Source organism: Eleutherodactylus coqui, chromosome 5 (genome assembly GCF_035609145.1).
Source record: "Eleutherodactylus coqui strain aEleCoq1 chromosome 5, aEleCoq1.hap1, whole genome shotgun sequence".
In the NCBI taxonomy this organism is placed as follows: Eukaryota; Metazoa; Chordata; class Amphibia; order Anura; family Eleutherodactylidae; genus Eleutherodactylus; species Eleutherodactylus coqui.
The window spans coordinates 56,393,652-56,458,412 of NC_089841.1; the positions used below are offsets into that span (position 1 = coordinate 56,393,652).

The 64,761-nt window shown below is 45.1% G+C and overlaps 1 protein-coding gene across 1 annotated transcript; it reads right to left on the reverse strand.

The window, feature by feature from the left end:
• Positions 1 to 2,922: 2,922 nt before the first annotated feature.
• Positions 2,923 to 41,328, reverse strand: ME2 (malic enzyme 2). Its single transcript, XM_066602552.1, has 16 exons — positions 41,241 to 41,328; positions 29,064 to 29,183; positions 26,225 to 26,358; positions 23,996 to 24,145; positions 22,978 to 23,053; positions 19,850 to 20,011; positions 18,554 to 18,657; positions 17,469 to 17,578; positions 16,958 to 17,055; positions 16,225 to 16,338; positions 15,910 to 16,024; positions 15,323 to 15,465; positions 14,363 to 14,465; positions 12,693 to 12,763; positions 9,385 to 9,483; positions 2,923 to 7,171 (listed from the first exon to the last, which is right to left on the reverse strand). Exons 2-16 carry the CDS (start codon positions 29,169 to 29,171, stop codon positions 7,007 to 7,009), a joined length of 1,752 nt encoding a protein of 583 aa, XP_066458649.1. The 5' UTR covers positions 29,172 to 29,183; positions 41,241 to 41,328; the 3' UTR covers positions 2,923 to 7,006.
• Between the last annotated feature and the right edge of the window lie 23,433 nt (positions 41,329 to 64,761).

Below are 64,761 nucleotides of genomic sequence, written 5' to 3' on the forward strand. Positions count from 1 at the left end.
ATAGAAAAAAAAAATGACATTTACAAAAATATGAAAACCTTATTTTGTTCTCCTCTAAATTGTATTAATTCCTGGGGAAAAAAAGTGTGGGGTCAAAATTCTCCTGACCCCCTCAGTGAATACATTAAGGGGTGTAGTTTTAAAATGGTGTAATTTGTGGGGGTATCTATCTTTCTGACACCTGTGAGCCTTTGCAATCTTGGCTTGGTGCAGGAAAAGAAAGTGTTCCTCAAAATGTTGATAATTAATGTTAAATTTGTACGTCTCCTTAATGGTTAAAAAAAAGCGAAAGTTTTTCAAATGTGCGTCCAGAATAAAGTAAATAGATGGAACTATATAGTTTAACAAAAGTTTGTACGGTATGTTTGCACATATTTGAGAAATTACAGTTGAAAATTTCACATAGTTTTCCCAATTTTGGCACTTTTAATAAATATACACAAATTCTGACTATTTTTACCACCTAAATGAAGTACAATATGTGGCGAAAAAACAATGTCAGAATCACTTGGATATGTAAAGCCTTTACGGAGTTATTCTATGTCAAAGTGACACATGTCAGATTTCCAAAATTTGGCTTAGTCACTAAGGGGTTTAAGACATGACAATGATTTTTTGGGGGATTTTCATCTCCACTTTTCAAAAGCCATAACATTTTTATTTTTCCCTTGACGCGGCCATATAAGGGCTTGTTTTTTGCATGGCGAACTGTAGTTTTTATTGGTACCATTTTTAGGTGCACATAAATAAAAAAAATTGTACAATGCATTATTTTTTTTGAGAGCAGGGAGGGAAAACGCATCAATTCTGCCATTTTTTTGATCCATAGCAGCTATGATAAAGTACAGCAGGACTTATGTACTGCAATGCTTTATCGCTTGTAATAGCGATAATAGGCAGTGGCAGGTTAGGACACCAGTATCTGGCCCTCCACAATTATATTGCAGGGATCCGATAACGTCAGAGGGAGCACCCTCCCTCAGTGAACCCTTTACATGCCATGATATGCATAGATCATAGCATGTAGAGGGTTAATAGCAGGGGTCACGGTTCTTATGTAACCCTGCTGTTGCAGCCGGAAGCAGGCTATCAGTAACAGGGGGCTCCCACTACCATGGGCTCACTTCCTATCCCGCACCATCCACATGACGTAAGGTTACATCCGGTCACATTAAGTACCATGCTGCCATGACATAACCTTACGTTCTGTGGCGTTAAAGAGGTGCGTTTTTAAGGTGCGTCTGAAGTTGTGTGTTGGGGGTTGTTTGGATGTCTTGGAGTAGAGCGTGGACCCGTGCTGAGTTGGAGAGGTCCTGGAGGCAGCAATGAGAGGTTCATATTAGAGCGGCGTGAAGTCTGAATGCGTTAGCAGATTGGGGTGCGCGGGATGGGTGATTTATGGGCAGGAGGGAAGCAATGTACAGCTCGGTGCCATGGAGCGCCATGGAGCTAAAATTACTAGAAACCAAGAATCTGATGACTATGCTGAAGAAAGAAGGCATCAACAAGCTGAAAGACAAGCTGCTCTTAGAGTAGTTGGACTTTAGATTATGAGTGTCACACGTCAGAGCTACACAAACATTGGAGCAATCTCAGGTTCACCGTAACCCAGATGCTGACCGTCACGGGTCTCTCAGAACTATACCGCAAAACACAGATTAGATTTTAAAAAATTCCACACTGACGAAGTCGCGAACAAGCAGCTAGTTAGTCAATACATACGACAATGTAGGAAACTATCTCTGCTGCTTGGCTGATATCCAGGTGTCTTCAAAAAGGTCCTTGTAAAACTAGAGAGGAAAGAAAAATCAATGTACCCAAGTGCCTGTTGAGAGACTCCAAGTCCCGCATTCACCCAGTATTCCATTGTAGTACATAGATGTAGCAGAGCGGAATTTGCCTTTCAGCCATTTCTATTGTGCATGGTGAGGTTTCATTAAATTATACCCACATCTATGTTGGAGACCAAGTCCTGAGCTTCCGGTGTGGATGTGAGGCAAAATAGCGCAGCATGCTGCATTATTTTATCCAGGAAAATGCCATCGGGCAGATGGAAGTCGAACTGACCCCATGAGGTCCATCTGGTGCTGTTTGTTTCAGTATGTATAGTCATACACAGAGGGCTGTCAACCACTGCTAGGACTGCCCCTTGGACTGCTCAGCTTAGAATGTGCAGAGATATAAAATGAATAAACTGCAAGTTATACTAAATCTTTTCCCCTTTGTTGTAGTGATAATGAAATTATCCCTTTGCAGAAGATCCAATTGTCTACCTGCCCCCCACCCCCAATACGCATCCTCCAAACCTGCTGTCTGCGATTCCCCTCCACTGAGATGGGACAAATAAAAAAATAATGGTGATTATGGGTCTTTCGAAGGCCCCAGCTCAATAGCAATTATATTTTCAAGACCATGAGTGTACCCCGAACTCTGTGCATTCACTCCTGTCGTTGTGTGACCCCCAGAACCCACACCAGTGAAGTTAATCATCTGTTACATATCATATTTGGTATTCACTTGTAGGTAAATTCATGATATGCCTCCTAGGAAAACATGACTGAAATGTTAAAATTGAGGTTCCATCCAGTAGATCTGCACATCTCCTCAGCCAGTCTTCAGGAGATGTTATGAGGTTGACGGCGAAGGTGGGACTCAGAGGGACTTAAAAACTAAAGGGGGAATCTTTCCCCTCCATGGTCAGACCCAGCATTGCATCTAAATGCTGGACTGTCCCCCTTTCTGCATGCTCCTCACCCGAGGACTATTAAAAACAACTTCATAGACTCTTTTTCTATTATTTTATTCCTTTCCGTTTTCATACCGTTTTGCAGACTCAGACTTTCAGTACAAGACTGACATAAAAAACAGAAACAGAGAGTGGAAGAAACTAATTAGTTTTGTGTTTAGAGATTACACAGGTGAGGCAGTATATCATTTATTCATAATTACCAATACAAATAAAGGACGTAAAAAGCAAAGGTTAAGCACCGAACAGACATCAACGAGGTGCCGGAACCTTCAGCCATTTCTTCTTAGTTTCTAATCAGTATTTAAAAAACACAATAGAAGAATTACAGAAAGTTTTCCTCACAACTTATAGAAACGTCCCTGAGAACTAAATACCTCTATGATATAGTAACAGGCCTATTAGGCCATAGGCGACGAATACCAGGGGTCACAGTCCCCAATAATAATACTCTTAAAGAGATTCCAACCAAAGAAGCCATTTTCATTAACCCCTTAAGGACAAGACACTTTCGGAGATTTTACCCATGTGGCGATTTTACAGCTTTATTTTTTCCAGTTGCCAGAATTATTTTGGCAGCTTTTTTTTTTCTGTGGCATATAGGGCTTTTTTTTTTTCAATATCTTTTCTCACTAAAGTTTTTCTCCCCGTTTTTAGTTCTATTAGGGGTAAAAATCTGAAACGAGGAACCCATTCCCATACTTATTTTTAAAATTGGTATATTTACGCTAAAATAAACTTCAAGTTTTAATCCCACACACACGTTTTGATATATAAATTTGCATATGGCAACGATTTTGGTTGGCATTATATATATTTTGTTTCTAATTTCCCCATAATGTTATATATAAGATGTCTGGGACACTGGGACACTGGGACACACACACACACACACACACACACACACACTTTTCCACTGTAGCTTGGGTATCCATAGGAGCTCCAGTTACAGGGAAAAACATGTCCCAGTAGTGACAGTAGCCACTAACAGAGCTGCTCTGGGTCTGCTAAGACCCTGCAGCTCTGCTGTGGTAGGGCGCACCCAGCAGTGACATGATAGTTAGGGCAAATAGTAGAAGTGACACTTTCGCTCTTCATTACACAGCACTCATTAAGTGCTTTGTACCCAGCAAGAAAGAAGGCGGAAGAGGTTAAGAACCTTCTCCTCTGGGTCCTTGGCTATGACTAACATCCAAGGGCCCGACTTATTCCTGCTCCCTTGCATAAGCTTTACTCCTGAGTCGTATTTTTTACGATCTGCCAAGATTAAAGCCAAGGACTAAGCGGCATAAATTTACGGTGCTTGGTCCTTAATGAGTTGAAAGAATAAAAAATAAAAATACCCTCCAACAATTTACGTTAATTCCATACTAATCTCTAAATGTCAACAGTTCCATAAAATAAAAAGTACAATTTATATCCATGTACATTTCCATACATGGATCAGAAAGTTCTGACCAGTGCCCTTACATCAGGGTGCTTTCACACACACCGAAATATCCCGCAATACACTGAGAAAAATTCTGCTGTTGAAATCCACACCAAAATATGTAATTCTCCGATATACGGTCTGTAGCAATTGTTTACAGTTTTGAAGAACTCTGCTTGCTGTCGTTCAATAAGAACCTTCATTTGCCCCGGTCATGTGATGGAGACACGTGTGCGGCTAGTTACAAGACACAGGAGTGATAAATAACATGGCCTGGACAGAGTAAACAATGAGAGCGACCCTCCGATTAACCCTTTCCAATCCAATTTGTATGCTGGTTTTCCTAGGGGTCTTACTCTTTTTCTGCCGTTATACAATGGCGCTATATGCTGGCTAAAGCCAGTACTGCATGAATTGACACATTGGATAGGCTCTGACAGCAGAGAGACTAGCAATACACAGTAAGAAAACCCCGATGGATGTCTTCCAACATAGGAGCTGTACAGCCTTAAACCCTAATGTCTTCCCAGGTCAGACAGTGGACTGGAAAGGGTTAAAAGGACAAAATTCAGTATTGGGACCAGAGGGGTTGGGAGTAGATTACCTGGATTTACGCTTCTGTGTTGTCCATCCGATCCGCCAGTTCTGGTCCTTTAAGATGGACACTAGAATTTTCTATGTAGCTAATGCGCACTGCACTGCTCTGATTGGCCACTGCTGATCACATGAGCAGCTTGCGTCAGTCAGAAAGTAGACCTAGTGCAATGTAGTCTAACACTAACAATGAGCTATGGGGACTAGGTAATCAGAAGATCTCATCAGCCATCTTGGACAGACGAAAATGGGACCTGAAACTAGAGAATCGGATGGCAGACAAGAATACTTGCAAGTAAATGCAACTCGCCCTCTCCAGTCCTGGGACTGGTTTTGGGATAAAACCAGAGGGTTGCTTAAAAGGTTCCTATTGAACAGCAGCAAGCAGAGATCTTGAAAGCCACAAGGAATTGATGCAGAGAGTATATTGGAAAATTGTATAACTTTATCCTATAAAGAAATAACCATTATGCATTGAGACCAGAATATGCCTTTAAGTTGGTCCATATACATAACGAGTGGCGGATGTTAAATCTGTATGCTCACCACTAATTAAAAGAGAACCTTTCACCACATGTTATGCAACATTTTTATAAATAATCTGGATAAGGGAATTGAGGAAACACTGATCAAATTTGCAAACGATTCAAAGCTAGGAGGGATAGTTAATAGAGATGAGAGAGTATACTCGCTAAGGGCAATTGCTAGATTGAGCATTGCCCTTAGCGAGTACCTGCCCGCTCGGGAGCAAAGATTCGGCTGCCGGTGGGGAGCTGCGGGGAGGAACAGAGGGGAGATCTCTCTTCCTCCTGCTTGCCCCTGATGACTGCTGCAACTCACCTCTCACCCGCGCCAGGAGCCAAACCTTTTCTCCCGAGCGGGGAGATACTCGCTAAGGACAATGCTCGATCGAGCAATTGTCCTTAGCGAGTATGCTCGCTCATCTCTATTAGCTAACACTAGGGAAGAGAAGGAGAGTATTCAAAAAGATCTAGACAAGCTTGAACAGTGGGCAGTGACTAACAGAATGGTATTTAACAAGGAGAAATGCAAAGTCCTACATCTGGGCAAGAAAATGAAAAAAAAAAGCACATACAGAATGGGAGTAATTGGGCTAAGCAGCAGCACATGCAAAAAAAGACTTGGGTATACTAATAGATTATAGACTGAACATGAGTCAACAATGTGATGCAGCAGCCAAAAAGGCAAACACAATTTTGGGATGTATTAAGAGAAGCATAGAGTCTAGATCACGTCAGGTAATTATTCCCCTCTACTCTTCCCTAGTCAGACCTCATCTGGAATACTGTGTCCAGTTCTGGGCACCCCACTTTAAAAAAAAAAGACAGACAAACTGGAGCAAGTTCAGGGAAGAGTTACCAAGATGGTGAGCCGTCTGCAAATCATGTCCTATGAGGAACGGTTAAAGGATCTGGGAATGTTTAGCTTGCAATAAATTGTCCCTTTGCTAACCATAAATAGGTTCAGCAGATGCTTGTCATTTTCTGAGGAAGCAAGTCAAAAAATCACAAACAATATATCTGCAGTTCCCGTTATTCCTTCAAAAAGGGCTACCACAAGAAAAACAGAAAAATGCTGATATCTCTGCAATAACATATAAAATCACCAAGCTTTGGCTGCCACTTCATCTTCTGATTTACTAACAATTGGAGACTTTTAAATTGGAAGTCTCCCCCCAAGGTCAACATTGTCCGATACAAATGGTAACACACATTCGTAATAAGATCAATGCAAAGGGATGGATGTTAGATTCCAATACTGATACCCAAAACCAAATCATAAAGATAAGCCAGTGGGCCGTGTCTGGTGGGCACTTCAGCCCTATTTGCTTGAATAGGGCCAAGTTGCAGTAGCAGACACAGGCCATGGGCAAAGGTGGCGCTGCTTCTGGGAGATAAATAAAGCAGACAAGTGTGAGGTATAAAAGGTGCAGCTGACAACACTGGCCTACAATAAAACAAGGCATCACAAAGAATATGTAACTTTGAAAAAGTACGCAACATAGATTAAAAATGTGATCCTTCATACAGTTCTGTGTCCCTTTAGGGGCATGTAGGAGGTAAGGTGGGTGGCATGAAAGCAGGAATGTAGTACACGCTTCTTTGTCTGCTGCATAGGAGATTACTTCTGTTCAAGGCACAGGAAGACTGCCAACATCTTGAATGTGAAAAATGAAACTTGCATTATAAAAAGCTTGGGAAGGAGTGAGGGCGAAGTCAGAACATTTTAAGAGGCTTTGATGCGTGCTCAGGCCAGTCGTAGACGTCGGGTAGGAAAGAGTCATATTCCGTACTCCATACTTTAGAGCGAACGTAAGTGTTCTTATCCAGAGGTTCTGGGTACTGGAAGGCCATCCCATTTCTATATACAAATTCCATCACCTGGAAGAAAAGAGGTACAACGGTTGAAAATCTAAAGATATACATTATAAGGGGGGGGGAAGGGGGGTGTAGGTTTATTTGTATAACAAGTACATTGTAGATATATACTACACAATAAGTAGAGTCATTTTAAAAACCAATGACACTACCAGCGTTGACTCCACCAGCAGAATAGTGAGCGCAGCTCTGGAGTATAATACAGGATGTAACTCAGGATCAGTAATGTATGTACACAGTGACTCCACCAGCAGAATAGTGAGTGCAGCTCTGGTTTATAATACAGAATTAGTACTTACAGTGTGACTAATTTTATGACGTAGTTTGGAGCCTTAAAGGGGTTGTCTCGAGGAAGCAGTGAATTTTTTTTTTTGCCCAGTCCCCCTAATTAAGCATACATTACTAAGCCCCCCTGTAAATGACTTTTCTAGCTGGTTTGTACTTACAGTTCCAGCGTTTCAGCAACTTATAAAAATTTTCCCAAGATGGCCGCCAGCTCTTTTCCTATCGCTTGCTGTAGCCCGACGTGCGCGCTCCCGAGACGCTACCAGCTGTGTCTCCCTGACAACCAGACGCCCCGCAGCCGCCGACCGGACCCCTGGATTGAACGCGGCCGACCACGGCACACAGTCACCCACCGCCAGGCAGCAGGTAACCGGCGCAGCCCACCCACCGCCAGGCAGCAGGTAACCGGTGCAGCCCCCCCCCCCCCCCCGGCCCAGCGGCAGCCCCCTCCGGCCCAGCGGCAGCCCCCTCCGGCCCAGCGGCAGCCCCCTCCGGCCCATCACTTACCTGGGCGGCAGGACAGCTGGGCGGCTTCTCGGGACAGCTGGACGGCTCTGCACCTTCCTCTAACAGAGGATGGTACAGAATGGCCGCTCCAGCGCGCTCCCGAGCAGTGACAGCTCGTCTGCGCATGCGCAGAAGAGCTGTAGCGGCGAGCACACTGAAGCGGCTCGTGCTGAAAGGAGAAGACCGGACTGCGCAAGCGCGTCTAAAAAAGCAAGCTGCCAGCGAATTTAGACGGAACCATGGAGACGAGGACACTAGCAACAGAGCAGGTAAGTGAATAACTTCTGTTTGGCTCATATTTAATGCACGATGTATATTACAAAGTGCATTAATATGGCCATACAGAAGTGTATACCCCCACTTGATTTCGCGAGACAACCCCTTTAAAGCAAGGAAATCTAATTTGCCACTAGGGTTCTCACATCAAAATTAATTTACAAAATAAATATGGAGACATAAAAAAAAAAAAAAAAGAAAACTACCCCAAGATATAAAATACACTGAGCTTCTCCAACAAGAACATAACCTGTAATGGTGTAATAAAACGTAACTTATAGCTTTTATATACCGTATATATTTGAGTATTAGCCGACCCGAGTATAAGCAGAGTCAATAAGTTTCATCACAAAAAAAACTGGGAAAACTTATTGTCTCGAGTATAATCCGAGCTATACTGTAGTATATACTGGGTAAAAAAAAAACAAAAAAAAAACTCCATACTCACCTCCCAGCTGGCGTCTGTGGCAAGCTGCTTGAATTCTCACGGCTGTCATCGCTCGCCGTCCTCTCTGCTCGGCTCTCATCTGTTTGCGCTGTGTAAGTAAGCGCTGTGATTGGATCGAGCGCCAGCCAATCACAGCCGGCGCTCAATCCAATCACAGTGCTTACTTACACAGCGCTGATGGTGGGGGATTTAAAATGCCAAGCAGGGAGACAATAGCGGGCAGAATGCTAAAGCTGCGTGCGTGCGATTGGCCGGCGCTCGATCATTCACAGCCAGTCAGTGAATGTCAATCACCGATTGGCTTTGAATGATTGAGCGACGGGTGGAATAGGCTGGTGCACAATCCGATCACAGTGATTACTTACACAGCGCTGACGGCAGAGGATGACAGCGCCGAGCAGAGAGGAGAGCCGAGCAGAGAGGACAGCGGGTGATGACAGCGGGAAGAATTCAAGTAGCTCGCTGTACCGCCACTGCAAACACAGAAATTCAAGCAGCTCGCCACACAGACGCCGGCTGGGAGGAGAGTATGGAGGGGTTTGTTTTTTTTTAACCCTTCCCTGGTTCGACTAAGCCGAGGGGGGGCTTTTTCAGCACAAAAAAACGTGCTGAAAAACTCAGCTTACAGTCGAGTATATACAGTAATTAGATCATTGAGCATTGCTACTCAGTGAAGCACAGAGAATTAGATTGCACCTACTTTGACAGCAATACATATGGAGACCTCTCTGATGTTGGACAGCGGCGGGTACAGACGTCCCTGATCCAGCTCTTCAGCAGTTAACTGTTCTGCGAGAGCCTGGAGAGAACAATGAGCAAGAAGGAAAAACTGAATTGTGATTACTACAATTAATTACAGCATTTCTACACCAAACTCTATCCTCTCTATATTAGCTGTGCAGGTGATAAAAATCTATTGCTCCCTTTTATCAACCATTTCAGGTTAGGAAGAGGCTGACCATAGTTTTCTTTACAGGGATTATGTCCATAGAAAGTCCCAATGATCCCCATTTATGACACGTATGTCCAATGTTAAAGGGGTTGTCCCGCGCCGAAACAGGGTTTGTTTTTTTTTTAACCCCCCCCCCCGTTCGGCGCGAGACAACCCCGATGCAGGGGTTAAAAAAACAACCCGCACAGCGCTTACCTGAATCCCGGCGGTCCGGCGTCTTCATACTCACCTGCTGAAGATGGCCGCCGGGATCCTCTGTCTCCGTGGACCGCAGGGCTTCTGTGCGGTCCATTGCCGATTCCAGCCTCCTGATTGGCTGGAATCGGCACGTGATGGGGCGGAGCTACACAGAGCCGGCATTCTGCACGAGCGGCCCCATAGAAGACTGCAGAAGACCCGGACTGCGCAAGCGCGGCTAATTTGGCCATCGGAGGCCGAAAATTAGTCGGCTCCATGGGAACGAGGACGCTAGCAACGGAGCAGGTAAGTATAAAACTTTTTATAACTTCTGTATGGCTCATAATTAATGCACAATGTACATTACAAAGTGCATTAATATGGCCATACAGAAGTGTATAGACCCACTTGCTGCCGCGGGACAACCCCTTTAAGTTCAAAATGTGTTTTTATTAGAGACTTTGCAATACACACAATAAACCAGCATCAACTCCAAGGCATACAAAGATACATTGTCAACAATGCTTAAGGGCCTATGGAAAGAAAAATCTAATACGTTTCTCGCCAAATCTTAGCTATTCAGTATAAATCTCTTTGTTTTAATGACATTACCCTATAATAGGATTACTCTAGAAGTTTAAGATTCCTTTCTCAATTTTCTCTTATGTTCCACAGTAATAAAAAGAGTTGTGAAACTATTTTGTAACCCGTAATCATTATTTCGTCGTAAGACATATTGCTTAAAACCGTTGATAATATGCTATAATAAAATCCTAAGAAACCTGTTAAACAGAGGGGAGAGAAAACGGGAAGATGAGCAAGAAAGAGCGGGAGAAGAATGAGAGACAGAGAGGAAAGAAAGAGAAAAAAAAACAAAACACAGAGTGAAAGACATAGGCGCCTCATGCCTCTAACCGCCTAGAACCCCCTGGACCTCTCAGCGACTAGCTAGGTCCCCGCCAGTCAGCCAGCCAACCATCAAATTCTGCCGTCTTGTGAAAGGGTAGCCATGGTTCCCATGTGGCATGGAAAACAGGGAATTTAGTGTCGTCCCCAGCTCTAAGCTCCTCCATATGTCTTATCTCGTCTAGAGCTATTACCCAGTTCAGTCTTGTCGGGGGCGTCTGATCTCCAGAATCAAGGGATTACCACCCTCATTGCTAGCAAGAAAAAAATAAATAAATTAAAAAAAAATCGGAGGATACTTTTCTTATCGTATGTCCAATATTGAGGACCCCCAGGCAGTGTTACATCCATAGTGGGACCTTGCACAATCCATTTAGCAGCAAAGACTCCCCCATGTATGCACAATGGCACAGCAAATTTCAGGGCCCTCGGAACAGACCGTACATAAAGGGAATAAAAGATTTACACCATTTAATAAAAACTTTTCCTGGAAAACACTCTGGAACAAATCACAGAAAAAAAACAGGAGATCAAAGTTCCTTACTCTTCGGGGGAAAATATGTAGTTACCCTGATTGTACTGTGCCAGGAGAACCTGACTCATGAGTCAACAGAACGCAAATAAGAAGTGCTGCCAAGAGGAGCTTTCCCCTTAGACAGTGATAACATAATGCTAGGAAACCCTATCACTTTATGAGCTGGGAAACCCTTCAGCCCTTTCGAGGCCAAAGAGTTTTTGGGGTGTTAATTATCAGATTTTTCATCGTCATACGTTTTTTTTTCCCCTGTAGTATGAGTTGGTTTTTTTTTTTGATAGTGCCATATAAATGTATTGGAAAAAACGGTTAAAAAAATTTAAGAGTGATTAAATGAAAAAAATAAAAATAAAAATTGTGCTTCTTTTAGAGGTTTTTGTTTTTACATTGCTTGCAGAGTGGTAGACATGTTAGCTTTATTCTGTGGTTCAGTACGATTATGCAAATACCAAATTTAGGTTTTTTTGGGTTTACTACTTCTAAAAAAATATTTTTTTTTCCTAAATGCTTTTGCTGCTTTATTTTCCTGACACTGGTGCTTGTTTTTTTCAGGGGTGACCTGTAGTTTTTATTGGTACCACTTTGGGTATGTGCGACTTTTATAAGACTCTTCATTCACTTTTTTGGGAAGACAAAATGACAAAAAAAAAAAAAAGAAGCAAAAAAAGGGCAATGCTAGTATTGTGTTATTTATTTTTTTAAAACACAGAATTTACTGTGTTTTATATTTTAATGGCAGTTTTGCAAACATATTATAGCAGAGATGGGTTTAGATTTTGACTGTTTAGCTTCATGAGAAAGTTTCCTTTGGATATATATTACACACACACACACACACACACACACACAAATTTATAAAATATATATATTTTTTAAACACTTGTTCGCTTCCACCGTGTACTGCAATACTTCATCATTGTGGTATATTCTGCTTTTATCTGTTGTCTATCCAGCCCTGCCACAGGGAGGTCCTGGAGGCCTTCATTAGGCCCATGGCAAATCACTGGTAATGTGTGAGTGAGTTATGAGCGGCCCCTCCGCTAACAGTTTAGGTACTGTGGTCAGCAATAACAGCAGCATCTACTTAAACAGCTAGCTCCAATCTTGGACGTTGCCAGCAGTTATCAGCCATTGAAAACAGCTGCCACCCACCAAATATGGAGCGGACTTGGCCTGCAACAGCATGACTCAGTTACTTTATGTGGCCGTGAAGGTGTTAGAAAAGCTATATCTAGATTTCAGGATTCTGGGAAAACTGGGCGACAACCCTTGTAAGAGTCATGATGGTGGCCATACTGGTTTTCATTCAGCGTTCCTAGACACCAACAAAGCTTATGTTTTTGGACAATTTCACAGAAGGCGACTCAACAGCAGCTATAAAAATGGTGATATTTTTTGAGGTCTTCCTGCTCGATTATTACACCACACACGCACTTACCTTTGCAGCTTCCAGAAATACGCGATCGCTTATGTGACGCACTCCGCTCAGGATAACGGCAAGAGCGATACCTGGTGACAACATAAGGGTATAACATCATTACATTTACCTAGTGTCATCAGCAAGGGGAAGAACCAGCCAAGATTTGTACCCTTCATTATAAGAGGGGCAGCAGAGGCATCTGCTCTATGAGCCAACGAGAAACTAGATTGAGAGCAAACACTCCATACGCAGAGCGTGTCAGCCTTCTTTGATAACTGATACCTGTCGGCGACAGCCACAATCAGTGGGAACCGCCAATGAGCAGTACGATCAGGGGTTGCCATTTGGTTGTCATGGCAGCCTGAGACCCTCTGAAAGCCCCATGATAGATTGCCTAGGAAGAGTGACAGTCAGAATGCAGAATACTACAATACTACTATAATAATTTGTATAGCATTATTAATATTATAGTATTATTATAGTATAGCATGATACTGTATGAGCGAGTATTCCCTATGTGGACTAGGAAAAAAAAAAAAAAGTAAAAATAAAGAGTTTTATTAAATACCAGAAAAAGATAAAAAGTTAATAAAAGTTCACACACTTCCCAGTTGTTTCATCAAAAAATAAACTAAAAAAAATAAAATTTGGAATCACTACACTAAAATATCATACTATAAATTCCGCAGTGAATGCAAAAAAAAAAAAAAAAAGGCAGCATTGCACTTTTTAAAAAATATCACAGTGTCCAAAAAAAATAAATATAAAAGCACTACAAGAGTATGTACCCTAAAATGGTATTATTAAAAACTACAGTACTCCACGCAAAAAACAAGCCCTCCAATACTTATTTTTTTCAAGTCATACGAATTATACTTGGTATCGCCGTGATCGTACTGACCCCCAGAATAAAGAGAAAACATTTTTCCTGCATAATGAACGTCATAAAAGCAAACAGTTGCCAAAAATTTAAAAGTTGCATTTTTTTCTCCATTTCTCCCGACTTAGAAGTTGTTAAGTTTTCTAGTACTTTACATGGTAGGTTTATTCGCACCATTAAACAAATGAAACTCATCCCGCAAAAGACGCTCGTGTAGCCATGTAACCGGAAAAATAAAAGTGTGATTTTTTTTTTTTTTTTTTTTTTTGACAGTGAGGAGGAAAAAAGGGAAGCGAAAAAACTAAAATGGGCTGCAGCAGCAAGGGGTTAATTCTTGATGGATGTTTTATACACATTGTGAATGTTCTCCTGCAATTTAAAATGTTCCCTTGTGACGGAAAAGATTTCAATCCCACTGAAGTCACAAATAGAGATGAGCGAGTATACTCGCTAAGGCACATTACTGGAGCGAGTAGTGCCTTAGCCGAGTATCTCCCCGCTCGTCTCTAAAGATTCGGGGAGCGGCGTGGGAGAGCGGGGAGGAACGGAGGGGAGATCTCTCTCTCCACCCCCCCCCCCCCCCCCCCGCAACTCACCTGTCATCCGCGCCGGCCCCCGAATCTTTAGAGATGAGCGGGGAGATACTCGGCTAAGGCACTACTCGCTCGAGTAATGTGCCTTAGCGAGTATGCTCGCTCATCTCTAGTCACAAAGCAAACCTTGGGAATATGAGAATTCTACCATGGCTAATGGACAACATTAACACATGAGATACCATTAAACCCAACACTACTTTCTCCTGCCTCACCTGGGAAGATGTAGGCATTGTTTCCCTGTCCCGGCTTAAAGGTACGGCCATCATTTAAAGTCACCATATCAAATGGGCTCCCACTGGCAAAGAGGCAACGTCCCTGAAAAATGCAAAAATAAGTACCTGAAGAAAATTCTCAATACGGACATTAATAATAATTTTTGCGCTTTAAGGCATTTTCTCAGGACTTAAAACTGCTCCACAGCCACTCTGTCCTTCCTGGCTGCTGCTGTCCAGGACATGTGACTGCTGCAGCCAATAGCTGGCTATAGAAGGTCACTGCTGTGGCCAATGATTGGCTGCAGCAGTCACATGTCCAGATCAGCAGCAGCCAGGAAGGACAGAGTGGCTGTGAGGCAATTGTAAGTAATGGGGAAACTCCTTTAATAGCATGGCCGACTAAATAATTTTGCACAGATTGAATTGCAGGAATGCTGCAGACTTCATCTCTGCATTGCAGGGATTGCATTTCATCTGCAGTGAAAGTCAGCAGCATAAAATGACACTGTGGATTTAAAGTCTGCACCGCAGGTCAATTTTCGCTTTGTGCAGATTTTTTTCCCGCAGCAAATGGATTTCCTGAAGGCTGCCTGTCCATGGGAGATGATCCGCTTGCAATAAATCGCCGGTGGATCAGGCTCTGTAAAGCTTTTCATAGGATTACTATGGAAAGCGCAGCGCCGGTGTCTACAAGCAGAGAATCATGGCGATTCTCCACTTGAGGGATTTAAATCGGAGCATGCTGCAATTGCCGCGATTCTCTGCAGTGAGCCTATTAGATAGGCTCATCTCGGAGACCTGTCAGTGCTCCCCCCTCCTCCCCCGCGGAGGAATATCGCTAGCGATATTCCGCGTCGGCCGTGGACAGGGGGCCTAAATCTCATCTACTTTGTTACTACTGCCAAGGCTGCGGACCAGCAATGTGCAACAGTATCCCAAGACACCATAAACACAAACCTCCGTCAAGGTATAGGCTTCCTCTGCTGTACACTCGGCCTTTGCGGTTGGATTACTAAGAGCGAAGATGATTGGCCTGTCATTAACCGCACTCATAGCTCTGATAACATCTTCTGTAAAGAGTCGGCCGGCTCCAGCAACACCTACATATATAAAAAAACAATAGAATATATTAATATAGTTATGGTCCAACTTCACTAGATGGGTGGACAAGTCATCATATCCAACGGCACACCTTTCCTGAAATACTCTGTGCTACTACCGACCCTGCTCCTTTTATAATGCAACTACCGGCCTGTCATCTCACACGTCTCCATTCAACTCTTCATACCATAACACTGTCATGAGTGGACCGGTCACAGACTTCCAATAACATCAGCACATTCATCTCCTGAAATACTCTGTGCAACTTCTCCAGTCTCCTCTTCACACTACTAATCACCATCAGTACTAGCCTCATTGACATCACCAGAGAAGACCCATTCCCCATCTCATATCAACACCCTTCCCCATCACTTGCACGCATGTCCCCAATGATGTGACCGCACAAGTAGACAGGCCACTATCTCGTAAAATTGACCACACACCGATGATGGCGGTTGGCTTCAGAATATTGACTGCATCCAGAAAGCTCTTCACCGACTGATCCGGAGGGAGATGTGCGAAAGACTCCTGGTTTCCATCCACTCCTTCATCACGGCCCTAAGATGCAAAGACAATTGGATAGAACCATCTTAAGTGACATATTAAGTCTGCTTGGCCTTACTGAGGCATAGAAGAATAACCTTCTAGAGGTTACTGAGTGAAGTTCACTGTAAAAGACCAAGTGAGAAGTTAGGGAAGTCTGGGCCGGTTCCATCTTGGAAATTCGGGAATCAAGCCACCAATAGACTGTGTCTCACCTGCACTAATAGTCCAAACTTGTCAAACATCCAGATCTTCTCTCGTGCAGCCTCTGCTGAAATACCGGTCTCCATCATTGCCATAACAATAAGATTGGCAATGCCAAGTGCAGCCTGTGAAGAGCAAAATTGGACAATTAATATATTATCCATAAAACCAAGCAATGCACTGCAGAATTTTCCAGTTATTAATTTTCATGACATCATAACATCATGGGTCACATCTGTGTGAACGGTCAGGTCTCCCTTACCCCTTATACACAGTAATGCAAAACGATTACTTGGTTCATACTAAATGAAATTGCCAACATTGCTTTCTCTGTTACTGATACAGTAAAGCCGCTACCCAGACGCACGTAACAGTTTCTACAATCTTGTTAGCTTACATTGCACTTAACACTTCCCTGTTAGTACATTCCAACTTGAATAAATGCTGAGGCTGCTGTGATCACAGGACTTTACTAACTAGTAAATACTCTCAATTTACTTGTTAATTCCCTGTGACAGATGTTCTCCATCTCCAGTTGGACACACAGTGTGTTTCTTATATGATCTTATTCCCGCAGATCTAGGTTTCCATACACCCCAGTGTTTTCAATTGCTCTTTCCATGGTGTTGGCATCATTGCCTGTATAACAGCATTCCTCACTGACTGCATTCATTACATAAAAGTAAAATAGATACAATTACTATAGCACTCAGATTGCACATAAGATATTGGACTATTCCAGACCTCTCCTGCCCCAAGGAAGAGAACTCTCTGCTCTGTGATAGGTTTTCCCAGCACCTGCTGCGTTGCAAGGAGTCCAGCCAGCGCCACAGAGGCCGTACCTGAAGGAACAACAAAGCATTAATAAAACTAGAAATTTAAGCAGATTTCCTGTATACTAGTAATTGACACATAAAACGTCACACACAGGATCGGTCATCAATAGCTGATCAGTGGGTGTTCTCCACTTTGGGAAATCAAACTGATCAGCTGATCACCATGGCGGCCATTGTGAGTGCACCCAGAGCCTGAAGTAGACAACTCTATTTATATTGCAGCAATGCATTAACTTCAATGGGAGCTCTGCCTACGATACCAACCCAGGCCGCTGCAGAGGATAGGTCATCAAAAATTAAGTACTGGAACACCCAATTTTACAATTTTCCTCCTCCATGGCCTGTTTCCTCTCCCCCCCCAGAGTACTACACAGATGCCATACAGTATGTGCAACATTCTTTCCTTTAGCAGGCCATACCTTGAATGTCATCATTGAAAGTGCAATATTTTTCTCGGTACTTTCTCAGGAACCTGAAGGCGTTGTGGTTCCCGAAGTCCTCAAACTGGATAAGAGTATTCTGGCCGTATCTGCAAAACACATCAGGATCCGCTGCCGTCATTTCACGACCGGACAGAGCACTCAAAAAATGAACAAAACATGGAGCTTCCTGACAGATGCTGGGGAGGTGAGGAAATCACTAGATACAAACTCTTCACTTTACACTAAATGATCAGGGAACAAAAAGGTTAACCTTTTTAATATACTCTAGAGCACCAGGTATAAACTTTCTATTGTACACTTGACCATCAGGGATTAAAACAGTGACATTGGTAAATACCCTAGAACATGAAAAAGTGAACTCATTTTACACTAGGCCACCAGGGAACAGAGTAAACCCCTAATGTACCCTAGGCAACAGATATTAACTACCTCTTCTACACAATCAAGGAAGAGACCACCACCCTGGATCACCAGGGCCAGCGACATTAACCACTAACTAGACCACTAAGGGCTAAAATATTAAAGGGGTTGTCCGGTTACATTTTTTTTTTGTTCACACCAACAAGTACATTGGGCTTAAAACAACAAAACGAGAGATACTTTACCATCCAAATACCCAGAGATCGGGCACTGGTCTTGGTTTTGGAATGGACACCATTTGACCACTGCAGTCAGGGGGCCGCAGTGTCACTGCCCGTTCTCCTGGTATCATAGCTCACATCCTAGGGGCTATGCTGCCAGGAGTTCAGAACAGTCTAGCTACGGCTTTCGATTGGCAGCAGAGGTCACATGGTATCTGTTCCAACACAGACAAAGTGGGGACCGCAGGGCTGTAGCGCTTGGATGCTGGGGATGAGGACCAGTAAATACTGCCGGTTTTGTTATTTTAAGCCCCATTATACATTAGACCACCGGTGTTTACCAGCTTATATACTCTAGACCAAGGAAAATGGTACCACCTTAGACCACCAGGGGAATTTTAATTATTCTGAAAGTACTTCCAGTAGTCCGGCATCTTCCAAACTGAAAAATACAATGCATTTGCGTTATGAAACAATTACCTATCTCTAACTGCATCCATGAACTCATCAATCAGATCATCGTAAAGCTGAGTTCGGTCTCTCTTCTGGTAAAGTCCCATGTAAAATGGATCCTTCAGTAATGTCTATTAAAGCAATAGAGAGTCATAGGTGTTAAGCCTTTCCTTGCCAAGGACGTATATGCTACATCTATGCAGAGCAACACGCATCCCATACGTCCTTGCTTTAAAAGGCTATATATCAGTCATATTGCAGTGAAGCTAATAATCTTGGCTTTAAAGCAGGACCAAAAGCAAAGCTCTGTTTTCAATAGTGTGAGATAGTTGTTTGAAGTGGCAGTTGCATATACCTATAGCTCTCACTCATGACTATTTCTAGAACCTATATCTTAGGCTGTATTGCAGACAGAGCTTTTACTTTGGTCTTGTTTTAATAAGAATCCTTTAGAAAAAAAAAAAAGTCTAAATTCAATGTTTTATGAGCCATAAACCCTTAGATAGAGCAAGATGAAGTTGGTACAGAAACCTGATGTGCATTTTAGGTGCAGATGTATCTTAATGCATTTTAAAATGATTATTGTTTGGCACAATTACATGAAGGAGCAAGATAAGTAATGTATATAAACAGTGACTGCACCAGCAGAATACTGAGTGCAGCTCAGGAGTATAATACAGGATATAACTCAGGATCAGTACAGGATAAGTAATGTATGTACACAGTGACTGCACCAGCAGAATACTGAGTGCAGCTCAGGAGTATAATACAGGATATAACTCAGGATCAGTACAGGATAAGTAATGTATGTACACAGTGACTCCACCAGCAGAATAGTGAGTGCAGCTCTGGAGTATAATACAGGATGTAACTCAGGATCAGTACAGGATAAGTAATGTATGTGCACAGTGACTCCACCAGCAGAATAGCGAGTGCAGCTCTGCAGTATAATACAGGATGTAACTCAGGATCAGTACAGGATAAGTAATGTATGCACACAGTGACTCCACCAGCAGAATAGCGAGTGCAGCTCTGGAGTATAATAAAGGATTAGTATTTACAGTGTGACTAATTTTATGACGTAGTTTGGAGCCTAAAAGCAAGGAAATCTAATTGGCCACTAGAGTTCTCAGCAGTCCTTCGTACAATGTACTAGGATATATTCTGTTATTGCAAGCTAGAAGTTGTAGTACTGCAGCAGATACATTTGTGATGGAATATTACTGTTGCCTGTAGTCTTTCGTTCTAAGCATCGTAGATAAGGGCCAACTGCTGGGCCTAGAACAAATAGAAATATCCAAAGCAATACGTTGAAAATCTTACCGGATTATCTGTGCCGACATCGATGACCACTGGGAGGCATTTCTGAGGTCGGATACCCGCACATGCCGTATACAGACACAGTTTTCCTACAGGAATTCCCATTCCATACACTCCTAGATCACCAAGACCCAAAATCCTCTCTCCATCTGTTACCACTACTGCCTGCAAGAGAATAGTGAATCTCAGTAGAGCGCGTTACATGACTTTAATAAGGCATTGCCTTTTTTTTTTTAAGCCCATTTTCGTTTTTTCCTCCCCACTTTCAAAAAAATCAGAACTCTTATTTATCCATTGATGCAGCTGTCTGTAGGCTCGTTTTTTGCGGGATGAGTTGCATTTTTTAGTGGCAGCATTTAATGTACTGAAAAATACTACTTGGAATGAAAAGGAAAAAATACGCAACTCCTCCATCTTTTGGAAGCAGTTCACATAGTTGTGTGAGGGCTCATTTTTCGCAGGATGTTCTGTAGTTTCTATTCGTACAATTTCGGAGAATATGCAACTTTTTGATCACTTATTAAATTTTTTCTTGGAGACAGGTGACCGAAAAATCACAAATGCTGACGTGTATTTGTATTTCTGTGATGACGTTCACCGTGAGAAATAATGTGTTAGTCTGCTAAATCAGACTCTTACAGATGCAGAGACATCAAATATGTTTTTATTTATTATAAAATATGGGAAAAGGGTTTTTTCCCCTTAAATTACTATTTTTTTAACCCCTTCCCGCTCCAGGACGTAAGGGTACGTCCTGGCAGCAGGGTACATTCCGCAACTGCACGTATCCTTACGTCATGTGGATAGCACAAGATCAGAAGAGATCTCACGCTATCCGGCAGCGGGAGTCGGCTGTCACCGATAGCAGGCCTCCCACTGCAACAGCAGGGGTGCATCAGAGATGCAACCTCCGCTGTTAGATCACGGCATGGGAAGGGTTCACAGAGGGAGCGCGCTCCCCCTGGTACGTCATCTGGCTCTCACGATGTAATCGCAGAGAGCCCGGCTGGTTGCCATGGTAACAGGATGCCACCTACAGGTGTCCTGTATTTCTATTGCCTATAATCGCTGTAAGAAGCGATAAGGCATTGCAGGAGAGTAGCCCTGCAATGCTTTATCATAGCGATCATCGGTGCTGTGGTGTAAGTCCCCCAGCGGGACACAATTTGTGTAAAAAAAAATAATTTTTATTATATTTATTTATATATTTATATATATACACACACATATACACACACACACGGTATATACAAAATGTAAAAAAGCCTTTATGTGCTTTTTCTCATTCGCATTTAAAAAAAAACAAAACATGCCACATATTTGGCATCGTCGTGTTTGTAACGACGCGTACTATAAGTTGAACATTGTTTTTATCCTGCACGGCAAAAAGCGTAAAAATAAACATGCTAAAAAACGCAAATTTTTATACTTTTGCCTCCCAAAAGACGCAATAAAAAAAAGTGACCAAAAAGCTGTATATACCCCAAAATGTTACCAATAACTACAGCTTGTCTCAAAAAAATATGCCCTCACAGAGCTCCGTCCAATGCAGCGATTCAGAAAAAAGGCCTCCAAAAAAAAAAAAAGAAAAAAACGGTAAAAAGGGTTTTTATTGCAAAAAAAAGTGTAAAGACCTAAAAAAAAAAAAAAAATCTAAGAATTTTGATATCGTAATTGTACCGGTCCGCAGAAAAAATGTATTATGTCATTTATGCTGCATGATTAGCGCTAAAAAAAAAAACTGGCAGGATTGATGCGTTCTCTCCGTTATAAAAAAATAAAAAAGTTTAACAATATAGTCTATGTACCAAACAATGGCACCGATAAAAACTACAGTTCGCCACGCAAAAAACAAGCTCTTATACGGCCGCGTCGACCGAAAAGTACAAAAGTTATGGCTTCTGAAAAATGGAAATGAAAATCCACCAAAAATCGTTGCGTCCATAAGCCCAAAATAGGCCATGTCCTTAAAGGGGTTGTCCCGCGCCGAAACGGGTTTTTTTTTCAATAGCCCCCCCGTTCGGCGCGAGACAAACCCGATGCAGGGGTTTAAAATAAAAAACCGGATAGTGCTTACCTGAATCCCCGCGCTCCGGTGACTTCTTACTTACCTTGCGAAGATGGCCGCCGGGATCTTCACCCTCGGTGGACCGCAGGTCTTCTGTGCGGTCCATTGCCAATTCCAGCCTCCTGATTGGCTGGAATCGGCACACGTGACGGGGCGGAGCTACGAGGAGCCGCTCTCCGGCATGAGCGGCCCCATTCAGAAGAAAGAAGACCGGACTGCGCAAGCGCGTCTAATCGGGCGATTAGACGCTGAAAATTAGACGGCACCATGGAGACGGGGACGCCAGCAACGGAACAGGTAAGTGAATAACTTCTGTATGGCTCATAATTAATGCACAATGTACATTACAAAGTGCATTAATATGGCCATACAGAAGTGTATACCCCAACTTTGTTTCGCGGGACAACCCCTTTAAGGGGTTAAAACAAGTCCTCTGGGGAGACTTTAGCCGCCTGCAGACTAGCGGAAATTGCGCGGCAGGATTTCCCGCTGAATTTCCGTCCTTGGAAGCTGCCATAGGATTGCGTTAGCAAACGCAATCCTATGCAGACGGCCGCGGTTTGTCCAAGCGAACTCCGGCGCGGCAAACAAACCGCAGCATGTTCTATTTCTGTGCGTGGCTTGCAGAGTCCCACACAGAAACGTCACTCACCGGCCGCCGGATCCGCTCTGCGCATGCGCCAGAAAAAGCCGGAGCTGCAGGGCGCGGGTGAGTACGTGCTGCTCTCTGCAGGCGCTTGGGTCGGGTCCTGCGGCGACAGTTCTCGCAGCCTGATCTGACCCGGCCGTCTGCAGGCGGCCTTTGGCTGTGACACAAGTTGACGCGAGTTTGGATGTCTTGTGATCAGGGCAGCTTATGCAAAAGCATCCACTTACATTAGGATGCAAGACTGCAGGGCCATAAAGCGAACTGTCCATACAACAGGCAACGCCACTGTGTAGCTCTAACCTTGCTGACAGCAAGCAGAGGTCTTGTAATTGCTGAGACACACATTTCCTAGTGAACAGCAGGTGATTCTTACAATAAGTGACTACTTCTGATACGCGATTTTGACGCCATTACCTTAACATCAGTCTCTGGCCAGTTATCAATGATGGATCTGATATGTCCTTTATCATGGATAGAAATATACAGACCCCTAGAGAGAAAAAACAACATATAGATGTATTAGGTGACAATCTAAAGGCCACTGCATAGACAGAGTCCCAAATCCTCAGCTTCTCTTTACACTACCATTACCCTGTGTCCACCAGTAGGGGGCACTTACTGCATCCAGTACATAGCTCCCATTGAATTAAAGGGATTATGCCAAGATGTCAATTGGCTGAATTTGGAAGCTGCAGCCAGCGACACATTTTTCCTGCAGGTGACATGCAGTATTACGGGACAGCCATTCCCATGAATAGCCGTCCTACAATACAAGGATGGCAGAAGGTCCGCCAGAACTGGAGCCATTCATAAGGCATGGTCACACGGTGAGATGTAATGCAGATTTCACCACACGGATTATTGCCTCTAAAACCACGGCATAAATCCACAGCGAAGCTACGCATTTCTGCTATGCATACGTGTACCCAAGGATCCACAGGAGGATCTAGCAATTCTCAATGTGCAAACCACAAGCAGAATTCCCAAAGCGGATTCCACACAAAATCTCTGGAATCTGTGCCAAGGAGTGAATTTTTCGTCTCATACAGATTTGAGATCTGCGTACGGAAAAAAAAATAAAAAATCTGCACCATATAGACTATGAATTCCCACTGCTATACCCTACTAGGGCATATAGGAACAGGAGCTGTGCTCTTGTACAACCCCTTTAAACATTAGTATGTAATAAGCTCGTATGCTCCCCCTAGTGGAGGCTGCAGAAAAAACTGTGCAAATTGTGAATGATAGCAGGTTTGAATCTCCGTAAAATAAAAAAGGAACAGCAACATTTACGTGAAAAAAAAACGGTATACAAAAGGCAAAGTCTACTCAGGTCGTCCTGAGAAATAGCTCTATATGGGGAGAATTGCAAAAGTAAGTCAGAAAGGAATTTTTTTTCTCCTAAGTCAAGACTTTACTCGCATTTCCTTACTTTGGTCTCCGAAAGATGTGCCCATATTGTGAGCAGGCCAGTCCAACGGTGGGGGTATATACGATGGGCATCAACCTCTCTATGTCATCCAGTAATATCCTGTAGAAGAGCTTCTCGTTTCTCTCCTGGATGCCCATGATGTAGATGTACCTGGAGAGGAGGAAAGCAGCCACCAGTTGATACAATGTAGAAACCATACTGTAACTCATTAGGGTTTTTTTTGCCTCTGGATCAATACTGGGGGTTAATAGTGTGTCCATCTGGTTCATCCTATGTAACAAAGCCACAGGCAGACTCTATGGGAGACCATTTTTCCTAAAAGGTCAAGTGATCCCCAACCTGTGGCCTACCAGCATTTGCAAAACCAGAACTTCCAGACTGCTGGGAGTTGTAGTTTTGCAGCAACTGGGGAGTCACAAGTTAAACTCTCCTACCAAAAGTAATTGGACTCCTGAGCATAAATTAACAGTAGTATTTATTTCCATATGTTAATACTTTGTCACAATCTCTTTGGACCCCTATCTGAGGGCAGCATAAGATAGTGACTGGCATGTCGATTACAGTGATGCCCGTTGTGTTGATCTGTGCAGTAGTTTTGGAGAAAACTACATTTGATCAGTAGCATCACCTGCACAGAGGAATACTTTAAGTAGTCCTGGATATTCGTGAGCTGCAGACCAGCTTCACCCACCCCATCCTCCAGCCATTGAATGATCGCTGTCTGCCTATGACTCTGCATAGAGAGAGCTGACAATCATTAGCTGAAAGGCGGGGTGGGTGTGGCTAGGCTACGGCTCATGAATATGCAGGACTAGTTATTAGTATTTATAGTACCAGTGTTTCTGGTAGCACAATGTATCACTTACTAATATAATACTAGCGTACCCATCGCTGCGATCCCAGAAAAAAGGAAATTCAAGGAAACTCGTTCTGATAACATTGAATTTACATGGTGTCATTTTTATTGAAACTTCTTCATTTTCATATGGAAAACATTTGAAAGTGTCGTTTTAATTCTATTTATTTATTCGAGTGCTTGTGGATACACAATATTTTTTGTTTTTGCGTCTGGTGCATACAGGAGTAAAGCCGAAGGTTATCCGAGGCATGAGCTGGCCACATACAGTTGTCCATGTGAGAAGCACGGATTCTCCAAATCTAGCCCACACACTTGCAGCGATTGTCCTTGTGCTTTGTTGATGGTCATTGCAAAAGCGAGTCGCACCGGAAACTGTAAATGGTTAATTCAAAAGGCATATCTGTTGGGATAATTGGAATCCGTGGCAACAGTGCGTCTTCTCCCTTGAATTTCCCATTCAGAATTGTAGCTTCGATGACATTGTTTATCTTTTTCACCGAAAGTCTTGTACCGTAGCTAAGTCATGGTGGATTGACGTTTCGGAGAAGAATGACAGGCACGCCAATTTTCACCGTTAAAATGTGTGGTGGCATACCTGGAAAATCGAGTGAATTCAAGAATTCCGTTGGGTAATTGACAGCTTCATCTTGATTCATCACAGTATCGATGGACTTATACGTTGTCGCTTCGCCTGGTGTTCCGTTTTGAATGCTGAAATTGCTGGCATTGACATCGTTGTTGGTAGCTGCTAATATAGCCCGTGCCCTGAGCCATGGATGATTGGTGTAATTCCGCGCAATATTTGGGAAAATCTTTTGAATCAATTCGTCTTGGTTGATGCCATCTTACCAAAGTTTGTTGGCAATGTGATACATTGCGTAGATCTGTCGATTGCCATCTTGCCACTCCCAATATCCAGCAATTGTTTGGCGAAACGTTCGGCGGATGCATCATTTTGTAGTTGAACACGCATATTGGTTTTCAAAGTCAAATTTCTTTACATATTGCCATAGAACTGATGATTTGAGACATGCATTAAGTTCATTAGCGGGTGTTGAACGTGGTATAACTGGCAGAGTTTGGCGAAAATCACCAGACAATAAAATAAGTGCTCCACCGAAGGGCTGTCCATTTCCCACAAATCTTGCAGGGTACGATCAAGCGCTTCCAATGCGCTTTTTTTATGAGCCATTGTGCATTCGTCCCATATGATAAGTTCACATGTTTGGAGAACTTTGCACGCACACACGTACTCAACAACTTCCCAAAGTTTCATGGCAATAGGATGAATGGTGAAGTAATGCATAAAGGACAAACAGACAGACAGACATACATAGGTTTAAATCACCCCCTTTAAATCACCAACTTACTTCTCCAGTGGGTCCTCCATTTTACGGAGGTTCTTGTGAAATCTGGCAGCTTGAATGTCCTGGGTTTCGATTTTGGTAGGCAGGAGGCCTTGTAGGCCGAGGATCTGTCTCTCTTGTAAAGTGAAGGCCATTCCCTGGAAAGCAAAAAGGATTAAGTAGAGTAAGGCCATAGACTACAAGATGGGTTCATAGCCAATCACAGACACAGTGCATCCCCAATGGACACAGAATGAGGAGACATGCATCACAATTTGGGGTAGCGAGTTACGTATTACATAAAAAGTTAGAAGTGATACATCTATATACCTATCTATATCTATATACCCGTGACACCATCATGTGCTCCTAGTGATGGGAGACTAATCAGTTTGCATGTGAGGAGATGCTTTACCTACACAGCAGAGTATGTTTTATTGTGGCCTTTTCAAGTCCTGCAATCTGGGCACTTGTGACCAACACCAATATAGGGGCAGGGGCTGTGGAAGTTAAAGAATCTACATTCTTTTGGTATGGATGTCAATTGCTGGTCAAGCCCAAAGGTCACCGTGGATTTCGTTGGCGAGGCCCCTTGTTGATAGAGTTTCAGCAGCCCCGATAAGGCTAAAGCTGCCATACACGTTGGCTGTAGCTGCCGATTTCGATGGAACCAACTGACCATCTAATGTGTATGGGAGTGCATCTGACTCCCCCAATGGCAGGAGTTGGAGAAAGAAGGGTCGGCTATGTTGTATTTCAACATGTCCGATCCTTTTTAACTCTGAAGGCAGGCCCCAGGAGGCCGGGCGTGGCTTACGCCTCTTCTCCCCATTGTGAACATATACACGCTCCGCTGAGTGTGCATGTGGGGGAGGCAGAAGGAATAGCTGTCAGCCTAAGGCTACATTCACATGGGCCAGCGTGATATGGGGCTGAGAAACTCGGTACGATATCACGCTTGCCAACGTGTAGATTTCTAACCGATACGAGGCATTTTTGATTCACAAAGGCCTGCATTACTTCTCTGAAACTGTGATCCTCAGGCGCGCGTTTTAAGCGCGGAGGTTCGTAAGCGTTTCCCATTGATTTCAATAGGAAACATTGCACTAGTGTGCAGGTCGCGCAGATCTGCGAGTGTCATGTCAGGTCTTTTAAGGTCCCATTGAAAACAATGGGTGAGGCTAAAAGATAGAACATGCTGCAAGGGGAAAAAAGCTAAAAATCATTAGTGTGAATAAAGGCTCGTTCACTTTGGCGCATGCGTACATTACAGCCCATACCCTCAGCCAGCAGAAACCGCGTAAGGCTGCGTATGGCACTGTGCATGCCCAAGAATGATGCGTCACAGACTTGCGCAGTGCGATTTTTAATTATCTGCTTTGTTCAGAAGGGAGATGCATATCGTAATACAATCCGCGCAGAATCTTCCGCGGATTTCCGCGGCGGATTCCGCGCGGATTTGCTTTAAATGGCATTTTTTTTCATGCAGATATCCGCACACATTGCTATCAATGTGATAGCAATGTTGCCAATCTGCGTGGATTCCGCGGCAAATGGAGCATGCCGCGTTTTTTCTCCCGTGCATGAAAAACGCAATTCTTTTAAAATGCCATTCGCGGGTGCAAAAATCAATTTAATGGACCCGCGGATGGCAATGATTCGCTATGGGCAAAATCCGCTGCGGATTCCGCGGCGGAAATCCGTTGCGGAATCCGCAATTCCATTTACCCAGTGGACATGAGGCCTAAAGGTACCTTATCACGATTCAGTCATACATGCTCATTTACATGAAGCAATTAAATAGCAAGTAAAAGACACCTTTACAGGTGCTGATAGGCCCCCGAATAATCGCTCAAATTAGCGTATTTGGGCGCTAGCCAGCCCCTGTACACACGGCCACAGAAAGGGCACGGAGTAAAAAGTCACTCAGCTAATCGCTAGTCATTCTGTCTAAGGGGCCTTTTAGACAAGAGGATTCGCGTTTGAAGACGTGAATGATGTCACCGCCAGCTTGTTCGCTCTCTGTAGCCCGTTTATACAGGCAGACACATTGTTGGCTCGTTGAAACGAGAATTGTTCAGTTGTTCCCATTCACTGAATTAGTGAATAACTGAACGAGCGCTGTTTGAACTAAACGATAAGCGAGTGAGCCAACGATGGTTTGTATGCCGGCATAAGATGAGCGACAAAGGCAAAGCGGACAATTCCCGTTCTTCGTTGGCTCGTGTTCACACTGTAAGATTATCATTCCATTTCACGGGTTTGACAATTCTTTGAATGATGATTTTTCCGTCTAAAAGGGCCGTATCTCATTGAAACGGAAAGACTGCTGCGCGGCTTCTCGCTCAATCTATGAGCAAATGCCTGTGAATGGAGCTAGCGGACCAGAACAATCTCCGGCTGCTCCACCTCCATTCCCTTAAAGGACTATTGCCCCTTTTGGACGGGATGAGCTGTCGGGCAAACGGTGCAGAAACGGAACAATTCTCATTGAGTCGCTGTATGTATTTACACGGGCGACTATCATTCAACTTCCCACGGGAGTGCAGGAATCTGAATGAATTATCCCGAGTAAATGGGCCATATCCCTCCTGCGGGAAACAGTTAGCGCCTGACAGTCATACCGTGTAAAGGTACCTTAGGTAAACAGCAAATCTCTTGCAGCATGATCAGCACTCGCTTCTATTGGCGTGGGATGGCACATATGGCAGTCAATGGTGACTTTGGAAAAACCGTGCCGCTCATTGTTTCCTGGCAGTGACATTTGTTACATTGGCACATGGTCATTGCCACAATTGTATTAAATGATACAGTAGGACACGCCGCCTACATACCAACGCCGCTTCTTTTCGCTACTTCTCACCTTGTTTGTCCTCGGATTAAGCAGCAGAGATTTTCCCTTTTCTTTGGTATGAACAGCGCGACGGGCCAAGGCGCACGTCCTCACCGCAACTCTCAGACTTGACCACATTATGGACACAACCTAAAAGCATCAACACATAAAATGTTATGGGGAAGGAAAGCGAGAAATAGAGCTTTTGTGCAGCGGATAAAACAGACAACAGAGGAATACAATGCCGAGAGGATTACTGAATGGTAGAGATGTAGCATTTCTATGTGACATAGTTTACGAGGAGTCCTATGTAAACCTAGAAATACTGCATAAAATATTACCATATGACAAACCCAGCACTGCTACATCTGATACACTCCATCTGCAGAAGACAATCACGGATATGAATAAATAATTACATCTGGGCCTTCATGTCACAGAACTTTGTCCTCTGTTTATTGCGCCTTTTTGTATTTAGTAAACTTTGTATCAATAGGTGATACTACTCAAGATATGTGCATTGTGAGGTTCTGCAGCAGCAGGATATTAATCATTTTCTGCAGACCTTCATTTCATTGTGTCAGTGCATACAAAAAAAAAAAAGAGTTGCTGCAGCAGCCGAGTGTGTATGGTTTAGTCAATGCCCGAGCTGCTTAGGGGACTTCAGCTTGAAAAGCAAAGGTTGACGTTCTAATAAATTGATTGATATTAATTTTCCCCTTTTCAAAGCTGGAAATGTGTGATAAGATGTAACGCAGCAGCAGGAGTATACTCAAGAAGCAGCTTCTGCAGAACCTCTTTAAAGGGAGACAGATCCAGAAGAAAAGAAAAAACAGCAATGGCCACAGACCTTAGTTAGCGTAACCTCCAACGGCTGACTGTAGTCAGCAGGGGGCGCCACCAGTTGTCAAGTTTCAAGTAGGGTACATATAATAAGTTCCACTGTCTGGTTACACAGCAGCCGGGTTCGGTACTAGAACAACTGTAAGAATCCTGTGCCACACCGAGATGAAGGGTTGGCACACCCTGTCCCTCCCTTAGCATCAGGTCATGCCCGCCTATAATTAAGTGCAATGTAATGCCGCCAAACAGTGCTGATATTGTGCTTGGGACACAATGAAAGGTAGACCCCGTGTGCCTCACTGCCTGCTCGACACAGCAGACCCCAAATCACTACTTAGGGGCCGTTTACACCAAACGATATATTCTTCGAACAAACGAATGACCTCAAAGTTCGATTCTTTGAACAATAATCGTTCCGTCTAAAAGCACCTTTAGGCTGGGTTACCACAGGGAAGAATCGCCAGCAGAACGTCCGTACGGAACAGCCGCGGAATGCCCGCCTCCAGACCCGCACCATTCGCTGCGGGTTTCATCACAGATTCCTATGCGGCATTCACCCCCTCACTGAGAGGGACGAGTTCCACAGCGGAGACAGCGATACAATTGACAGGTCGCGGATTTGAATTCCGCATCGCAACAAAGTTACCGCATGGGTTATTATCCGCAGCTGGTACTGTAAATATAGCGGAATTTCGGACAATTCCGCCCCGTTTGAACGCAGCCTTAGGGATCTGAGCCAGACCGCTCTAGAAACTACAGTCGCATGATCTCATCTGGGAAACCGGCCAACAGGTAAACACCGCCCGAGTGGAGGTCAAAACAGTGATAGTGTAACACACCCCATAGTGTAGCACACCCACTACTGACTAATCACCACTTACCAATGCGGCCACTTACAGTCCGAGGCTAAACACTAGCGGAGAAATCAGGTCAGTGGGGGCAAGGACCCCCGCAGGGCTCCATATACTCCATTCATTTCTATGCAGATGGCCAAGTGACCCTGCAGGTGCAGGGCTGGGGAGGAGGGTCCTTATCTGACATTTAAAGGGGTTGTCCCGCGGCAGCAAGTGGGGTCTATACACTTCTGTATGGCCATAATAATGCACTTTGTAATGTACATTGTGCATTAATTATGAGCCATACAGAAGTTATAAAAAGTTTTTCACTTACCTGCTCCGTTGCTAGCGTCCTCGTCTCCATGGTTGCCGTCTAATTTTCGCCGTCTAATGGCCAAATTAGACGCGCTTGCGCAGTCCGGGTCTTCTTATCTTCTCAATGGGGCTCCGTGTAGCTCCGCCCCGTCACGTGCCGATTCCAGCCAATCAGGAGGCTGGAATCGGCAATGGACGGCACAGAAGAGCTGCGGTCCACGGAGGGAGAAGATCCCGGCGGCCATCTTCAACCGGTAAGTAAGAAGTCACCGGAGCGCGGGGATTCAGGTAAGCGCTGTGCGTTTTTTTTTTTTTTAAGTCCCTGCATCGGGGTTGTCTCGCGCCGAACGGGGGGGGGGGGGGCTGGGGGGGTTGAAAAAAAAAAACCCGTTTCGGCGCGGGACAACCCCTTTAAGACCTGGCCTTTTTTTCCCCCCCTTCATTTTTGGTTTCCCTCCTCACTTTCAAAAAAAAAAATCATAACTTTTACTGTTCTGCCAACGTAGCGGTCCGAGGGCTTATTTTTTTGAGGGATGAGTTGTAGTTCTCAATGTTACTATTTATTGTTCCATATCCGTACTATTATTATAAATGTAACTGTCTGTCTGCTTGTTCCCTTTCCTCGGCTATACGGCTGAAGTGATTTTAAGTAAATTTGGCAGGAAGATGGCTGGCATCTGGAGGAAGGACTAAGGCCGCCTGCAGACAGCCGGGTCGGATCACCTGTGAGAATTCTCGCAGTGGCATCCAACCAGCGCCCTTGCAGGACCAGTGCGGCTCTCACCTGCTGCCGCGGCTCTCTGATGCGTCGGCTGCCGCCCAGCCGGCACATGCGCACAGCAGAGCCGGGGCGCCGGGAGTGACATTTCTGTGTGGGGCTCTGTGAGACCGGCACAGAAATAGAACATGCCACGATTTGTTTTCCGCGTGCGATTTCACGTGGGCAAATCCCGGCCGTCTGCATAGGATTGCGTTTTGTAGTGCAATCCTATGTAGGCAGACACGGTTGGAAATTCCGCAGGATATCCTGCCGCGGAAATTCCGCCAGTTTGCAGGGGGCCATAGGCTATGTTTTATCCCGAACATTTATAGAGTTCTTTAGGGATTTTTTTGGTGATGTACAGGTGCAACTCCACTCCACCGCCACGAGAGGAAGAGGGTGCACATCATAAGCCATAAATACACAAACGGGCAGACATAGTTGTCGCATGTACGCAATTATTAACATAGCAGGGGTACAGGCGTCGCCCGGATTAAAACTTGAATAGAAGACACATTAACATGGATTGAGATTTTAAAGAAAATCTCTGTTGCCCATAGCAACCAATCACAGCACAATTTTTTTTTTAACCTCAGCAGGGTACTTGAATTGCGATCAGATGATCGCTTATACCATATACAGCAATACTTCAGTATTGCAGTAAATAGTATTTCTGTCGGCATTCTATTAATACATGCCACAGACCCGTCTTAATTAACAAAATTGCATGGCAGCACTGGGGGCCTTTAAACAGCCAAAAAGCACCTCATGATCTTATTGCGGTGGGAAGGGGGAGGTGTTCAAATGCTACATGATCTTGCCATTAATATCAGCCAGTGGCTGCCATAAGTGGGTGGTGTTTCAGCTGTATTAGGTTACTACAGACTTAGGGGGATGGACTGCGCCCCAGGACGCAGCCAAATCTGCAGATTTTACGCCATTTTTAATTCTCAGGTAGTCCGCCAATTTCAAGCGGAATTTACCATGGGTTGCGGTGTGTCATGTGGTCTATTCCGTCCCGTGTGAAAGATCCCTTATAGAAATGTAGTATTTAAGCGGCCTGCACTCAGCTGTGTCCAGCAGTCCTGAAGAGATGAATGGAGGGGTCATGGCACGCATTCTTGGACCCCCACCAATCAGACACTCATCCCTGTGGATAGGGAAGATGTTTAAAACTTGGCACAACTCCTCTAAATCAATCAGAATACAATAAAATATGTCTGCAGTTAGATGACAAACACAAACTGCTGCCAAAACACATCCGCAGTACTAGAATAACCCGAGGAGGAGCCGCGACGGCCTCTTGTACCACGACAAGCTGTATGGCTCTGGATGGGATGGTGTCACGCCGGCTCAGAAGCAGGCAGGATCTAGCATCGTCACTTAACCTTTCAAGGGTGACAGGGAACAGAAACCAGCGGAGTCAGGACAGAGCAGAGAATTATCAGCAGATGTGTCAGCGAGGTTCTGCGGAGCGGTCAGGCCTTTACTAGTCCACAAGTCACATGGAGCAGTTTCCCGATCAATGAAACCTCACTAATGCAGTGTATTCCAGAAAGCTCTTATAGTCAGCAGCCAGGGTACAGCTACAGAAAAAAACGGAGGTTGTGGAGTTCTACAGAGCCGGGGCAAACGCAAAAAAAGCATCAGTCATCTGCACAATGTCGCATCCTTAAGCCCTTAATAATAATAAACTTTATTTCTATAGCGCCAACATATTCTGCAGCGCTTACAAGACAGGGGAGAACAGATACAAAAAACAAAAGATACAAAAACCACAGTTACATGTAGTAAATCAGTTGATTGAAACAGTAAGGTCTTCTGTCTACTTGCACGCACAGTGCTGAATCCCGCAGTGAAATCCGTGCGTGCCCACGGTCATGGAGAGGGAAAATACATTATACTTACCTTTCCGGATGCTGCGGATCTTCTTTTTTCCAGCCAGCGGATGTGCTTGGCACACCGGCAGCCTACCACGCGCATGCACCGTGCACACCATTTTTTTTTCTCTTTTAAATCTTCTGCTCTCTGCGGCACAGCACAAAAACAGCTGCGGCTGTGCAGCGGATATGGACGGCTTCCATAGAAGCCGCCCATGTGGCAGATCCACAGGAAAGTGGATCATGCGGCGACCCGCATGCTGGGAAGAAATCTCATATGCATGCTTTTAGCTGCCCTACGGATGCTAATGCATCCCTGTGGGCAACAAGACGCCTGGATTTCCCGTGCGGGGGCCATGCGCGGACTTTATAAATAAAATCTGCACGTGGACATTGGGCCTGAGGATGAGGGTCCTGCACCAACGAGCTTACATACCACAAGTAATGGGGTGATACAGAAGGTAAAGGGCAGGAGATGTGCAAAGTATGGTGAGGTGGAGAGTGAGGGATGCTATACACAGACAATGGTCAGACGTTCAACCGTATAGTGGCTGAAACGGTATGACTGCAGGGGCAGTTCATGGCAGTGCAGGGATTGCAGTCAGTAGGTCAGGGAGCATGTTATCAGGAGGAGTACAAAGGGTTTTAGTTTAGGGGATATGGTATGCCTCCCTGAAGATGTACGTTTTTAGAGCACGCCTGAAGTTTAGCGAGTCAGTGATTGCCCGGATAGTTTGGGGTAGTGCGTTCCAGAGGACTGGTGCTGCTCTGGAGAAGCCTTGAAGGCGGGAATGAGAGGTTCGAATTAAAGGGGCACTTACTCTGATTTCGTTAGCAGAGCGGAGTGTGCGGGCTGGGTGATGGATTGAGATGAGGGAGGTAATGTAGGGTGGGGCGGTGCTGTGGAGGGCTTTATGGATGAAGGTAGTGAGCTTCAATTGAATTCTGTATTTGACGGGCAGCCAGTGCAGTGACCGGCACAGGGCAGAGGCGTCCGAGTAACGGCTGGACAGAAAGATGAGCCTGGCTGCTGCATTCAGGATGGAGGAGAGGGTAGAGTCTGGTGCAGGGGAGGCTGATCAGCAACGAGTTGCAGTAATCGAGCCGGGAGTGGATGAGGGCAACAGTAAGCTTTTTTATCGTGTCCACAGTGAGAAAAGAGCGGATTCTTGCGATGTTCTTGAGGTGCAGCTGACATGTTCGAGCGAGAGATTGGATGTAGGGGGTAAAAGAGATCGGGGTTGAATATGACCCCAAGACAGCGGGCATGCTGAGAGTTATGCTGGCGCCACACACCGAGATGGAGATGTCGGTTTGGCATAAGTGATGCAACAATTTTGCATCCGCTCTAAGGGTTTTTTTTTTGTTTTTTGCCATGCAGGATAAATAGTGTTCAATTTATTGTACAGATCGTTACAGATATGATACTAAAGAGGTATATTTTTTCTTTTTATGCAAACAAGGTGTTTTTTTGTTATTTTTTTTTTTTACATTTTTTAAAAGTTTTACACTATTTTTATTTTTTTAGTCCCCTTAGGGGGCCTGCACCATGAAACCTTTGCTCACTATGAAAATGCTTTGAAATACAGAAGTACTTCAATGCATTAATTGCTCATAATAGCAATCACAAGCCCAGACTCCAGTGTCTCGCATCTGGTTGCCATGGCAGCATCAAACCAAAGTTTTCATCGCAGGGCAAAATTACGAAACGGAGACTCTCATACTTCGGCCACATAATGCGAGCGAATTCAGTAAAAACATGAATAATGCTTGGAGTGGTCAGCGGCAACAGACGTCCTGCCAAAAAACCCGCTGGCTGACACTATCAAAGCAAATGCCAACGTACAAATGATCGAACTAAAAGAAGCCACACCTGAACCGAACCGCGTGGACAGGGACGATCCATAAAGTGTCCAAGAGTTGGCCCCGACTGAACGATAGATAGCTATGCATCAGAACTAGCATAGCTCCACACACTGTGCAGTGGCCATGAATGGTACTGCAAGTTCAGCCCTATTCAAGTTAATGAGACTGGGCTGAGCAGTATAAGGGCTCATTCACACGGGCATATGTTGCGTATTTCTCAGACAGAATTGCATAAGCCAACGTGAATGGGCCCTTAGACAAAAATATCTTAAGATGTGCCAAATTTATGATAGACCGTAAGCCATTGTGATAAATCTGGCACATCTAGTCTAATTCAAAGTAGAAGTGAGCGGGATCTGGCGACCGGAATCTACTATAAGTCTGCGATTAGGGATTTCAAATTTGGCACCATACTGCCCATACCACATGACCGCAAGCAACCAATCACTGCCTCTGTAGAGATAAGTAGTCTATAACGAGGTCATCAACTCGAAGGTCATTGACTGGCTGTTGCGGTCATGTGACGTGACCCCGGACTACGATACGAAGAACGATATTGAATGGTGCAAGAAGTAATTGAAGGTAAGGAATATATGCCCAGGAAACATCTAGAGCAATGAGGTATGCAGATAACTAGCTATAGACTGTAAGCTCTTGTGGGCAGGATCCAATCCAAAGTCATAGGTCCTGTTCACACAGGGCAGATTTCATGCAGATTTTCAAAGCAGTTGCTGCATTGTTGTGGATTTACTGCGTATTTTAGCCAATCAGAGGCCGCAGCGTCACGTTTCCAAACACCTGGCATCGTGGCAGCCAAGATATGGGCGCTAATACCAGGGGCACAGACAGTGACGCTGCAGCCTCTGATTGGCTAATGAGGACATCTGTAGCAGAGTTTCACGCTGCAGATTTCGCCTCCCAGCAGATGACACGGGTAATTCCTCATCGGCGGTGACAGGCTGACCTGGATACAAACGTCTCCCAGAACATCATCCCAACACCTGCAAGCAGCTAACACTGCAGAGGCGCCCTTATATACACAGATGTAGCAGAGCTGACTGTGTTACGAGACCGTTTCCTTCCAAGAAGTAAAAGCGTAGAAAAGCAGGAATGTTATTTAGGCGGTAACTGCACAACTACCAATTCATTTTTTTCTCAGACAACATTCACCGTGCGGGGTAAATAATGCATTACTTTGATAGATCGGACTTTTATGGACGCAGCGATACAGAATATGTATTTTTGCTTTATTTTTTATTGCAAATATGACAAATGGTTTTTTGTTTTTTTTAACTTATTACTTTTTTTTTTTTTTATAATTAGTAAAGCGTTATTTTCACACTTTCTTTTAGTCCCCATCGGGGACCACAACCAGTGATGCTTTGATCGCTCCTGCAGTATGACGTAATGCCATAGCATTACATCATACTGCACTCTGACAGGCAGTCTATCAAGCCACCCCAAGGGGACGACTTGATGGGCAGGCTGACAAGACAGCCTTGGGGCCTTTCAGAAGGCCCCCAGCTGCCATGACACCTGCACGGCTTCCCAGATCTCACCGGGGGGGGGGGGGGGGGGGGGGGGGGGGGGGGGGTGTTAAATGCCGCTGTCAGAATTGGGCCTATGGCAAAAATGAAGGCTGAGCTCTGATGTCCTTGCAGATACGAGACGTTTTTTGCGTTAACCTACCATCACTTCAGGGAAGTAGCAATCCCCCGCTGCGGCTTTTAGTCACGACGCAGGATCGGCACGTGTGTCTCATTGTTTTTAATGGGTAACCTCACATCGCTTGTACATCGTACGCTGTGCGATGCTGCGGCGACCTCGTTGAGAACAATGGGCGATGTGTTCTGAGGGAACGGCCAAAGATAGGACGTGCCGCAATTTTTTTCCCATGCTGCAATGCGGGAAAAAGTCGCTTATGTATATGACCCCATTCAGAAGAATGGGGTACATAATTGTGCTTCTCGCAACACACGAATTTCACATGATTTTCTTGGCACACGCGGATTTCTACAGTAGATGCACTATGAATCATCATCGTTTTTCCCCCGCATGGATGTACTGCGGATCATATGCGCAAAAAAAAACCCGCAACCCCACCTCCTTGATTTTAAGCTTCAAATCCGCAGTGAATTTGCAATATTTGCGGATGCACTGCGGATCGTCAGCTCCCACAGAGATGAATGGAGCACATCCGCACGTGATCCGCGGTAAAATGGAGCCTGCTGCGGTTTATTATCCGTGCGTGGCATCCGCAAATCAAATAAAGACAAATCCGCAGCTGTTCAATGAAGTGCGAACGCTCAATGTTTCCCTACGGGCGGCTTGATTCTCGGATCTCACGTGTGGATTCCACAAATCAAATCCGCCCGCGGACATTGGGCCTAAGTGTTCAATGGTGGAGGTTTTCTAACGGTTCTAAGGCCGTCTGTACCCCACAGGAATAACGTATAATGTAATGGACGGCTGTGGTGTGGAGGACAGCAGATGAGCGATAAGATGGAGGACGGCGAGGGAGCGTCGTCACGGTGGTTCACTACGGTGTGAGGTTACATCACAGGTGTCGAAAACAGCAGCTACAAACCCCCGAACTGAACCAGGCGCTGCCATTACTGAAACTGACTAGTTGCCGGTCTGACAAGGGTTCAGTTCGTTTTCATCACATTTGGGGTAAAGAATAACGGAGTTTATATTCTGTACGCCAAATATAACGTGAAAGGACTGAAAATCCTGTCAGGAGGACCCAAAAATGTGGGGCCTGTGTCACTAAGGACAGTGCGTCGGGAGGGGTAACATGTCTCCTCAGGGAGAGCACCAAGAAGGTGAAGAGACTTATAAGGCCATCCAACTGGTTCTGTTCATTCCCGTTCTGGAGTTTTGTCACGGTGCCGTTTCTGGTCTCTGGGATGGAACCCCCAGACGGAATCCCCGTCAGTCAGATGTAAGTAGAGCGCGGCGGGGATCGGGCAAAGCGAATATGATTTTTTTTAGATTTTCACAGAAGACTAAGTAGTTTTCAAAAATGTTTTTTTTTTCCCCCCACTCGTTCACACACAGATTTTAGTGAGAATCCACACCAAAATCCACATGGTTTGGCACGGATTTTAACACCGGTTCTGGCCCCGATCCACAGAGGTTTTAACCCTTCCAATTAAAGGGGTGACGTCTGCTGCCGATCTGCGTGAATATTTGTACAAACAGAGCGGATGTTGATGCAGAACTTTGTAGTTTTTCAACTGCAGAAAACCAGCGCCAATTCCAGTGCGTGTGACAACAAACAATTGGGGGGTATAATTATGTACATCAGATTTCTATAGTACAAAAAATTTAAAAAAAATTGGCGAATTCACTAAAATTGCATCTTTTTGGAGTTTTACACCACTCCACAGCTTTGTTGTTTTTGAGAAGTGGGCGTGGCCAAGACGTAGGTGGGGGGGCTGCATGTGGCCATCAGATTTACTAGTCACTGCAGAGGTTGCTTTTCCCCAGCAGTGATGTCACTCTGAATGGGGCGCTGGTTGAGCGCCATTCACTTTCAATTGGAATGCCGAGTGCCCGAGCGGCACCCCCACTTGTATATTTGTCTCATTGAAGTGAATGCACAGAGTCCGGGGTACACTCACAGTTCCGAAAATATAATTGCTGTTGAGCTGGGACCTTGGAATGACCCATAATCCCCATTAATTTTCATCTCAATGGAGGGAAATCATAGTCAGCAAGTCTGGAGGATGTGTACTGGAGGGGCAGGAAGACCACGGGATCCCCTGTAAATGGCTAATATTCTTACTACTACAACAAAGGGCTTCCTTGTTGGTCCACGGAACAAATGATTAAAGGCCCCTCTGGGGCAGATGTGAAGGGCAGCCGTGTGACTATTGGGGAGCTCAGCTTGGCAGGAAATACACGTCACCATCTGCATAAATCCACTCAACTTCTCCCAGACCAGAAAGGTAGCATATTGATGGGCAATGACGACTCAGGTAGGCTTAGATACATCACATCAGCAGTCCGTATCTCTCACACACGCAAGGGTTAGACACACACACCCCCCCAATCGGTATCACACACGCAAGGGTTAGACCCCCCCCCCCAATCGGTATCACACACGCAAGGGTTAGACCCCCCCCCCCCCCCAATCGGTATCACACACGCAAGGGTTAGACCCCCCCCCCCCCAATCGGTATCACACACGCAAGGGTTAGACCCCCCCCCCCCCAATCGGCATCACACACGCAAGGGTTAGACCCCCCCCCCCCCCCAATCGGTATCACACACGCAAGGGTTAGACACCCCCCCCCCCCCAATCGGTATCGCACACGCAAGGGTTAGACCCCCCCCCCCCCCAATCGGTATCGCACACGCAAGGGTTAGACCCCCCCCCAATCGGTATCGCACACGCAAGGGTTAGACACCCCCCCCCAATCGGTATCGCACACGCAAGGATTAGACACCCCCCCCCAATCGGTATCGCACACGCAAGGATTAGACACCCCCCCCCCAATCGGTATCGCACACGCAAGGGTTAGACACCCCCCCCCCAATCGGTATCGCACACGCAAGGGTTAGACACCCCCCCCCCAATCGGTATCGCACACGCAAGGGTTAGACACCCCCCCAATCGGTATCGCACACGCAAGGGTTAGACACCCCCCCAATCGGTATCGCACACGCAAGGGTTAGACACCCCCCCAATCGGTATCGCACACGCAAGGGTTAGACACCCCCCCCCCCCAATCGGTATCGCACACGCAAGGGTTAGACACCCCCCCCCAATCGGTATCGCACACGCAAGGGTTAGACACCCCCCCCCCCCAATCGGTATCGCACACGCAAGGGTTAGACACCCCCCCCCCCCAATCGGTATCGCACACGCAAGGGTTAGACACCCCCCCCCCCCCAATCGGTATCGCACACGCAAGGGTTAGACACCCCCCCCCCAATCGGTATCGCACACGCAAGGGTTAGACACCCCCCCCCCCCCCAATCAGTATCGCACACGCAAGGGTTAGACACCCCCCCCCCCCCAATCGGTATCGCACACGCAAGGGTTAGACACCCCCCCCCCCCCAAGCGGTATCGCACACGCAAGGGTTAGACACCCCCCCCCCCCAAGCGGTATCGCACACGCAAGGGTTAGACACCCCCCCCCCCCCCCCCCAATCGGTATCGCACACGCAAGGGTTAGATACACCCCCCTCCCCAAAATCGGTATCGCACATGCAAGGGTTAGATACACCCCCCCATCAGTATCACACATGCAAGGGTTAGATACACCCCCCCATCAGTATCACACATGCAAGGGTTAGATACACCCCCCCATCAGTATCACACATGCAAGGGTTAGATACACCCCCCCATCAGTATCACACATGCAAGGGTTAGATACACCCCCCATCAGTATCCCACATGCAAGGGTTAGACACCCCCCCAATCGGTATCGCACATGCAAGGGTTAGACACCCCCCCAATCGGTATCGCACACGCAAGGGTTAGATACACCCCCCCCATCAGTATCCCACATGCAAGGGTTTGATATATCCTATCGGCATCACACATGGCAGCCAGTACAGTACATGATGCACACAGGCTCTTCAGCATGAAGCCGCTAGTATAGCTCCCTCTTCCTCTGCACCATGCTGAGACCCATAACGGAGCAGGTAAGTGCACGCCTGTAGGTGGGCAGAGCATGCCGGCAGCCTCTTACCTGCAGCAGTCCGGGGTGCAGTGAGGACAGCAAGCACTCCGGTCAGCACCGGCTGCCACACACAGGATGGAGCAACAGGAAGGCGAAGGGGGCGGGGCCTGGACCTCGCCGCTCACGGGGACCAATCGGAAGCCTGCAGTTCCGCCCTGCGCCGCTGTGATCCTGGCGCTGTGGAGGCCCTGGTTACATTGTCACTCACACATTGCCGACCGTTCGGTGTGGTCTCCTCCGGGGTCTGCCGGAGTGTTGGGGGCTCAGCGAGCTTCCTGCGGCCCAAGAAAGCTGTTATTGCTGGCAATGTGCCTCACCTCCGTCACTGCAGATGAATGGGGGATAAACGTCCAGCTGCGCCCCCTAGGGGCTTGTTCACACGTGGCTTAACCCCTCAGTGGCACAGCCTATTGTGGACCACAGGACAGCACGAGTTATTGGGCATTTTTATCTGCATTATTCAGAAACATGCAATTCCTATTAAAGGTCTCTTTCACACGAGTGTTGGCGATTTTCGGTCGGCTCTGCTAAACTGCCTCCCCCTTTCCACACCCTTGCCGACTCTTGGCAAGTGGAGGTGGTGGGACGGGGCGGAGCCTAGTGTACTAAGCTTCCACCCACTCTCCACCCCTTGTCCGCTGTCAGCAAAGGGAGGGGGCGAGCGCTTAGCACACTAGCCCCACCCCTGTCCCCTCCCATTGCAGACAGCTGGCAAGGGGTGGGGAGGAGGAGAGAAGGAGGAGGGAGTTTAGCAGTCATGCTGCTAAATGCCCTCCCATCTCTGGCAGCTCCCATAGGAGTCTATGGGAGCCGCCGCTGTATTCTGGCTAGAAGATAGTTCCTGAACTATCTCTTCTGGGCGGCATAAAAATGCCCGACTGGAATGCGCACTGTATGTGCTATCTTGGCCAGCTGGGTGCTTTTACGCCGCGAGAATGTGCCCATGTGAACTGGTGGGCAGTTTATATCATCCGGCCGTGAAAGTGCAGCTGATATACGCTCATGTGAATATAGCCAAAGTCTGCTGAAAAAAATGCAATAAATTCTGCAGATAAATACACAACAAAATCCACACTAATTGACAAAATCTGCATCTGCGCTGCGTCCTGTCGAACATTCCGCCCCATGTAAAAAGTCAATTACTATTTATGTCCCTGTAGGGGACTTGAACCTGTGATGATATAATCACTTTGATAATACACTGCACTACTTTCATACTGCAATGTAATGTCACTTCTCAATGCAATCACGCCATTAGCAGACCCAGACGCCATAGACTGGCATGTCTGCCTGTCACAATTACATAGTGGAGGGCCGATGCCATCACAGAGGGAGCACCCTTGAGTGCTTAATAGTTTTGAAATCGTGGCATGCACTTCAACGGGACTGCTGGAGATGACTTGAACTTGGCTGTCTTTGGCGATCCCAATGAAGTGAATGCGGGTGGAGGCATGGCCAACACTGCCAAAACTTCAGGACGCGCCAGAGGTGACATATCAGGATTGGTTGAGGCCCCCGCGATCGGACAGCCACGATCGGCAAGTTATTCCCTATCCTGTGGGGAAACCCCTTTAACCACTTAAAGGGGTTGTCCCGCGGCAGCAAGTGGGTCTATACACTTCTGTATGGCCATATTAATGCACTTTGTAATATACATTGTGCATTAATTATGAGCCATACAGAAGTTATAAGAAGTTTTTCACTTACCTGCTCCGTTGCTAGCGTCCTCGTTCCCATGGAGCCGACTAATTTTCGGCGTCTAATGGCCAAATTAGCCGCGCTTGCGCAGTCCGGGTCTTCTTCTTTTCTCAATGGGGCCGCTCGTGCAGGATGCCGGCTCCGTGTAGCTCCGCCCCGTCACGTGCCGATTCCAGCCAATCAGGAGGCTGGAATCGGCAATGGACCGCACAGAAGCCCTGCGGTCCACCGAGGGAGAAGATCCCGGCGGCCATCTTCACCGGGTAAGTAAGAAGTCACCGTGTCAGGGTAAAATTCTAAGTACAGCACCAATCAGGCCCCCCAACTTGCCCCGCTGCCGGCGGTAAGAAGAGACACCACACACAGAGGTCTGGTATAATTCCTCACACGGGACATGGCTCTCCTTTATTACAGATTACATGAGATTCTATACCCTTTGTCTCATCACCAGCAAGGGGTGATGGGCTCATAACCATATATGGGAAGTCCGGATTTCCGGCCTGAGACACTGAAAATCATATAACAGTCATTATCTTGATACTGGCGCCTCCGGGAAAACAGCCAAGTACACGCGGCCTTCGTGTCTGGTTCGGTATCATCTCTGAATTTCTAGAAACATCTCTCTCAGCCTTGCAAAGCCTTGGAATATCTGATGTTAAGGCGACAGATTAAGTTTTTTCTTATTTGGAATTGAATAGAACTTGCATATAGGTATAAAGCATAAAAATCATATGGCAATATATACATATACCCTCACAAACCCCCCTAAAAAACTTAATATGGAGATCAAGTACCAGGCCTTGCACTCTTCCTCGGTCGCCTCTCCCTTGCGTCAGGGTTTCTCCACTGCCCGTAAGTCCCTACTCCTAGAAGGGGGGATCCCTACCTCACCTCAGAAGGAGGCCATGGATTCCCTGGGCTTCTTTCCGGGCATCCATACCCTCTATCTGTACAAGTTAACACCCCGCAGGGTGTGCTCTCGCCGGAACCTAAGGTCTTCTGCACTTTCCCTAGGCAAATGGGAATTCCACTGACAGTCCATCTTAGGAGACCGGGGCGGCGCAGCACTAGTCCATTTCTCCATTCTTCTGGTAACGTACGTGGTTGGCATTATCGGAACTGGCTCTTCATCTTTTTTCAAACAAGGGAAATTTTGGTCACATTGTCCAGTCCCTTACTCATACTCTTTTTGATCAAAGGGATAATACACATACAGGAAATTACATACCCCACCTCTTTCTGCTAAAATCATATCCAGGGCCACTCTATTTTGGAACGCCATGGATGCAGTGGGCCCTAGCTGGTCAGCTAACCCTTGTAAAGCATCCCTGGTGTAGTTTACAAACCTCTGCTGATTGGAATAGATATAATTCATCCAATCTACATTATTATTAACAGTGACAATAGCAAATAAGGACTCAAAACCTGCTTTAACCTGATCTCTAGAATTAAATTAATCTCGCACCCCCCTTGGCACTCCTATTCCATCTATGTATACATGTGGATCAAAGTTACCACCTGGAGCGTCAGCTTCTCTCTTAGCACGATGCAGTGTTGGATTCTCCCCCTCAGTGTAGTCTTCATGCACATTTGATTGTATTAATTTGTTCTGAAACAGGGGGCTAGTGTACAGTAGTCAAAGGTGTGTGTTAGAGGAATTGTACCACATTATAGCATGTAAAGGATATGCAGGATCATGAGTTTTTGCAGTGCGAAGTGTGGATCCAAGTGGGCTTTCCTTCGAGCTTGACTGCAGTTGGGGTGGTGAACAACATCTGGTAAGGACATTTAAACAGGGTTTCTCTCTCAAACTTTTTCACATAGACCCTGTCACCTGGTTTCAGATTGTGACACTCATCTGTAGGACCTGGGAGAAAAGCAGAGACTGCAGAATGGATTACTAACAATTCCTTGGAGGGACCTGTGACAACATTAACAAGAAAATCATTCCCCAAATTCAGCTACTGTGGCATGTATCCTCCTAAAAGAAAAAGAAAAACTAATGAAAGACACTCAATTCAAGATTTGCCCATTTCCTTCATTGCCTTTTGTATCTACTTTCCCACTACTCCGCGGATGGTAGGGTGTGTGAAAAGCCTGGAATATACCCAAAGCAGACATGATGTGTTGCATTATTTCACCTGTGAAGTGTGTACCTTTGTCTGACTCAATCACTTCCGGTGCCCCATATCTGCGGATTACCTCATTCATGAGCTTCTGTGCGGTTACCTGCTTATTTACTTTGGTAACAGGGTAGGTCTCCAACCTGAAAAACATCAACAACAACAAGCACGTATTCATGCTTCCCAACAAGTGGGAGCTGAGTGTAGCCAATTTGCAATCCCTGAAATGGGTAGAGTGGCCTAGGCAAGTGTTATGTGGCAAATTTTACTTCTGCCCTGTTGCTTTACGGCAAAGATCATGCAAAATTGGACAAATGATGCAGCAGCTACAGAAAACCCAGGAGCCACCCGTCCTTGTTCAAGTGTTGATATCATTGCTGCTTTGAGAGGTGCGTCTTTTAGTGCATCAGCTGGGCCATCATGGGGCACAGGGACCGTGGTAAGCAAGTGCTGTTGACTGTTCGCCATACGCCGTCCCTTGTTAGTCCATTTGTCTTTTTCTTCCTTGCTGGCTTGTAACTGTAAAGTCATTAGCATATCAAAGTCCAAGTTTTTATCAAAGTCCAAATTTTTATCAAAGTCCAAATTTTTATCAAAGTCCAAGTTTTTGTCAAAGTCCAAGTTTTTGTCAAATTCTTCTTTTCTTCTTTCTTCCACGGCTTGAGGGCCGCTGCCTTTGCTGTGTGGTCTGTGATGGCGTTGCCTCTTGTTTCTTTGGTGTAGGAATTGGTGTGAGCTTTCCACCTTGTCAGGTAGAAGTAGGGTCTCCATGAGACTGCACCGCTGCACCATTCTTAATTGGCTGTCCTGCTGAGGTAAAAAACTGTCTGGCCTTCCATGTTGGGCCGTAATCATGAGCTATGCCAAATGCATACCGGGAGTCAGTGTAAATGTTTGCCGTCTTACCTGTGGCCACTCTACACGCCTCAGCGAGGGCTTTTAGTTCCGCTTCTTGTACTGCGACATGCGGAGGCATTCTGCTTTTAGGACATCTTGTTGTGTAACCATTGCATATCCAGTGTGGAGTCGTCAATCACCCTGGTACCATCTATAAAAAACAACTCAAAATATACATTATTAACAAGGGCTTTCAGTAACTTTTTAAAACTTACATTTTCTTGTTGCATCAATGCTAGACAATCATGCTGGTATTCTATTTCAAAAAGATCAGAATCTTGTTGCAAAAAATTTAAAAAATTTAAAAATGGCTTGCAAAAAAACTTAAAAATGGCTGACTTGCAATACCTAGATCACCTATGCCTTCTCCTCCCCCCTTTAAACCAGGGTACTCAATTGGAACAATAGTAGCCGGGTTTAAGTTAGTACAACATTGTAAAAAGATTTGATGGATGCAGATAAGGCCTGTAAGATGTTAGCACCAATAACAGACATGAGTTACATCGGGGCAGAATAATCTACAAAACATCTATTAATATTGGAAATGTGAGATCCCTTTAAGTAAATTCATTATTAGTCTGTTCCTGCCTGCAATGTCTTATCAAATCTGAGACAGGAGAAAAAACAAAACAAAAACTTTTACTAGCTGCTCAAGCTCCTCACCCCTCCCTTGTCGAGAAGAGGGATGAAACATTACGTACTATTACATCATCTAGCTCCACCCCTTCGATATTGGCTCCGTGCGTCTTTCTTCTCAGCTCATTTCAGCGTAACAGTCTACACGTCCACATCTCAACCAAGCAAAGTCCCATGCATGGGGAGGACCTCCATCCCCAGTCAATATCCGCATCACACATTCCACACAGCCCGAACACGGGTCACTAACTCTCATCCATCCATGCTCTCAAGTCTGCTCCGTCACCCCCTATTGAAGGTGTACCAGTCCATGCAGATGCACAGACAAAAAAAGTTTGACAAACATACATACATCAGTTGAAAAACATCGAGGTGAGTGCTATGATCTTATAAAGTACATGATTCTATTGAGATGAGATTGTGAATGAGCGCTATCTTTGACAAATTATGTGAAAAAAGTTTGCTGAGTGACTGAGACATTCTATCTTTCTTATCTACTGAAGCTATTATATGCTGTATTAAACGCTGAAGTGTTTTAGTTTCTGTGACCCTGAATTTGGAGTGAAGTCTGAAAGCCCCCACCTTTTTAAAACATGTCTTATCTCTCTACGAATATGAAACACAGACTGAATTGTTTTAGCTTAAACTATTGCCTGCATTTGAACTCATAATTAACACATATGCTGGGACCTTGCAACATTCATTTTCAACCCCTGTATAAGTAAGAATATACCTTAGAAATTGCTATATTTCCTGCCTTGTAAGACAGTATAATTAATTAAATTTATTTCAATTCATTTTAAGCAAGCAGAGACATTCTCCAGGGTCAGCACTTCATTCTCTCTCGCTGTTATCTTCCGACCTTGAAAACTAGACAGACCGCAGCTACATGTCAACAAACCCTTCTCCCCTAAAAGCAAGCTCAGTTAACTATTTGCACATACAGTATATACATATATACACACATATATATCCATATCTATTATCTATCTTGTATTATACACATTTTCATCTCTCTTTGCCAACAAATCACATGCATTGTAACTTTCTTCTCGACTTTGCTTGTTCCTTCAGCACTTTCTCCCTACCTAACTGCCAATATAACCTTCAATAGACACTCTCCTGACGCCCTCTTGATCACTTACTGTACTTTTCCACATTTCACTTACGGATACTTTCTTAAACAAATAATGTGTACATACAACTTTCTCTGACTGTCTCTCTGCTTCTAGCAAACCTTGATCTTTCAAGGCGCCTCTTGGTCCTAAAGACCTCCTCCCAGACACCATTTTTGTAATCTACCGTGCGGGTCGATGTCACACATTTTCATTAGAGTTTTCTTACAGTTTACAAATTCATCCGCACGGCGGCAGCCCTTGAGGGGCTCTTTCTTCTTTAATAAGGTCTTACGCATATTACAACAACAATAATAATAATAACACGCTCCATAGAATGCATCCTTCTGACCCAAATTGTCAGCCCCTTATATATGGCAAAACAACCGAAGGCATCTCCTTCTATGGAACCAGTCCCAAAGAGTGCATCCCTCTCCTCAGCTAAACCATCAACAACTAAACTAAACTAAAACGGAGGGTTCCTTCGTCTATGGGACCTGTCTCACAGAGTGCTTCCCTCTCAGCTAAACCATTAACGACTAAATAAACTCAAACGGAGGGTTCCTTCGTCTGTGAGACCAAATGAAAAGTAAGAGAAAAAAAAATTCTGCAGATACAACAAACAACCTTCACTATTGCTAAAACACTACGGACTTCAAAGTTAAAATAAACTACAGACTAGTTTCTGGGTGACCTATTGGTGCGCATATCACGGTCAGTGGTCCATGATGGCAAACCCGAAGCCCACACGAGTTACCGTGTAGAACTCTTAACCCAACCCGTCTGGTCACAAACCACAGATAGCCAGTCCCGCTGCAAGACTCTCAGCGTAAAACACAACATAAATATATGCTGGTCTTACCTGGAGTTCTGTGAGTTGATCAGGCTCGGTTTGCAGCAGGACGGCTTCTCCGCGGCGTGGATCCGGGCGGAATGCGTTGTAGGCTCTGGCTTTGTCGCCCCACGTTGGGCGCCATTTGTCAGGGTAAAATTCTAAGTACAGCACCAATCAGGCCCACCCCACTTGCCCCGCTGCCGGCGGTAAGAAGAGACACCACACACAGAGCTCTGGTATAATTCCTCACACGGGACATGGCTCTCCTTTATTACAGATTACATGAGATCTTATACCCTTTGTCTCATCACCAGCAAGGGGTGATGGGCTCATAACCATATATGGGAAGTCCGGATTTCCGGCCTGAGACACTGAAAATCATATAACAGTCATTATCTTGATACTGGCGCCTCCGGGAAAACAGCCAAGTACACGCGGCCTTCGTGTCTGGTTCGGTATCATCTCTGAATTTCTAGAAACATCTCTCTCAGCCTTGCAAAGCCTTGGAATATCTGATGTTAAGGCGACAGATTAAGTTTTTTCTTATTTGGAATTGAATAGAACTTGCATATAGGTATAAAGCATAAAAATCATATGGCAATATATACATATACCCTCACAAACCCCCCTAAAAAACTTAATATGGAGATCAAGTACCAGGCCTTGCACTCTTCCTCGGTCGCCTCTCCCTTGCGTCAGGGTTTCTCCACTGCCCGTAAGTCCCTACTCCTAGAAGGGGGGATCCCTACCTCACCTCAGAAGGAGGCCATGGATTCCCTGGGCTTCTTTCCGGGCATCCATACCCTCTATCTGTACAAGTTAACACCCCGCAGGGTGTGCTCTCGCCGGAACCTAAGGTCTTCTGCACTTTCCCTAGGCAAATGGGAATTCCACTGACAGTCCATCTTAGGAGACCGGGGCGGCGCAGCACTAGTCCATTTCTCCATTCTTCTGGTAACGTACGTGGTTGGCATTATCGGAACTGGCTCTTCATCTTTTTTCAAACAAGGGAAATTTTGGTCACATTGTCCAGTCCCTTACTCATACTCTTTTTGATCAAAGGGATAATACACATACAGGAAATTACATACCCCACCTCTTTCTGCTAAAATCATATCCAGGGCCACTCTATTTTGGAACGCCATGGATGCAGTGGGCCCTAGCTGGTCAGCTAACCCTTGTAAAGCATCCCTGGTGTAGTTTACAAACCTCTGCTGATTGGAATAGATATAATTCATCCAATCTACATTATTATTAACAGTGACAATAGCAAATAAGGACTCAAAACCTGCTTTAACCTGATCTCTAGAATTAAATTAATCTCGCACCCCCCTTGGCACTCCTATTCCATCTATGTATACATGTGGATCAAAGTTACCACCTGGAGCGTCAGCTTCTCTCTTAGCACGATGCAGTGTTGGATTCTCCCCCTCAGTGTAGTCTTCATGCACATTTGATTGTATTAATTTGTTCTGAAACAGGGGGCTAGTGTACAGTAGTCAAAGGTGTGTGTTAGAGGAATTGTACCACATTATAGCATGTAAAGGATATGCAGGATCATGAGTTTTTGCAGTGCGAAGTGTGGATCCAAGTGGGCTTTCCTTCGAGCTTGACTGCAGTTGGGGTGGTGAACAACATCTGGTAAGGACATTTAAACAGGGTTTCTCTCTCAAACTTTTTCACATAGACCCTGTCACCTGGTTTCAGATTGTGACACTCATCTGTAGGACCTGGGAGAAAAGCAGAGACTGCAGAATGGATTACTAACAATTCCTTGGAGGGACCTGTGACAACATTAACAAGAAAATCATTCCCCAAATTCAGCTACTGTGGCATGTATCCTCCTAAAAGAAAAAGAAAAACTAATGAAAGACACTCAATTCAAGATTTGCCCATTTCCTTCATTGCCTTTTGTATCTACTTTCCCACTACTCCGCGGATGGTAGGGTGTGTGAAAAGCCTGGAATATACCCAAAGCAGACATGATGTGTTGCATTATTTCACCTGTGAAGTGTGTACCTTTGTCTGACTCAATCACTTCCGGTGCCCCATATCTGCGGATTACCTCATTCATGAGCTTCTGTGCGGTTACCTGCTTATTTACTTTGGTAACAGGGTAGGTCTCCAACCTGAAAAACATCAACAACAACAAGCACGTATTCATGCTTCCCAACAAGTGGGAGCTGAGTGTAGCCAATTTGCAATCCCTGAAATGGGTAGAGTGGCCTAGGCAAGTGTTATGTGGCAAATTTTACTTCTGCCCTGTTGCTTTACGGCAAAGATCATGCAAAATTGGACAAATGATGCAGCAGCTACAGAAAACCCAGGAGCCACCCGTCCTTGTTCAAGTGTTGATATCATTGCTGCTTTGAGAGGTGCGTCTTTTAGTGCATCAGCTGGGCCATCATGGGGCACAGGGACCGTGGTAAGCAAGTGCTGTTGACTGTTCGCCATACGCCGTCCCTTGTTAGTCCATTTGTCTTTTTCTTCCTTGCTGGCTTGTAACTGTAAAGTCATTAGCATATCAAAGTCCAAGTTTTTATCAAAGTCCAAATTTTTATCAAAGTCCAAATTTTTATCAAAGTCCAAGTTTTTGTCAAAGTCCAAGTTTTTGTCAAATTCTTCTTTTCTTCTTTCTTCCACGGCTTGAGGGCCGCTGCCTTTGCTGTGTGGTCTGTGATGGCGTTGCCTCTTGTTTCTTTGGTGTAGGAATTGGTGTGAGCTTTCCACCTTGTCAGGTAGAAGTAGGGTCTCCATGAGACTGCACCGCTGCACCATTCTTAATTGGCTGTCCTGCTGAGGTAAAAAACTGTCTGGCCTTCCATGTTGGGCCGTAATCATGAGCTATGCCAAATGCATACCGGGAGTCAGTGTAAATGTTTGCCGTCTTACCTGTGGCCACTCTACACGCCTCAGCGAGGGCTTTTAGTTCCGCTTCTTGTACTGCGACATGCGGAGGCATTCTGCTTTTAGGACATCTTGTTGTGTAACCATTGCATATCCAGTGTGGAGTCGTCAATCACCCTGGTACCATCTATAAAAAACAACTCAAAATATACATTATTAACAAGGGCTTTCAGTAACTTTTTAAAACTTACATTTTCTTGTTGCATCAATGCTAGACAATCATGCTGGTATTCTATTTCAAAAAGATCAGAATCTTGTTGCAAAAAATTTAAAAAATTTAAAAATGGCTTGCAAAAAAACTTAAAAATGGCTGACTTGCAATACCTAGATCACCTATGCCTTCTCCTCCCCCCTTTAAACCAGGGTACTCAATTGGAACAATAGTAGCCGGGTTTAAGTTAGTACAACATTGTAAAAAGATTTGATAGATGCAGATAAGGCCTGTAAGATGTTAGCACCAATAACAGACATGAGTTACATCGGGGCAGAATAATCTACAAAACATCTATTAATATTGGAAATGTGAGATCCCTTTAAGTAAATTCATTATTAGTCTGTTCCTGCCTGCAATGTCTTATCAAATCTGAGACAGGAGAAAAAACAAAACAAAAACTTTTACTAGCTGCTCAAGCTCCTCACCCCTCCCTTGTCGAGAAGAGGGATGAAACATTACGTACTATTACATCATCTAGCTCCACCCCTTCGATATTGGCTCCGTGCGTCTTTCTTCTCAGCTCATTTCAGCGTAACAGTCTACACGTCCACATCTCAACCAAGCAAAGTCCCATGCATGGGGAGGACCTCCATCCCCAGTCAATATCCGCATCACACATTCCACACAGCCCGAACACGGGTCACTAACTCTCATCCATCCATGCTCTCAAGTCTGCTCCGTCACCCCCTATTGAAGGTGTACCAGTCCATGCAGATGCACAGACAAAAAAAGTTTGACAAACATACATACATCAGTTGAAAAACATCGAGGTGAGTGCTATGATCTTATAAAGTACATGATTCTATTGAGATGAGATTGTGAATGAGCGCTATCTTTGACAAATTATGTGAAAAAAGTTTGCTGAGTGACTGAGACATTCTATCTTTCTTATCTACTGAAGCTATTATATGCTGTATTAAACGCTGAAGTGTTTTAGTTTCTGTGACCCTGAATTTGGAGTGAAGTCTGAAAGCCCCCACCTTTTTAAAACATGTCTTATCTCTCTACGAATATGAAACACAGACTGAATTGTTTTAGCTTAAACTATTGCCTGCATTTGAACTCATAATTAACACATATGCTGGGACCTTGCAACATTCATTTTCAACCCCTGTATAAGTAAGAATATACCTTAGAAATTGCTATATTTCCTGCCTTGTAAGACAGTATAATTAATTAAATTTATTTCAATTCATTTTAAGCAAGCAGAGACATTCTCCAGGGTCAGCACTTCATTCTCTCTCGCTGTTATCTTCCGACCTTGAAAACTAGACAGACCGCAGCTACATGTCAACAAACCCTTCTCCCCTAAAAGCAAGCTCAGTTAACTATTTGCACATACAGTATATACATATATACACACATATATATCCATATCTATTATCTATCTTGTATTATACACATTTTCATCTCTCTTTGCCAACAAATCACATGCATTGTAACTTTCTTCTCGACTTTGCTTGTTCCTTCAGCACTTTCTCCCTACCTAACTGCCAATATAACCTTCAATAGACACTCTCCTGACGCCCTCTTGATCACTTACTGTACTTTTCCACATTTCACTTACGGATACTTTCTTAAACAAATAATGTGTACATACAACTTTCTCTGACTGTCTCTCTGCTTCTAGCAAACCTTGATCTTTCAAGGCGCCTCTTGGTCCTAAAGACCTCCTCCCAGACACCATTTTTGTAATCTACCGTGCGGGTCGATGTCACACATTTTCATTAGAGTTTTCTTACAGTTTACAAATTCATCCGCACGGCGGCAGCCCTTGAGGGGCTCTTTCTTCTTTAATAAGGTCTTACGCATATTACAACAACAATAATAATAATAACACGCTCCATAGAATGCATCCTTCTGACCCAAATTGTCAGCCCCTTATATATGGCAAAACAACCGAAGGCATCTCCTTCTATGGAACCAGTCCCAAAGAGTGCATCCCTCTCCTCAGCTAAACCATCAACAACTAAACTAAACTAAAACGGAGGGTTCCTTCGTCTATGGGACCTGTCTCACAGAGTGCTTCCCTCTCAGCTAAACCATTAACGACTAAATAAACTCAAACGGAGGGTTCCTTCGTCTGTGAGACCAAATGAAAAGTAAGAGAAAAAAAAATTCTGCAGATACAACAAACAACCTTCACTATTGCTAAAACACTACGGACTTCAAAGTTAAAATAAACTACAGACTAGTTTCTGGGTGACCTATTGGTGCGCATATCACGGTCAGTGGTCCATGATGGCAAACCCGAAGCCCACACGAGTTACCGTGTAGAACTCTTAACCCAACCCGTCTGGTCACAAACCACAGATAGCCAGTCCCGCTGCAAGACTCTCAGCGTAAAACACAACATAAATATATGCTGGTCTTACCTGGAGTTCTGTGAGTTGATCAGGCTCGGTTTGCAGCAGGACGGCTTCTCCGCGGCATGGATCCGGGCGGAATGCGTTGTAGGCTCTGGCTTTGTCGCCCCACGTTGGGCGCCATTTGTCAGGGTAAAATTCTAAGTACAGCACCAATCAGGCCCACCCCACTTGCCCCGCTGCCGGCGGTAAGAAGAGACACCACACACAGAGGTCTGGTATAATTCCTCACACGGGACATGGCTCTCCTTTATTACAGATTACATGAGATCTTATACCCTTTGTCTCATCACCAGCAAGGGGTGATGGGCTCATAACCATATATGGGAAGTCCGGATTTCCGGCCTGAGACACTGAAAATCATATAACAGTCATTATCTTGATACTGGCGCCTCCGGGAAAACAGCCAAGTACACGCGGCCTTCGTGTCTGGTTCGGTATCATCTCTGAATTTCTAGAAACATCTCTCTCAGCCTTGCAAAGCCTTGGAATATCTGATGTTAAGGCGACAGATTAAGTTTTTTCTTATTTGGAATTGAATAGAACTTGCATATAGGTATGAAGCATAAATAACATATGACAATATATACATATACCCTCACAACCGGAGCGCGGGGATTCAGGTAAGCACTCTCCAGTGTTCTTCTTTAACCCCTGCATCGGCGTTGTCTCACGCCGAACGGGGGGGGTTGAAAAAAAACAAACCCGTTTCGGCGCGGGACAACCCCTTTAATGCCACAGGGCGTAAGTGTACATCATAGCAGAGAAGTGCTTAAAGCAACAGGGCGTACACTTACGTCCTGTGGATAGTGAGAAATCAGGAGAGATCCCGCACTATCCAGCAGCGAGAGCCGGCTGTCACTGATAGCCGGCCTCCCACTGCAACAGCGGGGGTGCATCGGGACAGCGACCCCCGTTGTTAACCTCTTCCCTGCCGCAATCTATGTAGATGTACAGGGTTCACAGAGGGAGCAATCTCCCTCTGTGACGTCATCGGACCCCCGTGATGTAATCGCAAGTTAATATCGTCTCTGACCTGGGAGTTCAGTTTTTGGGAATTTAACTCTCCTTCTCCTCCTCCTCCTCCTCCGCATATCATCCTCAGACTAACGGCCAAACAGAAAGGTGTTATCAAAATTTGGAGCAATACCATTTGGAACCAAGCCGGTGATGGTGTGTATGGTGCAGCAGTAACAGACGGAGGCGCGTAATAACTCGGCATAACAGCCTTACAGATATATTTACATTGATAGGTCAAGGCAATGATAATTATCATCTGCGTCCGTCATCTTACTACTATATTTTCGGAGCTCCATGGCACGTCACGAACCTCGCCCACTCTGTACACCACAGGCGTGACAGTCATCTCCATTAGGCACTTCTGTCTGGCATACACTTGGCACATAACGCTGCTACTACACAGTGCCTTCTCACCCGTTACATAGTGTTGTACCTTTCTGGCATCGCTTCCACATGCCATAATGACTGTGCCTTAAGTCTTGTCATCACCGCGAAACACTTTCTTACGTAATCACAACTTGGTCACATTACCGCGTTCGGTAGTAGCCGACATTTTGTACTGGTGCATACATCGCCTTTAACATCTCTCCCATTAAGGCCTCGTTCACACGGGCAACAAAGTCGCGCAATTTTGTCACGTTGCTATAAATCGCATGTATGTGAAGCCCATGGTTTCCTATGGGTTAGTTCACACGTGCGATATTTTGTAGCATGTGACATTCGGACACTAAAACCTCCCGGGTTCAGCGATATGCACATTTGTAGCCCATGTTTCCCTATGGAGCCTTCCTCTCTGTTGCATCGCATTGCACAAAAACACGATTTTCGTGCAGCATGATGCAACTTTGACAGTAGGAAATCCTACTGCCAAAGCCATAACCTAAGCCCTAGCTGCAGAAAAAAAATGGCAAAATACACATACATCACCTAAGAAGCGCTGTCAGCCTGGCCGCGTCTTCTTCTTGGTCCCCATCACTGGTTTTCTTCCTCTCTTCTGGCCGGGGATTGAAAAATCCCCACCTCCTGGAAGCACTGCCTCTGATTGGCTGATGCTTAGCCATTCACAGCCAGCGCTCGATGAACCAATCACAGCCATTCATTAAGTGCTGGCTCTGATTGGCTAAGCGTCAGCCAATCACAGCCAGCGCTTCCGGGAGGCGGGGATTTTTCAATCACCGTCCAGAAGAGAAGAAAAAGACCAGTGTCAGGGACTCGGGGAGAAGCTACATCAGAGCCCCGGACAGCGCTTCTGACAATCCATAGGAGCTGCGTCCTATCCTCAGAGAAGTCAGACATCGTAGACGTCACCAGCACAAGAGTTTCTTGTGAAACATGTGGCATAACCGTTACATTGGGCTTCCTCCCCCACAGCCCGGATCTCTCACGCTCCGTAAGAGCTGTTTCCTTTGCACACAGGTTGCACAACGTCATACACGCCATATACGCTAAGGTCTCAAAAATACATTAAACATGTCATAGACATATCCCATTAATTCATCATATCCTTATACATGAGCATATCTTAACAACCCTGCAGGGCCTTGCACTGTGCATTAACCCAAGGCACCAAACTTCCCCTTGTAAGCCAGCATGTCACAGTCCCTTAAAGCCATATTCCCCTCCCTGGCCAGTGATTTTGCACCATACAGTCCCAGGGGAGCTTCCTGCTTCACTGGCACTAGGCACGCTCTCCACCACTATTTCTGGATCTAGACAGTCCTATCAGAGTTTCATCCAGAAGCTTTGCAATGTAGTCTCTATGGCTCCATTCACTTCTGTAAGAAACAACCTCTTCTTGTGTTGAAGCTCCCTCTTGTGGCCAACTTCAACAGCACAGTCTGTAGCTTAAATATAGAATGCCATCAAGAATGCAACATAGGGTAGTAGCCAACAGTAACTGAACCTCAAGCATAAGCAGGAGGAGACAGAATAGGACAATAGGATGAAAATTGGACAAGAATAGGATATGCTGCGATATTTTTGCATACACCCATTCACATGAATTGGTGTTATTTCCGTCCTGTTTTTGGATCAACTTTTTCGTATGAAAATCAGGCAAAAAAATGCTCATTTATGTGTACCATAAAAAGGCTGCTCCTTCTTACTTTCAAGTAGCATACTGCAGATATATGTATGTGCCATGACATGTGACTAGTGCCGGCGAATCCTAGGTCTGAGACTTTGAAGCTAATAGTTGGGCAGTAACGGTCATTTTTAACGGCACATTCCCGCAGTACCCAGAAGAGAGGTTGGGGAAGCAAAACAGGTGCATGAGGGCATAATCTATTATGATGGCAGAAGAGGGGGCATAATTTATTATGATGGCAGAAGAGGGGTCATAATCTATTATGATGGCAGAAGAGGGGGCATAATCTATTATGATGGCAGAAGAGGGGGCATAATCTATTATGATGGCAGAAGAGGGGCATAATTTATTATGATGGCAGAAGAGGGGTCATAATCTATTATGATGGCAGAAGAGAGGTAATAATCTATGATGATGGCAGAAGAGGGGGCATAATCTATGATGATGGCAGAAGAGGGGGCATAATTTATTACAGAGGCAAAAAAAAGCCGCATTATTTATTATGGGATAGAAAAGCCTGTATAATTCATTACATGGGAAGAAGAGGGGCATTAGTACCTATAGGAGAAGAAAAAACCTTTTCAGACATAATACAGTAAAAAAAAAAATGTGTACGTTTTATATCCATATTAGAAAAAAGTATTTGTATTGTGTGCCTGATGATGGAACCAATTTTTATTTTCGATTCCATAGTTGCAAAATATAACCACTAGAGGGCAGTATGTGCATTACCTACTACATTTACTTCCACATCTGTTCTTATAACAGATGTGACTAGGGATATTTGAAGCTGGGGGTGTATGGGACTCCATTGTGCCCTGTCAAAAGAGGGAATATTTTCAAGTAACTCCGCATAAAGTGATGATTTTTATCCACATTATCAGCTTTTATTGCCCAAAAGATCCTCAAAGTAAAACTCTCAGGTGCAACTCAGGAAGTGGCAGATTTATTGCATATTGACCAAAAGCACTCCCATAGTCTTAACAGAGCAAGAAAGTCTCCCATAGCTGCCACTTGGGGTATCTTGCTGTATAAAAATCCTTATTGCACCCATTCATTTTAATATGAGCTGTATAAATCCCCCTAGTGGTACTAATAGTAGCACACCTTACAAGAAATGTCTGAAAGGGGTTGTCCAGGATAGATCATCAATAGTAGATTGGCTGGGGCCCGACACCAGGGACCCCTGTTTATCAGCTGTTCTCTGGGACAGTGTGCTTGTGCACTGAGCTGATATCTCAATCAAGAGTTCACAATGAGTGGGTGCAATAAAGATTCTTATGCAATACCAAGTCTTGCCACTACATTGGGAATGGAGCTGTCCACAAGTTCTGGCTTGGGCTATCACCATGTCTGTCAGAGAAATGAGGTCAGGCTGGTTCATGTTTGCTTGGTAAATGTTTATTCTGGCAACGCTAACAATCTTAAGGCGCATTTAGACACAACGATTTTCTCAAAGCAATCTTTTGAGCGATCACCGCTGTGTCTAAATGCACGGACATCGTGCAGTTTTCGTGCGCGATTCGTTCCTTACTCAATTCTAGTTTTCTAGAATTGAGCGATGAACTCTTATCAGTGGTGCAGGCTGCTATCACAGTTGGCAGTGCTGATAAGATTCTTTCAGCTCGCGTCCCACTGGAAGTTTACAGCGGGACTTGAGCTGTAAGAGTGGAGAACAATTCAGCTGTTTGCTTATGCAAAACAGCTGTATTGTTCACGGAGCCATAGCTACTACAGACTATGCAAAGACGATCGCTCAAAACTGTCACTCAAACTATGGTTTGAGCGATGTTTGAGCGATCATCTTTCAGTGTAAATGGGGTCTTACTTTTGATCACTCCGGTATGGCTACCAGGGTTCAAGACTTAAGTCTCATTTACACGCAAAGATGATCGCTCAAAATTTGTTCAAAGGATAAGATGATTGACAGTTTGAGTGATCATTTTGCATAAGCTGCTAATGGGCAATAATGTCCATTAGTAGCTTATTAGCTTCATTTGCATGTAAATGAGCCTCCATGTGCTGTATGCAAATAAATAACAGCAGGTGGTCTGTTATCTGCATTCAGCCCCTTTCTTCTCCCATGGGACTGCAGCTGAATACAATGTTAACAGCGCTCCCGTGGAGAAACACAGCGTGCGGTCCCTGCTATCAGCTCTCCAGCCGAACTATCGATTTTAAGCTCAACTTAAAATCATCGTTCGGCCAGAAAAGCAAACGATGGTAGCATTTACACGCAATGATTATCCCTCAAAAGACATCGTTTGAGCAAAGTTTGAGAAATAATCGTTGCGTGCAAATGGGGCTTTAGGGTGCTCTTACATGGGATGACCTGTTGGGTGCAGATGCCCAACAGATTGTCACTGAGTTATGATTGTTCCTGTGCTTTTACTCTGGAACGACCATTGCTCAGTGAATGGCGATGGAGCGGGCCGGGGATCATTGCAGCCTGCCCTCCTCCATTCACAGTAAACAGGCAGTCATTCCTAGATGAACGACTGCCTATTTACAAGGCCGATCCATCGCTCATCATGGGAATCTGAACTACATATTGGCCCTTATAAAATGGCCCTTAGAATGCTGCAAAATATTGTAAACGGGCGTAACTAATGCAGGAAACAAAAACAGTCTCTTAAACCGCTGAGAACAGTCTCTGTGCGCTCTGGTATCAAGTCATGGAGCTACCGCATCAAGGAGAGGCTCACCCAGGTGCAACCTGCCCAGCCACAGATGTGATGCCGCTTCCAGTCCATCACTGGTTTTTCGTTGTACTTTGTCCACCAGTTCATCTTAAAAGCTCTGGTGTCACCAAGGGCGTTGTGGCCCCTTAGGAGTGGCGAGGGGTCAGGACGGAGCACTGACTGCCACTGAACTTGCTAGAAAACATTTGGCTCCAAGATGGCGCCAGCCTCACGTCCACTCGGCATGCACCTTGGTGAGCTCCCCCTCATAAAAGCCCAATATGCCATTACATATTTTATATATTGTTTATATTCATATAAAATACATATTTTTGGCATGCATATATGTATGCATGCAAAAAAAACAACAAGAAGATACTGTCAATGTAAGGGAAGCCGAGAGGACACCCCTTACAGATAGCAGATAGATAGATAGATATGAGATAGATAGACACTCTGCCAAAAAGGCAGATATGCAAACAATTAGAGATGTGTGGCATGAGTAGATGAACAGTCTTGCCACCACAGGCCCTAAAAAGGCTCTCCTTGTGTGTAGTGACCTCTTCTTCTGCTTGTGTGGAGCTTGTTGACCACTAGACACCTCTACGACGCAGAGAGGAGATGTCACCCCGTTACCAGAGTCTGAGAGAGGCGCGTTATTGGGATGGGAGAAGCTGGATGGTCGTATCGATGAATTGTCCCCCACCGGGCCGCTCTGACCAGAGTGTTAGGAGGTGTTGGGACCAGTGGATATGTGAGGGCACACAAGGTGACCGGGCTCAGGACCCCCTGACAGAGCACTAGCAGAGAGGATCGTCTGATCATCAGACAAGTATAAACAGCTCCAAGTGTTTCACTGTCCACCATCCAGAGACAGGGGGCACCATTGTTACACCCCTGTGTCTGTCAGAACCATTTCCAGGCACTTGACTGAAGGACATTTGGTCTCACGGCGCCTATTATATGTACTGCATTTGACACCGTCACCGCCATTTGCAGTGGTGTCGTGGACAACTAAACTGGACGAAATCCAGGTTTAGTTTGAGCGCTGAAGACTGTCATGCTCGTGTCTGGAGACCTCGGGGTGAGCGCCTCAATCTCGCCTTTGCTGTGGAGCGATACACTGCCCCCTGCTGGTGTGATGGTCTGTGGTAGCTATTGCATACAACAGTTGGTCACCCGTAGTGATGATACGAGGGACAATGACAGCTCAGCGATATGTTCAGGACATCCTGCAGCCACATGTGTAACTCTCATGGCGGCTTCCAACAGGATAATGCTCAGCCGCACACACAAGGGGGGTCCAGGAATGTCCCCACAGCATCGTCACACTTTCGTAGCTGCCCGGTCACCAGATTTATCACCAATAGAACATGTATGGAACCATCTGGGATGACAACTTCTACAGACTATGAGTTTGCATGATCTAGAGACTCAGTTACAGAAAATGTGGAACGATATGCAGCAGGATACAATGCAGAACCTGTATGCCTCCATGCCCGCCTGTATCACATCTTGTATCCAAGCTAGAGGCGGTACAACAGGGTACCAGAGCCTCCATGCCTGCCGGTATCACATTTTGTATCCAAGCTAGAGGTGGTACAACAGAGTACTAGAGCCTCCATGCCCACCTGTATCACATCTTGTATCCAAGCTAGAGGTGGTACAACAGGGTACTAGAGCCTCCATGTCCTCCCGTATCACATCTTGTATCCAAGCTAGAGGCGGTATAACAGGGTACTAGAGCCTCCATGCCCACCCGTATCACATCTTTTATCCAAGCTAGAGGTGGTACAACAGGGTAATAAAGCCTCCATGTCTTCCCGTATCACATCTTGTATCCAAGCTAGAGGCGGTATAATAGGGTATTAGAGCCTCCATGCCCGGCCATATCACGTCTTGTATCCAAGCTAGAGGCGGTACAACAGGGTACTAGAGCCTCCCTTCAAGGCAGGGGTGTAACTATAGAGGATGCAGGGGATGCCTCTCTTCTCCATATAGGGAACTCAGTACTATGAGTAAAGCATTATAGTTGGGGGCCCTGTTACAAGTTTTGCATTGGGGCCCAGAAGCTTCAAGTTACGCCTCTGCTTCAAGGGGTCAGTTCTCTTCAATAAATTCTCCTTTTGCTCTGATATGTAATCATTTACTTATACCAACATTACAACCACACAGAGGAAGTGTCATTCCACCCGACCACTCCTTCTAGGGGAGGGATTGTTTTTTTACAGATAGATAGATAGATAGATAGATAGATAGATAGATAGATAGATAGATATGAGTTATTTAGATAGATAGATAGATAGATAGATAGATAGATAGATAGATATGAGATAGATGGATAGATAGATAGATAGATAGATAGATAGATAGATAGATATGAGATAGATAGATATGAGATAGATAGATAGATAGATAGATAGATAGATAGATATGAGATAGATAGATAGATAGATATGAGATAGATGGATAGATAGATAGATAGATAGATATGAGGTAGATAGATAGATAGAGATAGATAGATAGATAGATAGATAGATAGATAGATAGATAGAGAGATAGATAGATAGATATGAGATAGATAGATAGATATGAGATAGATAGATCTGATCTCATACAAGTGCCCCTCCTCCTTTACTCCATATGAGAGGTGCACATACTAAGAACTGACTCCCCCTGTAATCAAGCTTGATATTGTCTTCCATCTGTAATATGTATTTCCCCGGCTTCATTATTACGGTTCCGTGCAAGTTGTTTTATTGCAGCTTTTCTGCCTGCAGGACATTTCTGTTCCATGTTGCAATAACAAGATCATCAATAATGTATGCAGGCAACGAGCTGAGAGGATGTGATCAGAAGATTACTGAAGACAAAAGTGTTCGCACTTTACATAAGAGGACTACACTTGGTATGTGCTGTGAAAGTCTGCACCCCTTCTAGGTAACCCTGGTTATCGTATATTTGTCATATAGTTTTGTTATTACTCTGTTAAGTCTTTTATTTAAAGGGGTATTCGATTTTGGATGGCCCTTTAAAGCTATCCTTCAGGCCTGGAGAGATAAAGATGGCCGCATCAGTTCTCTGACTACCTGATGCACACTGTGTGTATATACATATATATATTGTAACAGGGTGAGAGGTGTGGTCTGGAGTGGAAGGTATATGTCACAGAGGTTATTAGCCTCTGTGATGTAGACCGGTCCTCTTTTACTCCAGGCCAGATCTTACAACTAAACCAACATGCTATTTAAGTAGACAGGTAGAAGTGAGAGGCAGGTGTGTGTCTGGGAGATCCAGGCTCAGTTGAAACGTGACTTCTCTTGTGAGCAGAGAGGTGCTGTGGACGAGGCACTACGTGATTACAGCAGGACCCCTGGGGTACCCCTGCCCTTGGACTAAAGGTCTGAAGATACTAATGACTTAAGGACCAGCTGCACTCTGGACATCCACAGGTCTGTGCAAACCAACGGACTTGTTATTGTTTCCTCAGCTGAGGATTTACTTGCTCCTCCTGTATATATATATAGTGACAAGTTGGGGTTACTTGCCCGGGATCTCCTGCTTATTTTCCCCTGCCCAGGGGTGGCAGCACCACAATGATGTCCAGAAACAGGGTAAAGTCCAAATGCTGGTTCCTCCAGCGTTTATTTCAGCATAGGTATTCAGTTTACAAACAGTCCAGCATATCATATGCAACATGCAACTGCACACTGTTGTCCACACAATGCTCACAGCAACGCACACTGCTTCTTCCAGCGGACCTTCCAGAAGGGGCCGACTACCCCCTGTCCGCTCCGTGTTTCCAGGTCCTTCACAGACCAGCACCAGGTCTACATAGACCTCAGGCCCCACGGGCCTCAATGGACCTAAGCTCCACAGGCTTCAAGGACCCTGAGTTTTCGAGGGAGGGAAAATTTAAACTGTGTAGCCGCACCCTTGCAGGTGCAGGTTAATTAAACCAAACACAGTGACTGTGCTCAGAGGCCCTCTACAAGCCACTCTTGCTACTGCACTGTCACAGTATATATGTAGTCTAAGGGTGGTTTCACATCTGCGCTGGGGATTACGTCTTCCTGCTCCATTTTGGCAGCAGGAAAAGGGAATCCCCGCAGCCAAACGTTTCCGTCCCTGGGCGGTACCGAACAGTGCTGAACAGACTCCATTGACTATAATGGGGTCCGCCAGCCTTCCATCCAGCTGCCCGAATTTTAGACGGAATTTTCAGCCAGATGTTCTGACACAGATGTGAAACCGCTCTAAGACACTACATACTGCGCTGACTCGCCAGCACTACTCATGTGGACAACACTGGTTGATTAAAGCAGGTGTAGTGTCTCAGATTAATGATGGAACAATACCTCTGCACTGCCACCTACTGGATGATAGCCTTCCTTAAAATCAATGTCTGACCCTTTCTACAGGTCTTTATAACAAAGATTGGGAATTAAAAACCAAGCCAGAATCCATACACAAACAGCTGTTTTGGGGGTTTTGCCCCTCATCAGTGTGAAGTAGGATTCTGGCGTGGCTAGTGAGAAGTCTATGATGTGAGTCGGGAGGGGTTACCTCACTTCTTAAGGAGAGCACCTAAGAGGTGAGTGAGAAGACTTATAAGGCCATGCATGTTCCTCTGGGAGCAGGGAACAAGGATTCAACAGAAGAGCTATCCAGAGTGCTTAAAGGAGTTTTCCAGTGAGAATGCTATTGATGACCTATCCTCATGATTGGTCATCAATAGTTGATTATCTGGGGTCCGTCACTCAGGACCCCAACCACTCAGCTGAGCGGGCGCATGCTGTCAGCACTGCAAATACACAGAGGTTGAAGCTGAAGCAGCGAAAGTCTCTGCGCCGACCTCTGTGTAGTGACTGCAGGCACAGCTCGAGTTGATGTCAATGAGAGCCGTGCCTGCAGTTACAAGCGCCGTCCACTACACAGAGGTTGGTGCAGTG

Bases quoted from the DNA above. Each gene is read 5' to 3' on its own strand.
- ME2 (XM_066602552.1), bottom strand. From the start codon at position 29,171: ATGTGGTCAAGTCTGAGAGTTGCGGTGAGGACGTGCGCCTTGGCCCGT. The intron at 26,359-29,063 runs GTGAGAAGTAGC...TTTGCTTTCCAG, and splicing joins TTAATCCGAGGACAAACAAG to GGAATGGCCTTCACTTTACA. The intron at 20,012-22,977 runs GTAATGGCGTCA...ATTCTCTTGCAG, and splicing joins GGCCAGAGACTGATGTTAAG to GCAGTAGTGGTAACAGATGG.